Source organism: Arvicanthis niloticus, chromosome 20, assembly GCF_011762505.2.
Source record: "Arvicanthis niloticus isolate mArvNil1 chromosome 20, mArvNil1.pat.X, whole genome shotgun sequence".
NCBI lineage: Eukaryota > Metazoa > Chordata > Mammalia > Rodentia > Muridae > Arvicanthis > Arvicanthis niloticus.
Genome location: NC_047677.1, coordinates 41,193,174 through 41,264,630, shown reverse-complemented (window position 1 = coordinate 41,264,630; position 71,457 = coordinate 41,193,174). Strand labels below are relative to the sequence as shown.

General features: G+C 48.9%; 1 protein-coding gene across 2 annotated transcripts; it reads left to right on the top strand.

Moving 5' to 3' along the window:
• The first annotated feature begins 38,428 nt into the window (after nucleotides 1-38,428).
• On the top strand, nucleotides 38,429-66,000 carry Col6a2 (collagen type VI alpha 2 chain). 2 transcript variants are annotated; one of them, XM_034524018.2, is made up of 28 exons: nucleotides 38,429-38,590; nucleotides 46,164-46,312; nucleotides 46,440-47,038; nucleotides 47,247-47,267; nucleotides 48,064-48,129; nucleotides 49,414-49,467; nucleotides 49,562-49,606; nucleotides 49,937-49,963; nucleotides 50,132-50,158; nucleotides 50,247-50,291; nucleotides 50,687-50,740; nucleotides 51,173-51,235; nucleotides 51,813-51,875; nucleotides 52,049-52,138; nucleotides 52,645-52,707; nucleotides 53,266-53,328; nucleotides 53,775-53,837; nucleotides 54,389-54,451; nucleotides 54,928-54,978; nucleotides 55,350-55,385; nucleotides 55,722-55,784; nucleotides 56,449-56,511; nucleotides 56,737-56,772; nucleotides 57,236-57,281; nucleotides 57,416-57,568; nucleotides 57,706-58,158; nucleotides 58,254-58,292; nucleotides 61,745-62,657. In XM_034524018.2, the coding sequence occupies exons 2-28, from the start codon at nucleotides 46,177-46,179 to the stop codon at nucleotides 62,038-62,040; spliced, it is 2,778 nt and encodes a 925-aa protein (XP_034379909.1). In that variant the 5' UTR covers nucleotides 38,429-38,590; nucleotides 46,164-46,176; the 3' UTR covers nucleotides 62,041-62,657. The 2 variants fall into 2 exon arrangements, with proteins under 2 accessions (XP_034379909.1, XP_034379908.1); XM_034524017.2 differs by lacking the exon at nucleotides 61,745-62,657 and adding an exon at nucleotides 64,955-66,000 and having other exon boundaries at nucleotides 38,430-38,590.
• The last annotated feature ends 5,457 nt before the right edge of the window (nucleotides 66,001-71,457 follow it).

The window sequence follows — 71,457 nt, the reverse complement described above, 5'->3', positions numbered from 1 at the left end:
TCAAACTGGATGGTTCTGTGTAAAAGAATGCAAATATGTATCCACTTTTATCACCCTGCAAAAACTCTAAATGGATCAAGGACCTTGACATAAGGCCAGATACCTTGACTATGATAGAAAAGAAAGCAAGAAAGAGTGTTGAACTCACTGGCTCAGGGAAGACATTCTGAACAGGACAGCAACAGTACAGGTACAAAGACCAACAATCAATAAATAGGACCTCATGAAACTGAAAAGCTTCTGTAAAGCAAAGGAAACCATCTTCCTTTTATTCTATTAATTAATTTATTTATTCACTTGACATCCTGATTGCAGCCCTTCTCCTCCCAGTCCCCCCTCACATAGTCCCTCCCTTCATCCCCTCTCCCATTCTCTTCTGAGATGGGGGGAGGCCACCCTAGGTACCAACCCACCCTGGCGTATCAAGTCACTGTAGGACTAGGCGCATCCTTACCCACTGGGGGCAGACAAGGCAGCCCAGTTAGGGAAATAAGATCCATAGGTTCAGGGACAGTCCACATTCCAGTTGTTGGAGGACCCACATGAAGACCAAGCTGCACATCTGTTACATACGTGCAGGGGTCCTAGGTCCAGCTGTGCTTTTTGGTTGGTGGTTTAGTCTCTGGGAACCCCCAAAGGTCAAGGTTAATTGACTCTGTTGGTCTTCCTGTGGAGGGATACCAGCTTTCAAACAAAGCAGCAAAATAGGACGTTTTTTTTCCCCCCAACTACACAGCCTATAGAAGGCTAATATCTAAAATACATAAAGAATTCAAAACTGAACAAGAAAACAAGTGACTCAATTTCAAAATGGGGTTCTGATCTAAGTAGAGAATTCTCAAAAGATAAAATACAAATTGTCTGAGAAGTGCTTAGGAAATAAATGCTCAACATGCTGAGCTCGGGGAAACTCGCCTGTTGATGGGACAGCAAATGTGTACACTCACTATGGGAATCAGTACGATGGTTCCCTGGGAAGCTGGGATTTATCTCAAAACCCAGACATACCACTCTTGAGCATATACCCAAAGGGTTCCTTTACCTACTACTAAGCAATCAATTTTCTACCCTGTTTGTAAATAGCCAGGCTCTGGAACCAGCCTAGATGCCCATCAGTGGACAAATGGATCAGGAGAGTGTGGTTCATTTACACAACACGGCATGTTATTCTGCTGGGGTTTTTTTTTTTTTTTTTTTTTTTTTTTTTTCCATGAGACTTGGGTGGAGACAAACGGGATGGAGCAGGATTCGAACAGGCAGAGAGAGAACGCAGAGGGCCAGTGCCCTCTGCAGGCGGCCACCTTAGCTGCTGCAGCACCGCCGATTCGCTTGGTTTTTTTTTTTTTTTTTTTTTTTTTTTTTGCATGAAATTCTTAGATAAATAGATGGAATTAGAAAAAAATCATCCTCAGAGACTTATTGCAGACCCCCCCCCCCAAAAAAAAGACAAAAATGTTATGTCTTCTCTTATAGGTGGATGTTAGCTTCTAAGCCTTCAATAGACACGCTACTAGCCGAAAGCACAGAGGTTAGGTATAAAGTAAGGAACTTGTGAGAAGGAAGCATCCCCCAAGGAAGGGGAGATAGAACATAGAGAGAAAAGGGGGGACAGAAACAGTAGAGAGGGGGACAGTAAGGGAGAGAATGTGAGGAAGGACAGCTGATCTCAGCCATTCGAGGGGGTCACACAGAAACCTACTACAGTAGAGGCTTCTTAAAAGACATACATATAGGAAAGAAATCTAAATGAAGTCACCAAATAACGGGGAACACAAAGCCCCAGGTAGACATCATATGCCACCAAGCCTCCAGTGCTGGGGAAGCGTTACAGCTAATTGTGTTTCTGGCCAAGCGGGTGCCATGGAAACTCCCAAACAACTCAGGCTAATTCTCAAGGCTATTGGTGGCTCCCCACAAACTGAGAGTAAAGGCTTACTGCTGAAGACAGCAGCCATGTAGCTCGCTGAGGATGAAGAAGTCGAGCTGGTTCCTACAGGCTAGTATCTAATACTCCAGAGTACCAGAAGATGTTATGCATGAGACCAGAGGAGAAAGGTCATTATCTACCCACCTACAAACCTTTCCATCTACAGTGGTGTCCTGCCTGCGTGATATGCCAGTGTAATACTGGCACAGAGGTTGTGGAAGTAACCAACCACTATCTGATTGGATGAAAAGCACATTCCATGAGATGGAACCCGTGTCTTACACTGCCCAAGTGGCCAAGCCTAGATAGGCCATGGACCTAGGGCAAAACCAAATACTATTGTTCTGTTCAAGGAGCAGAGCAATACAATGACGCTTACAGACACTCTGCTATACGCATAGATCAGTGCCTTGCTCAGCCACCGTCAGAGAAGCTTCCTATTGCAGTAGATGAAAACTAGGAGACAAGACCACAGCTGGACAATGTTCAGAGAATGAAAGACCTAGGAACATTCTGTCCTAAATAGGATGTCACTACTAAAATCCTCTCCTTGGGGCTCAGGGACTATATGAAAAAGAAGGTGGGGAGATTGTAAGAGCCAGGCGGAATGGATAGTGCCATGTCTTCAAGAAACAGTGGAACTGATGCATCTGTGAATACCCAGAGACTGTGACAGCTATATAGGACTTGTACAGATTCAAACCAGATGGAGGTCCATTGTTGAAATGGGGGCATAGACTGGAGCTTCTACCACCAGCCAAATGTAAAAGTAATTTTTTACTCTCCTGTAGTAGCTGTCATATTTGCTTGAATATCATGGTTGCTAATTTTGAGTTTTTAAGGGGTTCTGTTGGTGTTCGTGTCCCTGTGTGTGTACCTCTTGTTCTTAGTTTCTTGTTTCCTTTTTTCATTTGTTGGTAATTTTCTAAGTCCTTGTTTTCTTTTGTATTTGCCCATTTGTCTTCTAAAAAAAGAGGGAAAGAAGGCATGGGGTTGTGGGGAAGGAGGTGGAGAAGATTTCGGAAGAAATGAGAGGTGGGAACAGTGATCAGAACATATTGTATGAAAATAATTTTATTTAGATGTTTATCCCTGAAAAACATGCACACGAGTAAAATTAAACCTGAGAAGGTTATATTTAGGTATCTATACATATATACCACATGTGATTGTTTTTTATATGCTTGGCCCAGGGAGTGGTACTATTAGGAGGTGTGGCCTTGTTGGAGCGGGCGTGGCCTTGTTGGAGCGGGCGTGGCCTTGTTGGAGCGGGCGTGGCCTTGTTGGAGTGGGCGTGGCCTTGTTGGAGTGGGCGTGGCCTTGTTGGAGTGGGCGTGGCTTGTTAGAGTGGGTGTGTCTTTGTGGGCATGGGTTTTAAGACCCTCATCCTAGCTGCCTGGAAGCCAGTCTTCCACGAGCAACCTTCAGATGAGGATGTAGAACTCTCAGCTCCTCCTGCACCATGCATGCCTGCCTGGATGCTGCCATGCTCCTGCCTTGATAATGGACTGAACCATTATTAAATGGTGTCCTTATAAGAGTTGCATTGGTCTCTTCACAGCAGTAAAACCCTAACTAAAACACCACACATAGCACAGACAGCAACTAATAAAGGATGAAGGAGGCCATGAATTTGAAGGCAACCGGTAAGGTTTAGCTGGACAAAAGAGGATGGAGAAATGTTGCAATTGTATCAAACTCTCAAACTAAAATATTTAAAAAGTAGGGGTGGGGGAAGAGTGCCTGGCAGCCTTTCCCCAGCTCTCCTCCTGTAGGCAGTCTAACTTTAAGTCTAGGGACTTCAGAGGCATTGATACTGGTGACTTGGTGACTGAATGAGGTAGACAAGACAGCCGTCTTCCCCCATGCACAAAAATCCCTAGGATGACTCTGAATCATGAAAGCTGCATCTGGAGCCACTGAGTGTGCGCCAGGCAGCTGGCACGTAGGCCTGGCGCAGCGCCCTGGCTGCTGTGCCCTGTCCCAGCATAAGCTCACTCCTTTACTCTAGACTTTAGCTGGAAGGAGGAGCCAGATCTGCCTCACCCAGAGCAATGGGCATGCAGCAATGCCAGCTGGCCATCAGCGTGGGGGCTCAGGGTTGTTACCCCACTGGACAGCTCACTGTGGTCCAGCTGGCCTCGGGGACCCAAAGGGCCTAAATGGGAGCTGTGGACAGTGTGGGGCCGCAGAGGAGTCTGGGGTCTCTCCTAGAATGGCCGCAGGGCTAACAGGGAGCTTCCCATCCAGGCCAGGAAACAGGGACCCTTCAGTCCCCAGGCAGGGAAGTGGGGGTGAGGCATTGCAGGACCCGTGAGCTACAGCAACACACCTCCCCTGCAGGCTATCTTCTCTATTAGGAGTTCCCAGAGGTTTCACTGTTCTTTTGGGATACACGCACACAAGGGCAGCTGCTGCAGCAGTGCATGAGGTGACCCTGAGGAACGGGCATTGGTTCTAGAGGAAGGTGGAGAGGAAGGCGAGGTCTGCCCACGGAAGGCAATTTTGGATCCAGAAGATGGATCGCTGTAGAAATGTCAGTAGGGCTGTGACAGTTCCAGGGTCTCTTATAGCGACAGCGATCTCTTCCCATTTACTCTGTCCCACCCCACCACTGCTGGGCAACCACCTGCTTGCTCCCTCACTCATCCCGAGTCCTAGGTCTCAAAGCCACAGGGCAATGAAGTTATGAGACCCCATCCGCCAATCTTCCCACACACTTCACCCTCTAAGGAGTTAGCACCACAGTTCTTGGGGGTTTGTCTGGAGACCATGGGCAGGGGGGCATGGTTCCTGGGTTGTTTCAGAGTCTGGAAGGCCACACTGATTTTGCCATCTTGATCATTCTCTTAATAATGTATCAGGTACAAAACCTCCCCACTTGGCATCAGGAGGCCTTACCCTGAGATTCAGGGGGCACACTGAAGAACATTGGCAGACTCTAAGACTGTCCTGATCCCTTTCCCTCCCCTGGCTCTAGGTCCATCCCCACCCCCCCACCCCCTGCCCCACGAGCCTTTTACCACAGCTGGAATATAGCAGCTCTGACAGAACAGCTGTCTCCCATTAAGCCAGCGGTGAAATCCGTAAGAATGTACAGCGGGACTTCTCCACTCTTTTCTGCTTTGGGGGAAAAGAAAAGACAATTTAATGCTTTCATTAAAAGTAAACTCTTCATATGTAATGGGTTTACGCTTGCTAATTTTGAATCTATGACTAGACTGGGATCCCTCTTTTCATTTCTGGCTCAATAAATGCTGATTAGATACAAGATCATGTGAACAGAGTTCTTCCAAATTCCCACAGTCTGCAACAGTGGAATGAAGCCACTAGCAGCAAGGGAGATGGCTGCCTACCTGCTGGAGGCTGGGTCTCTGGGTGACTGTCCCCTGACAGTACCTCAGCTTGAGGCTGCCCTGTCTAGAGTTTGTGCCAATGGGAACACATAGGGGAGCCCCTGGGCAGATGCATCTGGGGGGTTATCTCAGCATCTTCCACCCACAGAAGAAAAAACTATGCCCACTCTTCCCTCCCAAACAGTGGGACCACCCAGCCATGTTCTTGGCCTGATGCCCTCACGTTCCACTCAGGGCTTGCCACCCTCCCCGCTCTTGACTTCTCCCCCCCTTAGCAGTTTCACGGGCCCTATGGAAAAAAGAAGTGTGTACCTCTGGCATCCGCAATAAGACCTCACCGTGACTCACCTCACCCTGCCCAGTGCCAATGGTCTGTGTTCCCCACGATCACTGTGGCAACGCTGGCCTCGAGCTGACGGTGTTGGGAAAGGGTGGATTTAATGGGCAAAGCTGGCACACTGAAATTTCAAAGGTGGGCCTGATCCTGGAGGATTGAGTCCTAGGAAAAGTAGGAGAGAGCGAGCCAAGAGTATACGCCCTCGTCTCTGTCTCCCTAAGGGTATAGCAAGGCACGTCCATTGAATGACCAGGGCGCAGTTCAGTGGCAGATAGCTTGATGAGAAGCGCTATTTGATACTCCTTGGTACCACAAGGGAGAAAAATGAGGAGGAAGAAGAGAAGGTGGTGGGGTGTGGAGGAGGAAGATAAGGAGGGCAAGGAGAAGAAAGAGGAGGAAGAGGAGGAGGGGGGAGGAGGAAGAAAAGGAAGGTGAACCAGCTAAGAGCCAGGGAAGGATGCCTCATTAGAAACCAGCCCCACCCTGCCTTGATCTTGAGTTTTAGACACTATATAAATTTGAGGAGACAGCCAGACACGATAACATACACCTGTGAACCCCAACACTTAAGCATCTGAGGGAGGTGGGTCATGGATCCCAGGGCAGTCTGGCCTACATTGCCACAAGGATGCCGGGGATCTAAAGCATTTCATTCTGGCTAACACAGGCACCTACCTAATGCCATTCAGGGTCCATGTGGCTGGTGCCTTTTATAAACTTTTATAACCAGCTCTCTTGAGCCATGTATATGTACACGGCATACATATACGACTACATGGTATACATACATGACAAACAGAAGGGGCGCTGTTTGGGATGGGGGACAGGAGACAGTAATAGGAGTGAAATTCTCAAGCACCTGACATACTGAAAGAAAATGTCATCTTGAAACCTATTATTTGAACATTGTAAATATACTAAGAGGAGGAGGAGGAGAAAAAGGAAGAGGAGGAGAAGAAGGAGGAGGAGGAGGAGGAAAAGAAAAAGGAGAAGAAGAGGAAGGAGGAGGAGGAAGAGGAAGAGGAGGAAGAGGAGGAGAAGAAGAGGAAGGAGGAGGAGGAAGAGGAAGAGGAGGAAGAGGAAGAGGAGGAAGAGGAGGAGGAGGAAGAGGAGGAGGAAGAGGAGGAGGAAGAGGAGGAGGAAGAGGAGGAGGAAGAGGAGGAGGAGGAGGAGAAGAAAAAGAAGGAGAAGAAGAAGAAGGAGGAAGAGGAAGAAGAAGAAGAAGAAGAAGAAGAAGAGGAGGAGGAGGAGGAGGAGGAGGAAGAGGAGGAGGAGAAGAAAAAGAAGGAGAAGAAGAAGGAGGAGGAGGAGGAGGAGGAGGGAGAGTGTACATTTTGATTGCGCACTTTAATGGTTTTAAACAAATACACGCATCAGTGTGAGCACAGCACAAACCATGGAATCTGTCTCTCGGGTGAGATTCTGTACCAGAGGGTCACCCCATACCTTCTCAGCCACACTCACCAGTTCCCAGCCTGTGAGATTGGTCTTGCTCATTCCAGATGCTCCCAGAACTGGACCCCTGCCCATGTACTCGTGCCTGGCTTCCTCCCTCTGTGCTGCATGTGGAAAGCCTGCATCAACTCAACAGGTTCCTGCTGCTCACACACAGGAATTACAGTCCTACCCTCTGCTTGAAGGTGATGGGTGTGGCTGTGAATGTCCCTGCATCAACTGTCAGTGACAGCTTTCATTGTCTTAAGGATGCACTTGGAAGTAAAGGGGGAGTGGGTCAGTAAGTAGGCAGAAACATGATTTTATAAAGTTGCCAGTTCTCTAAGTTTCTGTATGGCCCTGTTACTCTATGACCCGCCAGTACTTGGCTTTGTGGGTCTTTGATTTTTGGATGCTATTGAGTGTGGAAAGGTATCTCGCTGTGGTTCATAGAACCAGGGTGGAGTCACAGCTGGGACTGAGGTTTGGCACCAGATTCCAGATGTTGGGGTCTCCTGTGTGTGGGTGTGGAAGGTAGGGGTGGCTCCATCTTGATTCCCAGAAGGGCTTGATGCTGAGGCTTCTCAGTGATGGAGATCAAAGGGATGTGACAGCTCATTGTCAGGGATGATGAGCTGGGACCTCTAGTGTGCCTAACCCTATATCCCACAGGTGTCTAACTATAGATGCCGGAAACCTCTGTGATCCCACCAGGAGTCAGGTACGTTCTCCCCATAAAATTCTTCTATGCCTGGTGATTTTTTTGTATATATGATCCTTCTTGACTTTCTAATGACAATTTAGTGACTGTTCAGTGCCACAGTGGCACAAGGAAAGCAAGCCATCTTAAACTCAAAGACAAGCTCGCCAGCAACAGATTTAAAACTTCTCTGAAAAGTCTCTAAGTACTTATCTCTTGTGCCTGGTTTTTATTAAGCTAACCGAGTTTGTGGGTACCGATGGCCTGTGGTATGCACTGCATGTCCTGCGTGCCGTGCCTGCATTGGCCTGGGGAACGGCTTCCTGCCAGCATTAGTCAGCCCTGAGTTTGAAAAGAAAATCCTTTTCCATTAACTTTTAACTGACTTCGAGGAGGCTAAAATGGAGACTTCCTTTTCAGCAGTTGAGACTCTTCAGGGCCCACCTTGGCTAGACAGCACAGGCCAAGCAGCCAGGAGGGAGTCACAGCGGGGGCTGTTACCATAGAGTTCCTGCTCTAACAGCCTAGAGAGTCCCTGCTGGCCGGGTTCCTTCCCTGCTGTTCATCATTTGGTGTTGCCTGTGGCCCCTTCGGAACGTTGCCATTTATGGTTAGAATTCATCTCGGTTTGGCCACACAGATGGGAACACTTAAGTGATCAGAGCCAGAGCGGTTCTCTCAAATGCAGCCAAAGTCAGAGGGGGCTGAGGGAAGCCGTTGAGAGGGGCTGTGCTGCAGCTGACCATAACAGACACATCCCCCACGGGTACTCAGGTGGGGTCCACAATCAGCTTTAGCTGTTTCATTGCTAGGATCAGAGAGACGATTTGGGCCGTACAGAGAAGATGCTGGAGCTCTTGGGGAATCCGCATTGATATGCCCAGTTATTGCTTAGTTCTGCTTTCTGACTGTCTGATGATGCCCAGCGAGGTTGTGTCTTGGTGGGGGCAGGGCCCGCCTGCCCATTGGAAAGGGTGGCAGAGGGTAAGTACAGGAGCCATTGCTGGTCAGTATTTTAACCAGATGAACCCTGTCCAAGGGTACATTATGTGAAGCCCAGATGGTCCTGCGTGAGCAGATACAACCTGGTCCCTTATGGATGCAGCCCAGCCCTTCTCCCCACCCACCCCCCCATACGTTCCATGGAGCACACTCCACCAGAGGCACCCTGTACTCCTGGACCTCACTGTCTCTAGAAGTCTGTCCTCGAAGACCTCAAGACTGACACTGTCTTAAATGCTTTATCCATGTCACATCCTTGGGCACCTGACACATAGTAGGACCACTAATTGACCACTGTTGGCTATGTTCACAATTCCCTTTACAAAGTACATGCCCGTGCCTGGGGAAATCCAGGCTTCAAGTGTTTCCAATGGAATCAGGAGCAGGCCTGAGCCCGCATCACAGTCTGGCAGGTGCCCGGTACCTAGGAGATACCACGCAAAGGCTTGCCAGGTTCCTCTCTGCTGCAGGCTGGTTTTGAGGTTGTCTGGCGTGTGAGAGACAGATATGCCTTTGCTGTGTCGGTGGATGGCCACAAAGGCTGCAGGTCATCAGCATCAAAGTAAAGATTTTCAGAAACTTAAAAACGTGCTTTTGGTCCAAACAGGATGAACTCACGGCAGAGAGTCTCATCTCCCGAGTGGCACAGCCCATAATAATCTATTCCAGAGCTATGCAGAAGGGACCCATCCCTTGCCTCTCTGCCTCATTGTCACCGTGGAATGAAAAGATGCAAGCAAGGATACAGGACAGCATGCCCACCTGGGTGCCCATCCTCGCATCGGTGGGGACAGATATGTGCTTGTTTCTCTTTGGTTTTGTTCAGCATCTCAGAGGCAACCACATGACAATAACCAGAATGCTGCTGCCCATGTTCCTTGCTTAGCAGAGTCCTATGTCTGGTACTTTCTCCCTTGTGTATTTCTGCTTAGAGGGAGCACTTAATTGTGCTCAATGATAAAGTCAAACCCTTCACTGCTGGGAGCACCATTGACATCACCAACATAATGAAGACGAACTCTGAACGGCCGGAGCACCTCATTTAATCCCTACATGTTAAAGGAGCCAGGGGCAAAAACACTACTAAAAACCCTATCCATTTAAGGATTTTCAAAATGGTCTTGTAAAAGAAAATGCCTAACCTTCCTGGTGGCAAGCCACCAGCTCAGAGACAGGCAATTTGGCTCTGGTTCTAGACTCACCCCCATCCATTCCCAGCCTTAGGAGAGTCGCTCACCCCCACTCCCCTCTTCCACCCCAACTCTCCTCTTCCCAGATGCTCAACTTGCAAAAGCAACCTTAGCCCAGATGGGAGTGATCCAGTGAACCCTGGGGAGCCAAAGAGCCTGCCCCTCCCTCTAACCCCTCCATCCACACCCAAAAGCATAGTGGCCAAATTCAACATTGTCCACACCAGCTTGCTCCACTGAGCCTCGATTCTCGTGAGGCAGCGGCCGCGGTGACAGGATCGCCATGGGAATCCGCTGTGCCAAAGCTCACAGTGGAAAGTGGGTCACAGGGTGACCACAGTGAGTCACGCTGGACAGCCCGGGTCCTGCGGGAACTTTCTGTGGAAAGCCGACTTCTGACTCAAAAGAGTGGGAAGGAGTGTGGGAAGTCGGTGCGACTCAGACCATTCGAAAGGAGTGTTCATCGAGCTTGTGTGAATTGTTTCCAGACTCCGTGCAGTTTCCCCGGGGCTGAAACCTTAGCGGAAATCCACTCCAGGTCTTAAGTCAGGGCTGGTAAGGATGGCGCGAAAGGATGGCGCGAGGTACTTTTCGGACATAGAACGTGGGAGCATGAGTTGAGATGGGAAGACCCACATGTGGAAAGCATCCGGCCCAGGCTGCACTGCTGACTCTCAGGTCCACGGAAGCAGAGCGTCTCCACATACGCTCACTCCAGGTTCACGTGCATCTTTCTTATGCCCACACTATAAACATAGCAAGGCTGCTTCGGAGAGACTAGAGACGTAGTGGCCAAAAGCACTTCATGGAGTGGACTCAGGTTCGGTTCTCAGCATCTACATGGTGGCTCACAGTGGCCTGTAACATCAGTTCCAAGGCACCAGACAAGCATACAAGCACATACAAGCAAGACACTCACACACATAAAGTAAATCTTTAAAATGCTTTGAATGTGAACCTGTGTTGATCCCCAGAGTTCACATGGTAAAAGAGAATCCACTCCTGCAAGTTGCCCTTTGACCTACACCTATATGAAGGCATGCAGCCCACCCCATACACACACACACACATACACACTACATTTAACAGTTAAAATATTTAATCTGTTTGATGATTATAGATATATTTGAGATTAAATCTACTTATTTTCCTTTTCTTTGTGCATGTAGGAAAAGATTGTTCACTGTGTCTAGGCTTCAGCGAGTCTCCTGCAAATCATAGCCATTAGTAAGGATTAGTGCCATTTTCTTCTTTTGAAGACAGTGAACTAGGGGAGGGAGACGGAGTCTGCAGGCAAACCATAAGAAGTCATTCTTGTACCAGGCGTGGTAGCGCACACCTTTCATCCTAACACTGGAGCAACAGAAGCAGGCTGGTCTCTGTTAAGTTCAAGGCCAGCCTGGGCTACAAGAGACCCTATCTCAGAAATACCAAATGAGGGGGGGAAGGGAGAAGGAAGAAGAAATCGGTACTTAGCTACGCTGTTACATTTAAGTGATGAAGATACAGACTTAGAAAGGTATCCATAGATGGATTTGTACCGTAAGCTTGCAGAGCAAGGGACCACTTCTACGTGTGTGGTCTGCTGGTGAATGGGAAGCCGTTAGGCAGCCTACTATACATTTGATTTACTTCCCCTGGTTGTTTATCAGTGTTGGCTCTACTGTGGTTTGGCTAAATATCTCCAGCAGCCCTTTAATCTGTTAAAGGCTTGGCGCCCTGGGTGGCTTTGGTTCCACTTCTTTATCTGGACTTCTGTGCTCACTAGCCTGAGGGTGATAGCAACTGCCTCCCTCTGCACTTCCCAGGTCCTGTCTCTCAGCCATCTTGACCTACGGTGAGCCACAACCTCCGGTTCCAGGCCCAGGGGGTCGCTCATTAATGTGGGATTAAAAACACAGAGGCACAGCAGCAAGAGGATTCACAGGAGAGATGAATCAGAGGGGATGGGAGATCGAAAGATGGAGAATCCAATAGGCATGAAGGATCCAATTGGCATGAAGGATCCAATAGGCATGAAGGATCCAATTGGCATGAAGGATCCAATAGGCATGAAGGATCCAACAGGCATGAAGGATCCAAAAGGCATGAAGGATCCAATAGGCATGAAGGATCCAATAGGCATGAAGGATCCAATAGGCATGAAGGATCCAATTGGCATGAAGGATCCAATTGGCATGAAGGATCCAATAGGCATGAAGGATCCAATAGGCATGAAGGATCCAATAGGCATGAAGGATCCAATTGGCATGAAGAATCCAATAGGCATGAAGGACCCAATAGGCATGAAGGACCCAATAGACATGAAGGATCCAATAGGCATGAAGGATTCAATTGGCATGAAGGAGCCAACAGACATGAAGGATCCAATAGGCATGAAGGATCCAATAGGCATGAAGGATCCAATAGGCATGAAGGATCCAATAGGCATGAAGGATCCAATTGGCATGAAGGATCCAATTGGCATGAAGGATCCAACAGGCATGAAGGATCCAATAGGCATGAAGGATCCAATAGGCATGAAGGATCCAACAGGCATGAAGGATCCAATAGGCATGAAGGATCCATGGACAAGAAGGATCCAAGCATATGTCCAATAGAAAAGGCATTTGGTCTTTTATTGAACCACATGACTGGTCTGCCTTGGCAGCCCTGGTACCCACCCACCCCAACCCCTAAACAAAGGGGTTTGTTTGCCTTCCCCTTCAGAATGTTAGCAGTACAGCAGCTGTGTTCTAGACACCAGGATTAATGAGAAAATCTCCTTCTGATTCAGAAGTGTGGAGATTCTAGGCTTACATGAGTTCTCAAAGTCATGTGAGTCAAATTAGACAGGGAGAGAATCCTTATTCATTTTCCCCAAAAGTTTCCCCACCATCGCTGAGCCAGGCTTGGCATGCTGGTTCCATTTAATGTGCCATCTTTAATGGTTATTAACCTATATCCCAAGCCACAGTCATTTCCCTACACACAGGCCTCTACGGACTCTCTGACCTTTCCGATAGTTACTTTGTTCAGCTATTACATATTCGTAAGACAATCACTAAGAAGTGCTCTGAGGGGGGCCGTGAAGACCAGTCCCCTGCCCTTCTGCTGTCCCAAAACTTGCCTGGCCTCTGTATTTCCACACCTCTGGGTTTTATGTACGAGTCTTTTTGTTATTCCCTGGGAATGGGTACCTTGGGCTGTGCTGTGGATTCGCCAACTACACAAGCAGCCACAGCCTGGCCCTGGCACCTAAGAGCTGCCTGCCTATGCCTCCATTATGTCCCCTGGTTTGGGGGCCTCAACATGTTGTAGATCTGTGATTCCTCTTGCCTTGGCCCACAGAAGGTCCCACCACTGACTCTGGATAGCAGTGCCAGCAGCCCTCGCCAGGGCACAGGGGTTGTGTCATGGGGGTGAGTACCCTGAGTCCCTCTGTGGATCAGAAGGCTCTGAGTGATTTTCTGGTACAGGTTCATGCTAACGGTTCTGACACTGCCTCTCCCACCCGATAAAAAAGAGACCCAACTAAACAAAGGGGTCTTGTGACTTGAAGAAATTATTGCTTACACATGGAAAGGAGAGGAGAGTAAACTCCATGGAGCTGAATTAAACCCACAAACATTAGTATGAAAGCACATTACCTGCTACCCTCTTCTGTGTCTCATAAACAGACTGATAAGCAGGAAGGAAATTGCTCTAGCCTTCCCCTTCCCCCCCAGGGCCTGTGGACTGAAAGGGAAGGGCTCAGACACTTGAGGTTTACTGGATACAGAGCAGACTCTGCCACTCTTGAGACCCAACATGGCCACCTCCTCAACATGGCCGCCTCCTCCAACATGGCCGCTTCCGCCAACATGGAAGTACTGACTTGATCTGTTCAGTTACTCAGGGCAATTGAACAGATCTAGGACGTGACCATAGCTTTCCTCAAATCCAGCTCCGAGTACATCCACCACCAGCTTCCATCAATAAGAGCTCTGGCTCCAGAACATTTGGCTACCGACTTGGCAAATGCCCTCCCTCCTGTTCTGACTGGAATGACTCTCAGAAATGGTCTGCCACCTCAGCGATGATAAAACACTCGTTTTTTTGTGTGTCCGGTTCTGAAGTTTCTCTGACCTCTGTCCAGAGAGCTATGGATCCTAAATGCACTAGTTGGCCACATAGCCGACCTCATCCCCATCAGACTGGACAAGCAGGAGCGAATTCCCCTCAGGGAATCATATCCTTTGAACCATGGCAGTAGCTCACCCACTGTGCCCTTCTCAGGGCCCTGTGAGAGGCATGGGAATCTAATTCCAGGACTCTAGAGGAGACATGAACCCCATTAGAAGCCAGTGAGTGTCAGCAAGGCTGATCAGCAGGTCTCAGCCCTGACCCCCACGGTCACAACAGTCTCTTCTTGTCAAACACGGATCCTACTCTCATGGGCCACAGGACACACAGAGGGGTGATTTGGCTCAAGAACTCCTACCTGCCTGTTGGAACCATTTCTGTTCCTGAGTTTAGTTCCCATCCCTGTGCCTCGGTGGCCCGTTGCCCCTTAACTTTCCCAGACAGATCTAGTCCAGCTCAACACCTGCTTCTCTAAGAGCTGATGTAATACCTCATCTCTTCCTGTTGGACAGCATCATTTTTTACAATTCAAGTCCTATGATTTTCCTTCTCTTGTACTTTTGGAGGAAGACTCTGCCCCAGTGGCTCAATGCCTATGCTCAATTTGGAACTGAGGTGGCGCCTGTCTGGGACTAGAGGGTTCTCTCATCTGCATCCCTTCACAGGCTGATGAAAAGAGCTTTACCCTAAGGTGTGTGACGAGTGAGAGATACCACAGGAGCGGAGCCCAGCAGACTGGAAAGAGAAGGGACCACAAGCAAGGGTTGCTGGCTCAGGAAGAGTCCTGGGCTCTCCCAGTGCTACCACCACTATGCAGATGAATCGATCTGGGGTCTCACCACCACCAAGACCCTGGCTGTATCTCCTAGACCAGGGGCAGACATCCCTCAGCTGGCTCTGCCTAGTATATCATTTGTACAAAGGCTGGACGCTCTGGGTCAGGGCCCAGCTTTCCCTGGCTTCTGGCCTGAGCACATTTTTAAAGAGGGTGGGGAATTTCTAGTCCAGATGCATTTGAAAGGGTTCTGGGATGAGAGATTTAGGGACTGCTTTTCAAATAACTATTTCATCTGAAATTCTCTTCCCCCCCCCCCCGCCCCAGACCTAATTATGAGCTACGGGGCACTGTAAATTAATTTTGTATGTTCTCTCTAAGTATAGCAGAGCACACATTAGGATAAGATTGTTTAGACAACAATAAAATAATCCCAGTCTTTGTTATCTTTCCAACAGAGGCTAGAACAGTTAACCATTCATCAAAAGCCACAGAGAAGAGCTGATGAAACCATCTCCGCAGGAACCCAGGGTATTGGGACCTTGGAGATCTTCATGATCGTCTAATCTTCTACTTTAGGTTAGGAACAAGACAGAGATGGTTTCTTAGAAGCTAAAGCTACAGGAATTTTCCCTGTCAAGTGCCACAGAGATGAGTCTGTCAGCGAGGCCAGCAGCCGTGCCTACAACAGCAATGTTCACATCACTTGCATGTACTCCCAGCTGGGTTGAAAAGGCCTGGTCCTCTGTGGGGGATGCCTGACAGTCAGTGGTCTGAGGCATGATGTGCCCCTGTGCTGTCAGAGTACATGCTAGGTTCAAAAAACCGGAGAGAAATAGGGAATTCTTTGTTTGGATAAAAAAAGAAAAAAAAAAGAACAAGTCAGCAGAAAAAAAAAAAAAAAGATTGAAGCTGCCAGATCCCAGCGCCTGCAGAACAGCCAGACAGCACATGTAGCTGCCTTCCCCCACTCCCCCAGCTCCTCCCCACCCCCATGGGGCCACATATGGGGGGGGGGGAAGGCTAGGCGGAGGTCCCCGTTTCACCAGTGCACTGTGTGGTCTGTCTTGGCTTCTCGGGTTTTCTAATTTTACAGCAAGAAGGCGCCGTTTTTGCATGGTGGGAAGCAGCCCCAGCCTAGCCTGAGCTTTCGGGAGACCTTCCCAGGAGGGACCTGAGACCAGAGCTCAGAAACCCATCCTGAAGAAGTTAAGGGTTAAGGCAGTCCTTGCTCTGGTTTCTGGTGCCCACAGTCTGCTGAGTTTTCCAGCCTTAGGTGTCTGCTGGGAAATGCAGCTGGGAGCCAGGTGACATGGCTGAGTGGGTTTGTTTGGGAGTTACCAGAGAAACGAGAGGGGAAAAAATAAGAAATTAAGTTTCCACAAGAATCCAAACTGACTTCAAAAGTGTCTGTGCGTGGAGAAGGAGGAAACACTGGGCTCCATTCTGCTTGGCACATGCCACCCACCTGAAACACCCACCCCGCTCCCCACCCACTCCACCACCCCACCCACCCACTCCCCACACTGCAGACAGAAAAAGCCAAGAGATTTTTCCATGTGGAAATGGGCAGCCCATGTCTCAGGGCCAGGGGCTGTGCCACCTCTGAGGTCACACCCAGCTCAGGTCAGGGACAAACTAAACTGCAGTGACTGTCATTATTAGGTCAAGAGTAGATTCAACAAAACCAACCACAGAGGACACTGCCTTACTCAGGGTTATAAATAGGAGGGAGGGGTCCTTACTAATACATTAAACATCGGGAATTAGGGACCGGAAAGGAGGAGTCTTCAAATTTAAAGAGAAGGCATAGGGCCAGATGTGAACGCCAACTGGGGCTCCAGCCCTTTCCACAGAATCTAACACTGGCCCTTTTGCAAACCCAGTCACTGTTGGAGCACTCTCCCTGGCAGAGCAGAGTTGGGCTGGTCCGTTTAACCAGGTTCTGGAGATGCCATCTACACAGAGGCCAGGAAATGCCAGAAGTGGGCTCAGGTTTGCTAACTGGTCACCCTGGGCAATCACTCAGCTCTCGGCCATGTTGTTAGTCAGTATCCGATGCTGTGGCAAAACACCAAGAAAATCAATTGAAAGGAAGACAGGCTTTTGTTTGGCTCATGGTGTCAGTGGTTTTGTTTCCTGGTCCCTTTGCTACATTGCTGTAATCTTCGGGCAAACCGATCATCATGGTGGGTGGGTGGGTAAAAGTGTGGAAAATCGAAGCTGCCAGGAAGAACAAAGCCAGCTTTTATGACAATGCCCTCCCGCCCGCCCCCTACCCCGTGCCCACTTGGCTGTGAGCCAGTGAATCGACCAAGTGAATGGGCATCATTTGACACTGCCATAGCTGTGTCAAGGACCCCAAAGCCTTAGACCCACGGGAGTAGCAATGCTTCCTTGGGTGAGGCTCAGGGGACATGGTAAGGCCTTCCTCTTATCCACATGTAAATGCTGATACTGTGTGAGGAAAATGTTCATCATAGCTTTCTGCTCACAGGATGCTTACTGCTTACAAAGATGGCCCCTAGGAGGTTAGCTAAACCTGCCTCCCTGTTCAGCTGTGTATAATAACCTTGGTTCCCTGTTCTGCTGTGTATAATAACCCTGCATCCTTGTTCAGCCGTGTGCAATGACTCCACCTTTTTTGTTCTGGAGTGCTGTGGCTTCATGAGAATCCAGACCACTGCATCCCATCTTTCGTGTGCCTGTGCCTGTATGCGTGTGTGCATATGTATGTGCATGTGTGCACACCATGGCAGGTCCATGTAGCAGGCACATGTATCTTATGTGGCTCCAGAAAATGTCCTAACCGGAGCAGCAAGAGAATGAAGAAATGACAAATGCACACAGAAAAGGGATGTGAGGATATCTCTGGACCTACCTGTGTTGGACAAGCCACAAAGTGGCGTCACATGATCTGTAGCTTTCAGTGTCTAGCCTCTTCGAGCACAGCTCTCCAGTTCTCCCTTGCAGCAGTCCACTTAAGACATTTCTTTCCTTTTGTGGCTAAATAGAATTCCATGCAGGCAGGGCCACCTTTTGGCCTCATGAGTCATGCTATTTCGCTGGACTGCCTGCCTTTCTTTTGAGAGTAATGGGAAGTTAATGTGAGAAAAGGTAGCAGAGATGGCCATAACTGCTTTTCCAAGCACTGATTGGACGAGCTCTGAGCAGAAACAGGATGCTCATGACCCTGGGGGCCCAACATCCAGCCAGTAGATCCAGGCTCCCCCAGCTCCCTCTAGTCATGTGCTTTGCGGGTAACAGGGCTTCTTCATGCAGGTACAGATGCCCCGGGCAGGTATTGGGATTGCTACTCTCAATGAGGGGCTTCTGGTCTTCTCTGGGCAAAATGCCTCACCTCTTCCTGAGTACAGGGGGGTGTCCAGGACTCCTTGGACTACAGGGTGAACCCTCAAGTACAGGCAGAGCTGCCTCAGTTTCCCACATTCTAGAGTGTCCAGGTCTTAATTAACTCGGTGCCGTTTGCAAAGGTCTACATGTTTGTCAAATTTGCCAAAGTTAAAAAATAAATGTGCAATTTAAAGATGTAAAGTATGCATTTAAAAGCTTTATATTTTTTTAAAGATTTGGTGTGTGTGTGTGTGTGTGTGTGTGTGTGTGTGTGTGTGTGTGTACATTGTAGCTGTCATCAGACACACCAGAAGAGGGCATGAGATCCCATTACAGATGGTCATGAGCTACCATGTGGTTGCTAGGAATTGAACTCAGGACCTCTGGAAGAGCAGCAGTCAGTGCTCTTAATCACAAAGCCATCTCTCCAGCCCTAAGCTTTATATTTTTAAAAGATCAGTCAGGGGCTTCCATTTTGTCAAGGTAGAGAATGGAATTCCCTGAAAGACAGTAACTATGATGAAATGATTAAAACAACTCTCAAAATGTATTGCTGACTAGAAAGTATAAATCTAGATAAACGGAAGAAGAGACCACTGACCAAAGTTTGAATTTTCAGTAAGGATATCTGAAGAAATCCAATGACTCTTCTTCTTCTGAAAATTTTCAAAAGGCTGTGTCTTAGTTAGCGTTGCAGTCTGTTGGGGCCTAGGCTGGCCCACTTTGGGCGGCCTAAAATGTTGAGGCCCTCTCCACTCCACACTTGGCGGCCACTGTATCCTGGCCCAAGCTGCCGCTCCGGTCCGCGGGTCGGGGTTCAGCAAAAGAGAGAGTGAGGATGGACATGAAGAATGGAGACCAGACAGAGTGTGATTCAATCCTGTTTATTCTTCAGTCTCTCTTCCTAGTCCAAGTCCCAAGTCTTGAGTTCCTAGTTCCTAGTTGTACTCCTGTTGTTCTCTTCCGAGTGTCTAATGTCTACTCCTACTCCTAGTGTCTGAATCTCTGTTACTCCAAATTGTTCTCTCTAAAGTGTCTGATTCTCTCTCTTCTCTTTTCTGTCTGCCTCTCACCTTTATATGTCTCACTTCTAAGCCATGCCTTTAAGCCATACTCTTAGGTCTTGTCTCTAAATCTGATCTCTAAGTCACACTCTTAAGTCACACACCTTTAATCTCACACACCTTTAATCTCACACACCCAAGGTAAGTCCTGAGTATCTAAAGCAAGATATTATCAGAGTGTGCTCAGCTATTGTAGCCTATTGTAATCCAAGTCTCATGTCAGGGTATATGGCTCAAGATGGCTGCAAAGCTGATAGCTGCTTTCTGCTAAAAGTAGGCTCCCAACAGCAGTCCCTGTGATGAAACACCATGGCCATAAGCGCGTCAGGGAGGAAAGGGTCTATTCTAGCTCAGAGCTCCTCAACACAGTCCATCACTGAGGGAAGCCAGGACTGGAACTCAAGCAGGGCAGGATCCTGGAGGCAGGAGCTGATGCAGAGGCCATGGAAGGATGCTGCCTACTGACTTGCTCCTCATGGCTTGTTCAGCCTGCTTTCTTATAGAACCCAAGACTTCTAGCTCAGGAATGGCCCCACCCACAGTGGGCTGGGTCCTTCCCCAACAATTACTAATTAAGAAATTTTCCTACAGACCAATCTTATGAAGGCATTTTCTCAGTTAAGATTCTTCTTCCTGGATATGTCTAGGTTTTTATCAGGTACCATTGGCCCCTTGTCAGCTTGACACACAAACACATCACTTATTAATCCATAACCTTTCCCCTTTTCTGTTCACCCCCGAGATCTCAATATTTAATACCACAATGTAAAACATAAATAACTTTAGAAGTCCCCCACACTTTAAAAATTCATTGTTTTTTAAACTATCCCAAGTCTCTCTAAAACTCCAAAATCTCTCAACTGTGGGCCCCTGCCAAAGAAAAAGATAAATCACACACTTTCTAATTTCCAATGGGAAGAAGCAGAGCATGGTCAGAATCTGAACAAAACAAAACCAAACTCCAACAGTGCTAAACAACTCAGCGTTCAATGTCTGGGGTTCAGGGTCTTCTAGATCCAAAGGCCTGCTCACCCTAGCTTTCTGTCATGTCTCATGGGCTCAGGCCTGCTCTGCACCATGGCTTCTGTTGTCCTTGGTGACTGTCCTGTGGTACTGGTATTTCCAAAATGGTGGCATTTTCTTCTGCAATTGGGTTGCACTTTCTCCAATAGCATCTCCTAAGATCTCCTCAGGGACGCTGATCCTGTCATATGGTGGCAAGACTTGACTTTTCTTCACCCTTCAGTCCTGAGGTGAGGCTTTGACTATAACCCAGGCTGCACCTACACCTCTTCTGGCCTCCCTGCAGCGACTCCAGCCATGCTACAGGGTGCCAAGCCTTCTAAAACCAACACCACCTAGGTGACTCTCCCATGGTGCCAAGTTAAGCTGCTGACATGAGGTACAGTCTTGGCCTCCTCTGGACCACCGTCTCTGTGTGCTGCCCCTACAGAAACACTTCCCAGAAGATTCTGCCTCTCTGATTCTGGTCTCTTCTTCATCGCAGCTGATTCTCCATCCTCAGCTGACAAGCACCCACAAAATCCTAATTGAAAATATCAAACCATCCCAACAGAGTCTTGGAGGCCTTCTCCAAACTCTTCTCTGGTGCTTCACAAACTAGAACCCCACCATCTGCCCTTCTTCCAATATTCTTCTCTTCCAAGACCCCAGTGTTCTTTCCTCATCTCTTCTCTTCTCTCCTCTCCTCTCCTCTCCTCTCCTCTCCTCTCCTCTCCTCTCCTCTCCTCTCCTCTCCTCTTCTTTTCTTTTCTTTTCTTTTCTTTTCTTTTCTGTTTTTCCTGGTTTTTCAGGATTTCCCTGGGCAGCCCTGGTTATCCTGGAACTCCTTCTGTAGGGCAAGCTAGCCTTGAACTCAGAGATCTGCTTTGCCTCTACCTCCCCCGTGCTTGGATTAAAGGCGTGCCCTTTATTTTCTAAATCCCCACAACAGCTCATTAAGTTCTGAACGCCCAGTGGTTTCTCCGGCCCAAAGCTTCAAAATCCTTCCTTAAGCCTTCCCAAAAGAAGATCAAGTCTGTCACAGTCTAGCCTCATGACCTAGTATCCAAGGTCTATCTCGCTTGGAGTTTCTATTGTTGTGATAAAACGCCATGACCAAAGAGCAACTTGAGGGAGAAAAGGGTTTATTTCATCATCTAGACTTGTAATCCATCACCAAGGGAAGCCAGTGCAGGAACTGAAGCAGAGACCATGTAAAGGTGCTGCTTACAGGCCTTGCTCAGCCTGCTTTCTTATAGCATCCAGGACCACCCGCCTAGGGACCATATCACCCACAGTAGCCTAGGCCTTCCAACACTAGTTATCAATCAAGTTGTATAATACAGTCCCATCTGATGCGGTCATTTTCTCAATGAAGTTTCCTTCTTCCAAAATGTCTCTAGCCTAGCCTATATCAGTTTGACATAAACCTAGCTGATACGAGGTGACTCCAATTCAAATTTCAAATGAGCGGCCCGGCTGTTAACATTCTGTAGACAACACAGTCAGCCTGCAGAATGCCAAACGCAGATGACACACACAGAATGGCACCTGTCAGACTACGACCTTCTCAAAGGAACCAGAGGGCCTAAGGCAAAGGACTAACCCTGAGCGTGTTGAGGAGGAAGAGCCCTCCAGCCAGAGGATCTCTCTGAAGAATGGCATTCTAGATCAGTGGTTCTCAACCTTCCTCAACCCCTCCCCGCAAGATAAAATTATTTCATTGCTACTTCCTAACTGTAATTTTGCTATCATTGTGAATTGTGATGTAGACACCTGATGTGCAGGATGTCTGATATGTGACCCCCCACTAAGGGGGTCTTGACCCACAACAGGATGAGAACCGCTGTTCAGGACATCTGGCAGCTTAGCCATCAACCATACCCTCTGCCTAGAAAGAAGCATGAACCCCATGGGACTTAGATGGAAGAAGGGACAGAGGGAACATTGCCAGGAACGTGTGGGTGAGTCAGTCATGGATACAAACCACATGGGTAATGCCTGCTCTGTACAGAACGAACTGAAGTCTATGACTCCACTGTATAGATTATCGCCTTGCCTGTGGTATCCGGTCCGTAATCCCTGGAGTCTTTCTGAGGCTGGCCCCTTCAACCGCACCTTACCTTCTGGTTCTAGCCCGTTCCAAGAAAAAAAGAAATGGGCCTGTATCAATTTTCATGAATTGAAGTCTTAGGAAGAGAATAGAAAGTCCCTGGGCAGGTATGGAAAATTCTTGTCTTTCTGTAGACTGAGATGGTGACTTTGGAGGGTAACATAGTAATGACACAGGAGAAGTGGCTTTAAGGTGAGCAGGACTTACACCCTACTAGCAGGGTTACCTAGAGTATCCCCTGCCATCCCTGAAGGACCCCAGTATGGTAGTAAAATAATTCTGGGAAGCTGAGGATTTGCCTAGACAGAGACTCTACACCTTCATGCCTGGATGGCATGATGCCCTGCGTGCTCTGCAGACAGTTAGAAAGTCCTCAGGGAGCAGATCAAGCCACCCTTGGCCAAAGGATAGAGGTATAACTTCCACTAATTGAGATGTAGGGACATGAGAAAGAACATCCCGTCACTACTGAGAACAGAGCAGAGCAGGCCCTGGGGAATGCAGGAGACACCCCAGGACTCACAGTCTCATGTTCATCATGGTGGGAGAAGCCACCAAGCCACCAATTCATCCCAAGTCCCCAGTATTCAGACTGACAGTCCTAAATGTGGGGTCAGAGCCAGGAGGCCATGGCTCTGGGACCGATAGTCATACCACAGCCTGGCTGAGCCCTGGGCTCTGCACTACTCTTGTGACTTAGGGTCCGAGGAGTAGGAAAAGCCTTGAGCGCACTCTTGCAGACTCTGAGGCCCCTGCATGACATTTTCTGTGCTGACTGGACACATAATTGGAAACAGCCTGAGTGTGTGTGACTCAGAAAAAGCCAGCACGGCCCCACCCACTCCCACAGCACATCCTGTTCCCTCCTTGAGAACTTCTAAAAAGGGGGTTAGCTTCCTGTGAGCCCCCAGCTCCGCCTGGCTGACATGTGTTGGCCGTGCTCAGCTGATTTCATCTAGCTGGTGTGTTCTAGAAAGTTGTTTCCCACACACATCCAGTCCAACTCTGGGATGACTTGTCCAAGTCAGGAGCATCTGGACATACTTAAACACACACACGTAAATGTGTGTAAATGAACATATGCATGGATATGTGTGCATATGATTGCATATACATACATACATGCAAGCCTATATTTACACACATCCACACATGTGTTAGAAGGCAGTTATGTGTGTAGAGTGTGTGTATATGTGTGCTACACACACATATGCATGGAAATGTTTGTCGTATGCAATATGTGTACATGTGTGTGCATGTATGTGCCCAGACAGGCATAGCTTCACATCTGTGTGCCACACATATACACTGAAATACATGTTTGTGCCAACATGTGCTATATTTACGTGTGTGTGTGTATATACGTACAGATGCACACATATCCCCATATCCCCAAACATATTATTATATTATACTATGCATTATTATACTAAAATATACATTATTATATTATACTATACATGCATAATCACACACATAACACATGTGCTTTCCTGGGCACAGGATCTCAGAATCTTGCACATTCCCACTCAGGGACTCCAGCATCTAGTCCCAGGCCCTTGTCAAGAGTTTTGGGAAAAACACAGGAGGTTTTATATGTCTACAACAGTGGTGTTCTACATCACTCCCGTTGCAAAGCTCTCCCGGGGAAAGACATCCCCATGGGGATGCCAAAGGATTGGTGCTGTCAGTCAATCCTGGTCTAGTTAAAGCCATCAGCCCTTTCAGCTGGAGCATATCTGCTATTTCAATCCTGGGAGAGTACCGTCCACACTGGACCCTGCAGAATACCTAGGGAGGTTCCTCTCTGGTTTCCTTCTGTGGCTGACACCTGCTGCTTACTGGTATGTATGTGGGGACACCACCAAGGTTGATCTGTGCTTCCAGTTTACCCAGCAGCACCCTGTCCCTATCCCCTCTGCTCCCTGGATGGAGGTTGGTGCAGACATTGTCCTGCCTACATGACATCCAGCTTCCTAGCCCAGAGTCACAGAGCTTCTTATCTGAACTGAGAAGCTCAGGCAGTGGTTTCAGGGAGAGATGGCCTGCAAGGGGACAAAGTCCTGGGGGACATGCAGCCAGATCTTAAAATAGCTGACTCACGGAGCGGTGGCAATGAGGTGGACTTGGAAGGAAAGGTAGCTATGGAACCCCGGGGAGGGATAGAGGAAACTGGTGGGGCCCTTGGAGCGATGAGCGCTCTACCTGCAGAACATACAGCCACAGAGAGCAACTTTGGCCACTTCCACTTTTCCACCACAGTCCCCCCTGGCCAGGGCCCTGGGCTGTGTTCACTGGGGGCTGTTCATAGTCTGAGAGTCTTCACAAGCTTACCCGAAGCTGTGGGGCTGTCTTCCAGATAGCTTTGAGCTAGGGCCCCACTCAGCTCTGTCCCAATCAAAGCCTTAACCCCGCCCCCCCACACACACACACATCAGGTCCTCCTGGTGTTTCAGATGTCCCCACCAGAGATGCTGTGGAATTCATGCGATAATGACACGACTCTCTTTTACAAGATAAGCTACTCAGCAACCTTGGTTCCATGCAGCAAGATGTGGGGGTAGGGGGGAATTGGGAGATGCACACTACGGAGGTTAAGCAGACTTCCCTTGCTACAGGAGGGAATTGAATGCTGACCCAGAGGAAACCATTAGGCAGTGTGAGTCCACAGAAACTGAAGAACCTCCAGGCTGCTTGGGAAAGGTGATAATAATCCCTGACAGCTGGTGGGGCTGAACATTCTAGATCCCTGTGAAGTTTCTTTATCTCCACCATGATTCAAATCCTGCTCCCTCTGAGCTCAGACACAGAAGTCTGTTGTGGAGAAAAACCTGTGTTTAACCATTACTATGGTTACTCACTAGAAGCCCAGGGTCTTTCCTGAAATGTGTATGTGACTCATGTACCTGGACCAGCCACCTCTGGAACATTCTGTCTTAGTAATGAAACTCTGCCACTTATGAGATCTTGGGGGGAGGGGGCTAGCTGGATTGCTAGCTGTCCACAGTAGGGTAAGGGGGGGATGGATTGAAAAGTTCCTCTAGCCTTGCAGAAACCCAATAACCATGCCAAGGAATGCTGGCTAGATGCTGAGTCAAAGAAATGTCGCTTCTCATTAGGGGGAATCTGCTGGGGGGGGTTCTTGGGACTGACAGACACCCCATCTATGTTGTCTAGGCTCCTGGCATTTCTCACTCAGAATAGGAAGGCCCAAAACAGGACTTTTTAAAAGATCCCAGTACACACACACACACACACACACACACACACACACACACACACCAGGAATAGAAGAACATAACCCCCCCCCCCAATCTCAAGGGCTGATGGTTTTAACTGGGACCAGCTTTGTCAGGACTGAGGACTAGCTTACATAGGTAAGCTTCTCACACAAGTCAGAGAGACTCACTGGTTGCCATGAATAGATGCACCCTGTGTCCAAACTCACACAGCACATAGTCTATCTCACAAGCAGGAGAATACTGATGCATCTAAGGAGCGTGTGACTTGCCCCGGGTAGAATAGCTAATAAATTGGGGGGGGGGGGGTGGCCTCTGTCTCTCTGCTCCCTGTAGTACAATGGTGGAGTGGTCAGACGACATAAGCACTGAGCAGATCTTGAGGGCCTCTACAAAGTAGACAGCGAACTCTGTCTACCATGCAGGTGCTAAAGCTCTGGTTCAAGGAGAAAGAGTTCTTAGTCGTGTATTTTGGCCCTCGGCGATTGAAAGCCCAGCAAAGGCCAATGCCAAGGCACAGGAGATGTATGTAACTAGAGACCAGACAGGAACAGAAACCAACAATCACCATCTGATGCCTGTACCAATGTCTTGGTCCTTATCTGGCTGCATCAAGTATGGGAAGTGGTCCTTCGGTTCTGGGTTTTTTCTTGATGCTGTCTACTGAGGGCCTGTGTTCATGGTAAAGAACATCTACACCCCTGTAGTTGGGCATCTCCACGGAGAACACAGTGCCCAGGAGGCTAACACCAGCCTTCAGAGTCCCTGACCTCACAGAGAATCCAAGAGGGTCTGTGACAGTTCAAATCACTCCAGAAAACCCAAACCCTGTGAGTGCCTGAGCCCTGGAGCCAGACTCCTTTGAAGTCACTTCCAACTCTCCAACCCCTCGGTTTCCTGTCCTCAGCACCATGCACCCTCTAAGTGCAGGTCGAGAGGGGCTCTAATACCACTCGCTTGCTCTGGGTCTCGAGGCGGGTAGACCTCAGACAAGCTGGTTCTGTTTAGGGCTTGAATTTGTCAGACAGTTTAACATTTTCTTCCTGCCAAGAAGCTACTCCTCAAAGGGAAATGGCCCTTCTCTGTGGTTGATGTTGTTAAGTATCTTCCAGAATCTCAGCCCACGGAGAGTACAGGCTGGAAGGCAGCGTGGGAGCAAGGCAGGATGCTGTGCAGCTATCAGGGGATCTAGACTCCAGAGGACCTGCAAGGAAATGTGATCCTACAATGTCCTTCCTGCTTTTTCTGCTTTTAGTACCACAGAGGCGGGGGCGGGATAGGCCAGCCCTGAAGTCTTAAGCCTCATGGGAAGACACAGCAGCACCCATCCACTTCAAAGAGGGTTCTAGGGCCCCTTGTACTCCTAATTTCCCAAGAACATCCATTCACATGCCTTGGCTACATGAACTCCCTGCATCTCTCTATGGCCTGTCTTCAGGCAGTCATAGGATTTAAGCATGCTTCTGGGTTCAGCTATATGTGGTTTGCACACTATCAAGCCAGGGCTATGATGCTGGGGAAACCCACTTATAGGTTCCGACATCATGGCCCTGTACCCGTGATATTCAGGTGTGTGAATGGCCCAGTCCTGCCCAAGACACTGATGCATCCATACCTTGCCGTCCAGCCACATACACACATACACACATACATACACACAAGCACACACATACATATTTTCAAAATGTAAAGGAGGAGTTGATTATTAACTAGTTAGAAATAGAAATAATTAGAAATTATTAGTTAGAAATAGAGACAATAGAAAATAATTAACTAGTTGATTATTAGTTAATCAATATTAATTAACTAGTTAATAATAATTCTAGCAATTAGGAGGTTGAGGCAGGAAGGTTGTAAGTTAAAAACTACCCTATAGTGAGACCCTGTGTGTATATAAATTAGGAAATAAAAATTTAAAAAGTAAAAGACTAGTTAAAAAGGAGTCATCAAAGCCAGGCAGTACTGGTGCATGTAGCAGTGAATTATAAAACCAACTCCCAACAGGTACACACCTTTAATGCCAGCACTCAGGAGGCAGAGGTAGGTGGATCTCTGAGTTCAAGGCCAGCCTGGTCTACAGGGTGAGTTCCAGGACAGCCAGGGCTACACAGAGAAATATTGTCTCGAAAAACAAACAAACCAAAAAGGAGCCATCACTACAGATCTGACATACGTAAAGGCAATAAAGAGATAAGACAATTAAATTTATGCCAATAAACTTAGACAACTCATATGAAAGAAACAAGAGTCCTGGAGATACACAAATTATCTAAGCTAGCCTAAAAGAAAAAGCAGTCCCATATTTGCTAAGAATATTGAATTCATTGTCTGAAGAGTATTCTACCAAACATTCGATAAAGTGGTGACATCAATCCTACATCAACTCTTTCAGAAGACAGAGAGGAAAGGAACATTTCAAAACGCCTGAGTCCAGCAGTACTCCCTATGACCCAAACTACACAAAGATGCTGAGAAGAACAGCGGGGACCAACACCACTCACTAATAGACTCAAAGATCCTTGAAAAATATTAGCAAATCAAAACCTGCCAACATAAAAAGGATACCACACCATGGCTATCCTCACGACACAGCTATTATTCTCGGCAGCCCTAGGGGTTCAATCTAGGTCCTCATGCATGTCGGGTTACATGTTAGCTCTGTGCTGAACCACTGAGCTACAGCCCTAGGTCTTAAAACACAATTTTGGTTTAAAATTCTCATTATATTAACAGGATAACTTTGAGTTGATTAACTGTCAATCACTTAAATATATAAAATGTCAAAAAGACAGCTGACCAAATGCAACATTTGTTTACAAACGTACCCCGGAGGAACAAACAAGAAACTGAAGGCATTTTTCCAACACAACAAAGGGTATCTATCAGCCCGATGGTTGATATAATGCAGAAGGCAGAAGCTGTCCTCTTGCAGGAATGTAAAGAGGTTTGTTTTTATCAGCATTATTCAGTGGCTTGCTAGAGATTTAAATGGTATGCATGCATAAGTTGAGAAGAAGTACATGTGGCATTTATGAGAGGAAGATAGGAAGGCTGTCTTTATTCAGAGGGAATCTGGCTGTGTTCTAAGAAATTCTACAGAATTCATTTTGTGTATATAATGTGTGTGTGTCTCTCTCTCTCTGTGTATGAGAGACAGAGACAAAGGCAGAGACAGAGAGACAGTGTGCACATCTATACACATGCCTGTAGAGATCAATGGTCAATATCAGGTGTCTTCTATTTCTCTCCACCTTATCTTTGAGGCAGGGCCACTGAACCTCAAGCCAACTGATTTGGGAAGCCTAGCTGGCCAGAGAGCTCCATGGAGTACCACACCACAGCTTTTCATGTGGGTGGCCGGGATCTGATCGAGTCATCATGCTTGTGCAGCAACCCTTATACATACTGAGCCATCTTCCCAGTCCCAGAACCTAGCTTTCTTAAGCCATGATGACCAGCAAGTGAATTAGCAAGCCAAAGAATAAACACACACACACATTCCATGTATATGTGTGTGTGTGTGTTTGTGTGTGTGTGTGTGTGTGTGTGTATGCTAAGAATATTGAATTCATTATCTGAACAGTATCCTACCAAACATTTGATAAAATGGTGGCATTAATCCTACATCAAGTCTTTCAGAAGACATACACATACACACACACACACACACACACACACACACACACACACACACACAAGCATATATAAATTATAGATGAGTAGAGCAAGGTAGAGCAAGTGTTTCACCATCAACCTTTCCCCTCCTAAAATCAGTGTGATTATTGTCACTTATCTGCAGGCAAAAACGCCCATACACATCAAATAATCATTTTCAAAAGGTGGAGAGTAACAAAGGAAGACATTGACTTTTAACCACTACACACACACACACACACACACACACACACACACACACACACACACAAAGTGATCAAAACCCATTCTCAAAGCCCTGGGACTTAAGCAAAGTAATATAACAATTTAAAGCATATTCTTTATTTAAGAAAGCACAGCTACCCCTTGGTGATTTCCTGTGGCATCTCTTTGTCATGAAGGAGGCTTCAGAATGTAACACGAAGGGGAAGAGAAGCCAGACACACGAGGCCACAGCGTGTGATCCCACTCATACAAAATGTCCAAAAGACAAATCCCATAACAGAAAATATACCTGAGTTTTTGGGGGAGGGAGAGGGGTGGAGGTTTTAGCAGGTTATAAATGTGTCCTGAAACTGATGATTACACACCCAAAATTATTGAATGGCCTGTGTGAAAGTGGTGAATTTGATATCATGTTAAATGTACTTTAATTAGCCTTAAAAAAAAAAAAAAAAAAAAAAACTGGTCACAGCCTTTGGCAGACTCTTAATGCCAAAGAGGAGATACGGGAATAGAGGGCCCTCGTCTAACACCTCAGCTCTCAGTACAGGCCCCCAGAGAACCACACTGAAGAATAAGGGAAAACTTGTGATGAGATTTGAGTCACTTCAGTCTCTGAGAAAGAGAGCTGGCCTCTACCACCTGACCGTACAGGATTCCATGACAAGGAAGAGAACATTAAATAGAACTTCCATAGTATTTCATAATATTATCCAGCCTTTAATCAAAAAAATCACCAGACAAATCAAGAGATGGAATCACAAAACTGTACGGAAAAAAAAAAAAACAAAACACATACTAGAAACTACCTGGGCATAACCCTGATTTTGGAGTTATCAGAAAAGAGCACCTCACAAAATTGGAAGGGAGATAAGACTGTGCAAGAGTGTGACAACCCTGAAGTAAAAACAGACCTTCTAAAAATAAAGGATGTGGGGGAAGGCATAGTTTAGTCTATAAAGTACTTGCTATACAAATATGGGATCTGAGCTTGATTTTCCAGAACCCATTATAAAAGCCAGGCATAGCTGTGCGCGTCTATATCCCCAGCGCTGGCACTGAGGGGCTGGGGGTGGGGGTGGAAGGAAGAGGATCCTGGAACTCCCTAGTCAGCCAGTTGAGACCAATCAGTGAGCTCTAGTGAGAAACTCTGTTTCCAAAAAGAAGAAGGAAGCCTAAAGAGATGTCTGTGCTCTTCCAGAGGACCCGAGGTTCAAGGGACAGCACCCACATAGTTACAACTGTAACTCCACTTCCGGAGGATCCAACACCCTCTTCTGGCCTCTGTGGGCACCAGGCATGAACGTGGTGCACAGACTTACCTGCAGGCAAAAAGGCCCATACACATCAAATAATCGTTTTCAAAAGGTAGAGAAATTGACTTTGGAAGACATTGACTTTTAACCACTACACACACACACACACACACACACACACACACACACACACACACTAGCACACATCCATGTACAATAAGACATATACAATAGCAAATATGAAGACCCTGACTGATAGCTAGCATCAGGTTAGACACAGTAGGAAAAGGAATAAGTGAATCGGAAGACCGGGCAAAGGAGAGACAGCCAAAGACAGACAGGAGGACAGGGAGATGTGGAAACAAGGCGCAGAAGAGAATAAAACAGAATGGGACAGAGGCGGTATTTTAGAAGTTAATTGCTAAAAGCAATTTCTAGCAATTGATGTTTTACCATCAATTAAAAAAAACAAACAAACAAACAAACTTGCACATGCGAAGGAAGCTACGTTCAAGAACTAGACCCGGGGACCTCAGAGCAAGGCTGCCAGAACCCAATAAGATCATCTTCAAAGAATCCAGAGGAAGAGAGCTCATTTTCTTCAATGACTGCCATTCCCACACATCTGGAAGCCAGAAGACAACGGAATGCCATGGAAAGGAAATAACTCCTAAGTCGGAATCCTTACCTAGGGAAATAGCCTTCAGAGCTGCAAGTTAAATACAAAGTTGTTTAGACAAATGAAAATTGAAAACCTGGTGTCCAACAGACCCATACTACAGTGCTCAGCTAAGGGGATGGAGGTGGGCATCTAGAGTGGCCCCCAAAAGGACATCACCTCCTGGTGGTCCCTATTTGTGTAGAACCTCTACTTGAACGTGACTGTCCCTGATGGTTGTCTTCTAATGAAGCGACAACAGTGAAAACCACAAGCTGTCATTTCTGAGGGGAGCTTATACAGGTGTGGGCTCCCCTCTCCTGAGCCTCCAGCTCCTTCTCCACCCTCTCTTGCCAGCACTACCTGTCTCTTTTGTCTCATTGGCCACATCCCCACTTCCCTGTCACCTCTTTTTCCACATGCCTGCCACTCTGAGCAGATGAAGCTTCTATGTAGGGTATGAAGCACTGGCTCTTGTAATAAACTTGTGTTTGGAGCCCACAGAGACTGTAGCTTGCTGCAGGGAGAACATGGTGGTGAAAATGGTGGTGAAGACTGTAGTGATGGGGGTAAGGATGGTCACGGTGATGATGGCGGTGGTAGTGAAGGTGATGATGGAGAGAAGAAAAATGGTGGAGATATTGAAGAGACAGTGATCTCATGGCACCGGTGACAGTCATGGTGGCTGCAGTAGTTACTTTTCTGTTTAGGTGATGAAGTACCATGGCCAAAGACAACTTAAGAAAGAGTTTAATTTTGTTTAATAAAATATCCAATAAAAAAAAAGGAGTTTGTTTGATCTCATGGTTCCACCAAGACAGACAGACAGACAGACAGACAGACAGACAGAGACAGGGGGTTTCAGGCAGCCAGAATAGAAAGCTAAGAGATCACATCTTTAACCACAAACATGAAGCAGAGAGCAGACTGGAAATAGGTGTGGTTATAAATCCTCAGAACCTACCCCCAGTGGAGTACATTCCTCCAGAAAGGGTATATACATCCTCCCACAACCTCCGCAGACGGCACCACCAGTTGGGGACCGAGTATTCAAATGCTTAACTTATGGGGAATAATACTCCTTCACGCCACCATCATGGCCATGATGGTGAAGCAGATGAACATCATGATGATAACAATGGTAGTGGAAGAGACCATGTGGATGACATCGATGGTGGTGACGGTAACCATGGTGAGGATGTTGGATGATACCTACATAGTGCTCATTGTGAATACGGGGACAGAGAATAGGTGGTCAATGATGAGGATCATGGTCCCGGTGGTAGTGATTCTGAAGCCCTGAGTCGTCATGAAAGTTTGATCTTTGTTCAACATGGTTATTTTTGGAGGTGGTGTGTGTATATATGTGTGTACGTGCATGTGTGTGTGTGTGTGTGTATGTCTGTGTGTGTGTGCATGTGTCTGTGTGTGCATGCATGTGTGTGTGCATGTGTCTGTGTGTGTGTGTGCATGTGTGTATGCACGTGTCTGTGTGTGTGTGTGTGTGTGTGTGTGTGTGTGTGTGTTTGAGAATTCAATTAAATCCATGGGTTTCTATTTCAAAAAAATAATACTCATAGGCCAAGTTTTCTTCAGACCTGGGGGACTTGACACCCCCCAGAGGAGCCCTATGCTAGAATTCTTACATTGGGTCAGGCCAGGCAGAATGGGGTTCGTCAGCACAGCCTCATCATGCCAGCCCAGAGCTGGAGTACATGACCCCTTCATTCAGCACAGCACATCTGGTGAAGGGGAAGCTTTTGTCAGAATATAAATATTTTGAAGTGTTTTGTAATCTGACTGCATGTAGTTTAGATGTACTCAGAGTGGTTGAGGGGGAAAAAGTCAATACCTCTGGACTAGAAGTTGAAATGTTCTTTCCTGTTCCAGCTACTTCAGAGAGACTTATTCTTCCCATGGTGAGGAGAATGGCCTCTCCTGCCTACCCTTCATGACACAGAGTCCTCTAGTTTGGATATGTGGATAGAGCTTTGTAGAGTGCTTCAGTCTCACTGGCTTCACTCCCTGACAAATGTGTGTGTCCAACACACACACATACAGAGAGAGAGAGAGAGAGAGAGAGAGAGAGAGAGAGAGAGAGAGAGAGAGAGAAAATTAAAGACTACCTAACCATGGCTTTGACTGAGCTCTCCCTGAATGTTCTTGAGACACACTCCCCTGAGGCATTTGTGCCCCCATTTTCCTGTCACCCAGCATCCTAATCCTCCCTGGGCCCTAAGAATCAGTCCTCTGCTCCTGGACCAACTAAAAATGAAAGCAATTATTTGGGCTGGAGAGATGGTTCAGTGGTTAAGAGCACTGACTGCTCTTCCAGAGGTCCTGAGTTCAATTCCCAGCAACCACATGGTGGCTCACAACCATCTGTAATGGAATCTGATGCCCTCTTCTGGTGTGTCTGAAGACAGCAACAGTGTACTTACATACATAAAATAAAAAAAAATAAATCTTTAAAAAAAAAAAAAGGAAAGCAATTATTCGTGAGCTAATTAAGAATACCAGAGTATCACCAATTTGAGAAAATGAACTCTATTTAGCACAACTCTGAATAGTCAGGTGATGCCACAGAGTAGCTCACGTGATCACCCACAGCAGGGGCCTTTGTGATGGTTTTGTTTGTTTGTTTGTTTTGTTTCTGCTCTGTCTTTGGAGAAAGTGAAAAATCCTGAGGGAGGGGGTGGAGATGGAAGCTCTGGGAGTTGAGGAGGTTACTGGTTTGTTGACTCTACCTGAGCAAAAGAAACTAAAACCATCCTTTGAAATACAGCCAACATAGCCAGGGCTGAAATAACGTCCCTGGACCTAGAATGTTCCCACAGATGTCTCAAGCATAAGGAAGCCACTGATGGCTCTCCACACCGAGCTACTGCAGTCCTCTATAGGCCTGAGAACATTGCCCTTTAGTAGGCGGTGACAGGGTACTCATGCATGTATTGTTTCAGTCATTCTCTGGTCTCCCAGATGGCAAAGTATACACATGATGCTTATTGTCTTTGCATCCCCTGAAAAACCAAAACAAACAAACAAACAAACAAAAAACAAGACAAACAAACAAAAGTCCAATGGCTTTGGTATCTAAATTCTCCCTAGTAGCAGGGAATGACACTTAACTAGGGAGCATTCTTGAGCAGATGGTCAGTCTCTCAGGACCGTTCATGGGTTGGCACTCAGAAGGTTCAGTATTTGCAGTGTAGGCTCTGGGTTACCTCATGGCAGCTCAGTAGAGACTCAATAGGTACTAGAGAGATGAGCAGTCTGAAAATGGAGCCACGAGGAGGAAGGCGGGCTAATTCTCCTGTGGCTTTGGAATGTGAGCCGGAGACCTCTTCTCCTCCATTGGCAGTGAAGCCCAAAGATCCATTCCTCCAGAGCCCTCATCAACACAAGCAGATTCTCTCAGAAAAAAAAAAAAATGGGATATCTAGAATCCTTGCTATGGTGTGAAGTCAGCTGCTGCCTCAACACAAGACCCATGGATCGACTATGTGAATTACAATCACATTCTAGGGACCAGAAGAAAGAGAATTGGGGGATATTCTCCCTTCCCCACCCAAACCTCTTATGACTGCCCCTCCAGCCACGACTCCTTATATCCCACAAGACCACAAATCCTTTCTCCAAAAGGGAATCCTGATGACATCCCGAGTCTCCAGGAAAGTGTCCACTCAGATCTGAGATCTGATCATCCCTAACTTGCCTTAGCATCCCCTTTCCCTAATGTACAAACACCCAATGAGCGACAGTCAACAGCTTGATTGTCCATTCTGTCTGCTCGCTCTATGAACATCAAAATCCTGTCCCCAGGGCTCTCCTCGCTCCTATGTGTATGTGCCAGCCAGCCCTCCCAACTCTATCAAACACAGAAACAGATTCTGTTTCGTCTGACCAATCCCTACACTCTGCTTTCTCCTCAGCCATCAGGCAGCCTCCAATGGGTCTCCAATCATGCCCTCAAGCATTGTCCATCACAGGGGTCAGGGGAATGGCTGGCTTAGAAAGAAAGGATCGCCCCATCTGTAGGCCTCAAGAGCCAGGGGTGCACAAAGCCATCCATGCAGTTTCCATGGGTGTCCAACCCAGGTGTCTCTCAAATGTGCCTGGAGCCAAGTGGGCCTCCCTGTCACCCCAGAATGAGACACAATTTCCTTTAGCTATTAGAGAGATGCTAAGAGGCATCAGAAGGGGCCCCTCCCTGCTGGGTAAGTGTCTTGGTCTCCTGTTGCTCCTCTGCAGGACATCAATGCTGTACCTCAGGAGTAACCATCAGACCCCATTGTCCTCCACACCCTTCAGATTCTCACTTTGCCATACTTTGAGGTGTTCTCTGATCTACCCCGGGGTAAAACGTCCGACAATCTGCCTTCTTGTACTACAGACAATGTTCCCCAATCAAGACAGCATCGTCTTCTGCAAGTGAATGCTGCTTACTTCGTCCCCCCACCACCTCCCTGCCCTTCTGGATGCTAATGGGGATCCTCTGAGAAGCAGGGATCAGATGCAACTAGAGACTCAGCGATGCTTGGGAAAGGCACGGGGCTGGTAGCCACAGGCATTGGAGCCTCCCTTAGATGGATTCCTGTGAGGGGCCGGCGGGGAAACTTCAGCCTTATTACTCCTACACTGTCTTGAAGGACTCATCCCTAGAAAGATCCAGATCTTGGGATCTGTCAGCATTCTTTCTTTCTGCTGGAGAGCAGCCAAGGCAGGAAGTATACAAACGCTGAGGCGTGGCCAGATCAGCTGCAGTCTGGCATGGTCGGAGCACAAGCCTGAGCCTCTTGCTCGTGGGCACCATGCAGCTGTCACACTCAGACACACCGTGACCCAGGCAAATGCTCTCTTTCAGGTGCACATACACCACAGTCATACATTGTGTGTGTATCACACACACACACACACACACACACACAGAGAGAAAGAGAGAGAGAGAGACAGACAGCGAGAGACAGAGAGACAGAGACAGAGAAAGACAGAGAGACTGAGAGAGACAGAAACAGAGCGACAGAGAGAGACAGAGAGATGTGAAAAAGACAGAAACAGTGATAGAGAGAGGCTTAGAGATAGAAAGAGACAGAGAGATGGGGAAACAGAAAGATAGAGACAGACAGACAGACAGAGAAGGAGAAACAGAGACAAAGAGACAGAGAGGGAAAACAGAAAGACAGACACAGAGAGAGAGAGAGAGAGAGAGAGAGAGAGAGAGAGAGAGATGCAAATACCACACACAGACACTCATGCTGTCAGCATTCTGTCTAAACTCCACCCCCACAGTTACCTGGCAGTACCAGGTAGGCCTGGCACACTATAAAAGGGACTGCTTGCCCCCTCCTCTCTCTCTCTTGCTCTTGCTCTCTTGATCTCTTGATCCCTCTGTCCCCTACCCCTTCCCCCTTCCCTTCCCCCCTCTCCACGTGTTCATGGCTCCTCTATCTATCTATCTATCTATCTATCTATCTATCTATCTATCTGCCTCTACTATCCTCTTAACTCCCCTCCCCATGCCCTGAATAAACTCTATTCTATATTATACCGATGTGTGGCTGGTCCCTCAGGGGGAAGCGATGCCTCTACATGGGCCCGCTGAAACATCCCCTTCCCCATACCGCACGGCACACATCTCCACAGAACATACTCTCTTTCTCTTTATCTTTTTATAAACACATCACATGCATATTCACATCTCTAGTCCCTCCCTACCCTCTCAAAAGACCTCCAGCACAGAGCACAGAGCACAGAGCACAAAGCACAGAGCACAGAGCACAGAGCACAGAGCACAGAGCACAGAGCACAGAGCACAGAGCACAGAGCACAGCCATAGCTGGCGCTGCCCACAGAAGGCTGGTACTGACGCTGCACTGCTAATAGTCTGGTCAGGGCTCCAGATCCTAGGAACTGCAAGTGGTAAGTGATGCAGGCTGGTATCTCTCAGGCTGGGACCAGTAGGGACGGCTTTCAGCTCCCCAGAGGTCGCCTTAATGGTGTTTTCCTCTTCCTTACAAGAGACACTGTTCTTCAACCACTGCTTAGGCCCAAGGACATGGGAGACTGTGGAAAGTGACTTGGGCCATCTCCTCAGGTGTTAGACATCAAAAGAAAGAGATGACGAAGCTTCAATGGGCAGAGGTGGAAAGGCCCTAAAGACAAGGCCCTCCAGCAGTGTGGGCTTACTAAAAGTAGTTCCTCCCTGGACAGGGAGGCGGGAGGGGGAGAACACAGAATGGGACTAGAATGCACACAGGGGGCAGGAGCGGGGAACAGAGATCAGAGATTTGCTCAGCTGCTCATGAGAAGCAAGCCTCACCACTCCACTACCCTGCACCCTTGAGAACTACCCTGAATTGAGCGAGCCCCTTCGCTATCCCTGCCTGTCCTTTTCAGAGCCAGTCCTACCCCAGGGTGGAAAGTGGAGACACTAGCCACAGCCTATGCACCCTGCTAGGGATGTGAGCAGACCCACTCAAAGCTGACCGCTAGAGCTGACTTGGAGGAAAGGGTTATACACCAATGTCAGGCCTCCTCCATCTATGCCTGGTCCTCTTGCCTCTTCAGGGCCCTTTCAACTCCCAAGCGGCTCGACAACAACCCAGTGCCCACTGGACCCCAAAGACATACGTTCTGTGTATCCCTTCACTGCACTGGAAAGCTCAACTCCACCTCCCGCGCAACTTCCGTCCGAATACTCAAAGGTGGGGGAGCCCTGACCCACCAGGATGGGAGTAGCTCCTACGTGGGGGAGGAAGGAGGGTCCTTCCTTTAGGTAGAGGAGGAAGGAACTTGAGCAAAGGTCTGGGAGAACTTGAGAACCCAGAGACTTGCTAGGAAAAATTTTTAAAAAGTCACCAGGCACTACAATACAGAGACGGTCCAGCTCCAATGCTGCTGCTGTGTCCTGGCCGCTCCCTCCCCCAGTTCCTTCCCTGCTCCCCCTTCGTCGCTCCAGCAACCCCACCCGCTGACCCCGCCCATCTGCAGGGCCGCAGCGACCCCCGGTGGTCAAGCTTTCCAGGCACCCGCCCGCCGGACAGAGTTAAAGTGTTAAAGTGGGAGGCCCCTGGCTTGGTCCCCTCCCGTTCAGTCCCGGGCTGCGCCTGGGTCCCCTCCCTCCTACCCACTCGGCGCCCGCACCTCGGGCCGTCAGGACCCGGGCTGTCCTCGGAAGCACCCAAACGTCCTCTCCAAAGCCAGGTAAGCTTCTTCGCATGGTGTCCAGCCTGGACACCCGGGGAGAGGGGGAAGGAACAAGATTCAGGGGCTGCACTCAAGGGTCTAAGGTGAGCACAGTTCTACCCAAACCCGTGGTCCAGCCCCAGGTTCTAGTCTCCAGGAGGCCCCTAGGCCTCTGTCCCACAGAGTCTGGTTGGGGTGCGGGCTTCTTCTTACTCTGGACTCCAAATCTTCTCCTGATCACTGATGGACTGTATCCCCACCACCACCACCACGCTTACTTCCCCAGTCCTCAGAGTGCCTGGCATCTGATTAGACCCATGGCCATTTCTAGCAGGTCTGAGTTATCTCCCAAGGGTTAAAGGAACCTAATTTGCCTCAATGGGAAGACACACTGTGACTTGAACCTGGACACAGATCCGTGGTTAGTCTCTCTGCAGGCCCCAGGGAAGGGTCGTCTTCCTGGGGAAGGAAGGTAACAGCCACTTGAACTAGTTTCACAGATGGACTTCAAGGGTACTCTGTGGGCAGCAGAGAAGTCTGTCTCAGATCCCACCGGTGGGCAAGCCAGGTGCTCTCGAGGAAACACCTCGCCATCTCAAGGTGCTGCCACTGTGCTTAAGGAGAGACCAGGCAGGAATCATAAGATGAGGGTGGAGCCAGCTTTAATAAAGTCTGTCACTCTCTATCCTAGCCTTGGGACTCCCTTGGGCACTACCAGAGCACAGTGGGCAGCCTCAGAGACACCTCTCCTGTAGACAGCAACACAGCCCCTCGTGAAGCCCGTGTATTCTGGGGGGTATCCCCATGCTCACCCGAGGACATGGAGATAAGTCCCATAGAGGGGCATTTAAGGTCCAGATTAAGTTGCTGGGTTGTTTTTTTTCCAATTAAATAGTTCCGGCTTCAAGGCTAGCAAACACACAGCAAGGAAAAAAAGAAAAGGAGTGTTTGTGCCTTCATATCACACATCATCACAGGCGTCTGGCGTCCCTTCAAGGGAAGAGGTGAGGCCAGAGACTGGGCTTGGATGGAAGGTCCCAGGAACAGGTGATAGCAGACGGGAGGGGTTGAGCATGGGAGTTTAGAGCATCCATTCTTAACAGCTGTGCCTCAGTCTTGGAAACAGTGAAAACTTCCCAATGAAATGGTGCCGGGGAGCCAGCACAGTCCTTGGAAGAAGTAGTGGGGACTATTGCCACTTTGGGCAGCTTGTGTGCTGGGGTGGGTTCCTTCCTGTCCAGCAGTGACTTGTCAGCAAATCCAGTCAGCCCTTCTTTGGATAAGCCTCTGACTCTCAGAATCCAGGATGAGAAGGGGCTGTGGATTTTCACAGGCTCTGGTATAGGATGCCTGTCACACCCGCCCTCTAGAGGTGGTTCTGTCTTCTCATCCTAGAATAAGGTCTGACTTAGAAGCACCTACCAGTTTCAGCGAGCAGGGATTCTGGGGGACTCTAGATTGTTCACAGCCAGAGCACTGGGTTAAGACAATGCGGGAGAGCATGGTTTCTAGAATACAGAGGGTGAGTTTAAGGTGGTTTCTTCCTTTTGCATGGTTCCACACTTCAATTAGCCAGCCTTGCTGTGTCTCTTTTGCACACTCATGAAATCTAAAAACCTAGAGAACCCCCACAAATACAGATCGTGGGGTACTGCACATGAGCAAACCTAGGAACCCAGCCTCTGCCCTCGATACTAGCTGGTCCGTACTACAGTCAGCATCTCCATGGACTCCCACTGGAGATCCAAGACACAAATGCTAGCTAGACATGGGATAGCTACCTAGTCCACGCGGCAGTGGAATGGCTAGGGAGTGGGGAGCTCCCTTCTGAGGGGTCCAGGCTCCGCTCAGTGCCTGTTACCCCCGAGAGAAGCTGGGCGGAATGCATGCTGTCTGCTCTCTGCCGATCTGCCCATTGTGGTGTGCAAAGCTTGAGGTTAGTTCGACCTTAACTTTACAGCATTAGCTGACCACGGCCATATGCAGGTTTGTTGTAAGTTGCCTGGTTACAATTTTCTCATGTTCCTAATAGATGTTCTTTAAAAACAAAACAAAAGCAAAACCAAAAACCTACTTGGCTATACAGTGAGACCCTGGAGAGGGAGGAAAAGGACTAAATCAATCTCTCTCTCTCTCTCTCTCTCTCTCTCTCTCTCTCTCTCTGTGTGTGTGTGTGTGTGTGTGTGTGTGTATGACATAAAGATGGAGATGCCTCCAGGGTTTTGACACCAATGTCACCAGCTTACATTCTCATCAAGTGTGCATTGGGTCCCAAATTGCTTATCTTTTTTTTTTTTTTTTTTTTTGATTGGTTGATTTCATGGTGTGTGTGTGTGTGTGTGTGTGTGTGTGTACAACGTGCACACTCAAGCATCAGGGTCAAACCTAAGACAAGTTTCAGCTTACTTGCGCATGGTCGGCAAATGCTCCACCACTGAGCCACACCCCCAGTCCTCTGCTGCAGTTGTTGTTAATATTAAATAGATGTGTCAAACTGGTTATTAGGTTTCAACTTTCATCTGTAATTAGAGTTTTCTTCAAAAAAGGGATTTTGTTGGTCTAGCCAAATACTTGTGTTTTCTAAGAATTGGGTTTCATTTCATAGACTTTCTCCTTTTTTTTTTTTTTTCTAGTTTGTGTCTTACATGTCTTCTCTTCATGTCTATTATTCTCTGACAGTCACGGATTTAGTCTGTTGTGCCTTTTCTAGTCCCTTCAGTTGTGAACTAGGTTGCTGATCTGAGCTCTTTCTTGGTCCTGGTGTAAGTTCTTACAGCTGTGTGCCTCCTCTCTTAGAAATGATTTTGCTGTGTTTTAGAAATTTCTTAATAGTTTTCACTCATTTTAAGTGTTTTCTAACTTCCCTTGTAAATTTTTTTTCTTGTTGGTTGTTTTAAGAGCATGGTATTTAATTTCCACAATGCTATGGTGTCCCAGTTTCCCTTCGTTACTAACCTCTAACTTGGCTCTACTGCGATCTAAGATGTTCTTTACGGTGTCTGTCTTGGCAAAGCTATTGGCCTGGGTGTTTTGGTATCTCCCATTGCTGCAACTCTCTTCCCCTCTCAATAAAGTGACTTCCCAAGCACTTAAAGAGCCAGAACTTTATTCTCCATTTTTTCTCTGTCTCCACGTTGGAGTCATCCATTCAAAAGCAGTGATGCAACTGGAAAAAAACTGGACAGCTGCTGCATGCCTATGGAGGGTCGGCTCAGAAAGAGCCCAGGAAGGCCTCTAATTTATGTTTATGCTTCAGGCTGATTCTTGTCACAGAGGCTGTCTGTAGCCGTCAGGGTCAAACTTTAAAAACTGCAAATCATCATGGAGGCAAGGATTTTGGGTTCTAGAGTTACTCCATTATTAGATTCAAATCTCTGGTTTTCAGCAAACCACCAAAAAGAATGTGAAAGAAGAGTGAGACATTATCTAGAATGGAAGAGAAAATAATTGTCGTGTGTGTGTGTGTGTGTGTGTGTGTGTGTGTGTGTGTTATATCAGTAGATATATATCAGTAGATATATATAAGTCAGTAGATTTATATATCAGTATATATACAAATCAGTAGATTTATGTATCAGTATATATATATATATATATATATATATATATATAAAAATCAGTAAATTTAAATAAAGTATATAAGTAAGTACACATATATATTGATACATATATCAATATATATGAAGAAAGAAAGGGTGAATACGAGACTCAGTGGTAGAGTGCTTGGCTAATAAAGAGAAGAAATAGATCAATAGCACCTGTATGTGAGATCAGCCCATTGGTAGGTCTACTAGACAAAGACTTTAAAATAATATCTTTAAAATGCGTAAAGAACTAATGGAGGAAATAAAGGATGATGGGAAATAATTTACAGATAAAGTGAAAGTGTCACTGAGGTGCCAGGAAAAAAAAAAAACTAAAAATAAACCCAAAATGTGTGAAAAGTACAGACTTGAAATGAAAATCTTACTAGAGAGAGTCTGAGGCATATTTGAGCAACCAGAAGAGCGGATCGGTGAACTTAAGATGGAATGAGGGAACCTGTCAAGTCTGTGGAGCAGAAAGAAAATTCTTGAGAAAAGTGAATAAGGCCTCGGAGGGCCACAGAGCATCATCAAGAACAACACATGCACTATGGGAGACCCAGAAGAGACTCAGAAGAGAGAGCAAAGGGGGTAAAGACCATCTGGGGGTGGCAAACTTCACAAACTTAAAGTTTCTTTGCTATAGAATTGAAGAAACGGATCTATTTAAAATGTTAGTTGTAAGGATGGAGAGATGGCTCAGCAGTTAAGAGTTAAGATGGCTGCTCTTCCAGAGAGTTCCAGAATCGATGCCCAGCAACCACATAGCAGCTCATTGCAGTCTGTAAACTCCAGATCCAGGGGATTGAACACCCTCTTCTGGCCTCCACAGGTACCAGGCACACACGTGGTGCACGTACATCTATGCAGGCAAAACACCCATCCACATAAAGTAAAAATAAAGTAAACATTTTTTAATATATATTAGTTATGTTTTGAACTGGTATATGGCCAGCCTTCTGTATTCACTTTTCCCACATGCATAACTTCAGTCACAGATTGAACATGAAGCTGGGCCTGTACTGAGTGTTTACAGACCTTCACTCCCTGTGGGTGTCTTGAAAATGTCGCATGACACATATTTATATAGAATGTCCATTGTGGTTGACATTAAGAGCAACATAGAGGTAATTTCAGGTATACAGGAGGATATGTAGAAGCTACGTACAAATAGTATATTATTTTACAGAAGGCAGTTAAACATCAGATTTTTCTGTCTATAGGAGGTCCTTGAGCCAGATATTGAGCTTCCAAGAGGCACTTATATGAAAATGGAGTTTTAAAAATTATGTGTGTGTGTGAGTATGTATATGTGTGTGTGCATGTATATATGTGTGTGTGTGAGTGTGTATATGTGTGTATGTGTATGTGGGGGGTGCATGTGTGTGCATGTGTGTGTATGTATGTGTATATATGTGTATGTGTGTGTGGTGTGTGAGTGTGTATGTGTGTGTGATATGTGTGAGTATGTGTGTATGTGTGTGTATGTGTGTATATACGTGTGGTGTGTGCATATATGTATATATGTGTGCATGTGTGCATCTGTATGTGTGAGTGTGTGTATGCATGCATATGTGTGTATGTGTACATATATATATTTGTGTGAGTGTACATATGTGAGTGTATGTGTGTGGGGGTGTGCATGTGTGTGTATGTGTGTGGTGTATGTACATGTTTGTATGTATGTGTGTGTATGTGTGATATGTGTGGTGTGTGTGTGTGTGTGTGTGTGTGCGCGCGCATGCGCTCGCGCGTGCATGCATCTGAGTACAGGTGCCCACAGAGGCCAGAAAAGAGCATTAGATCCTCTGGAGCTGGAGTTACAGAAAGTTGTGAGCCACCCAACATAGATACTTGGGTTTTCTTGCAAGGGCAGTACACTTTCTTAACACAGAGCAATCTCTGCAGCCCTAGAATGGGATTTTATGATATTGGTAACTGAAAGGGGTGGGGTCAGAGATATTAAACTTGGAGAATTTTTATGTCATTAAATTGGTACACATTCAAATAGTTTCGACCTTAGGAAACAAATAGTGTTCTCAGTAAACACACACACACACACACACACACACACACACACACACACCAAATACCAAAGAAATGAGAAGAATATTTAACATTTCACCATTCAAATAACCATTCAGACACACATTCAAATGGTTATTTGAAAAACTGGGAACACGAATGTGTATAGCATAGAAAAATGGATGAAAAAATGGGGGACACCCTTTGTAATTTCTTTTAACAAAATTGGATTAAACTCTGCAATCGAGAGACAGAGATTGGCAGAGTGGACTTTACGAAAAACAACACAGCCCCACTTTGTGTTCTTTGCAAGAGACTCACTTTAGATCTAAAGAGAAAAAAAAAAAAAAAAGGTTACCAGTGCCGTAACGGGAAAAGATATCCCATACAAACAACCAGAGAGAGAAGGGGAAGCTATGCTAACATCAGACAAAGCAGACCTTAATTTAAAAATACAGAAACAAAGGGCATTATATATCAATGGGAGGCCTGATACCTCATGGGTATCACAGTTCTAGGATTATTCCCACCCAGGATATTCCATCAAAATGTTTGTGATTTTTAGTTTTGCTTTATGAGATGGGGCCTTTTCCTATATAGCTCAGGCCTGCCTTGAACTCTTGAGCCTCCTGCCTCCATCTCCCGTGTGCTGAGATCACAAACATACCAACATCGTTTGCACAGCATCCTTTCACTGTTCAGCGTGCTTTGTTGTTGGAAGACTTCATTAGTATTATGAGTACCAGGGGGTAAAAATTGAAGGTTATCTTGGAACAACTGCAGCCGTCTCTATAATTGTCAATGAATATTTTCTTTTCCTTTAGGTGTTTCCTGAAGTTTGTTGTTGCTTTTGATTTCCTATGCAGATAGTTTTAGAATTCTCATTACAAGTTAGATTTCCCAACTGGTGGACTTCACATACTTCACATAGGTGTGCCTAATTAATTCTGTTTTCCTGGTGATACGTGGCTTTCATGATCTTCCACACAAGGTCCTTCTGTCATTCCTTTGTTTCTTCTGAGACCACCTGTCTTTTCAGTCACTGTCTTTTATGCTTATATAGCTTTCCATGTTCTGTTCTCTGTCCCTTGGATGTTCTTACCATCTGTATCAACAATTGCTGGGGTATAGTTTATCTCATCTTTTTGGAATTAATTTATTTGTTTGAGACAGAATCTTGCTATGGAGCCCCAGCTGGTCTTGAACTCGTGGCTCCAGTCTCAGATGCCCAAATGCTGGGATTACACGTGTGTGTGTGTCCTACCTGATTTCTCCCATCCTTAATACCAAATACACTGTTCACTGACTCCACTCATTTTTCAAATATAATAATATAACATCTGAAACCTTGAATACCTTCTCTGACCGATGCAATTTCCCAGATAACAGGTTTGGATACAGTCTCCCAGGGAGCACAATCACCCTCATTCTAGAGCATCTGTGTTACTTCTTGTCTAGAGGTCTCGTTGCACCCACAGTGGGCAAAGGGCTGCCCTCAATCTCCTAGCATCTGATTGAAAGTCGTACTAAAAATCAATGTGTCTGACTAGACCTGACTCCACTTAGCCCATACCGATGCCCCATGTGAAGGGAAACCAAGCTACAGGGAGAGGGATATCCCCAGGGTCCTGCACGAAGGCTAGGACTGCCTGAGTGAGATAGGCATGTTTCTCCTTCCTCCTGTTCCCAGTGAAGATCCTGGAGCAGGATGTGTGAAGAGACACTGCTCCCTGGTGTCCCCAACTATGGGAACCATCTCTGACTTCAGAGAACAGAGGAGAGCTGGATGTCTGAATCCAGCCTAGAACTGAGCTCTGCAGACAGCAGAGAGTTGGAGAGGCATGATTCCCAGGTGGCTGGGGGCGGGGCAGCAACATGGGGCAATTCCTCAAGGGATTACAAGCTATGTGCATCCCACCCCAGAAGGGCAGTGATGTATATTGGAGGAGGGGTGTCTATAATGGTCTCTCCTCTTATTACAGGACATCAGGGCACATGACAACTATCAAGATGCTCCGGGGTTCTTTTTCTGTGCTCCTGCTTGGGGGGCTCTTGGGGGTCCTCCATGCCCAGCAGCAGGAAGTCATCTCACCTGACATCTCCACCACTGACAGGAACAACAACTGTCCAGGTACCTGGATGGGGCTCTAGAGTTCTGGGAGAGAGTGGTACTCATAGGGTAAGGGTGGGCTCACATCATAGCCCCCACTGGGCATGCCCTGACACATCCAATGCCCACCCTGCTCCCCCACCTCCAGAGAAGGCTGACTGCCCAGTCAACGTGTACTTCGTGTTGGACACCTCGGAGAGCGTGGCCATGCAGTCCCCCACAGACAGCCTGCTTTATCATATGCAGCAGTTCGTACCGCAGTTTATCAGTCAACTGCAGAATGAATTCTACCTGGACCAGGTGGCCCTGAGCTGGCGCTACGGTGGTCTACACTTCTCGGACCAGGTGGAGGTGTTCAGCCCACCAGGCAGCGACCGGGCCTCCTTCACTAAGAGCCTACAAAGCATCCGCTCCTTCCGTAGGGGCACCTTCACTGACTGTGCGTTGGCCAACATGACGCAGCAGATCCGGCAGCACGTGGGCCGGGGTGTGGTCAACTTTGCTGTGGTCATCACCGATGGCCACGTCACGGGCAGTCCGTGTGGGGGCATCAAAATGCAAGCCGAGCGTGCCCGTGAGGAGGGCATCCGGCTCTTCGCCGTGGCCCCTAACAGGAACCTAAATGAACAAGGCCTGAGGGACATCGCCAACACCCCTCATGAGCTCTACCGCAATAACTATGCCACCATGCGGCCTGACTCCACTGAGATTGACCAGGACACCATCAACCGCATAATCAAAGTCATGGTAAGCATCTGTGGTTCAGGCAAAGGCTAAGAATGTTGCCCACCCACCAGTGTGGTCCCAGTCAGAGTTCAGTGTGTCCTTCTGTGAATAAGGCAGTCAAGGGGCATCAGGGTCAAGCCCTCTCATGTCCATGATCCCCACCCAGACTCAGAAGGTGGCACACAAGTCCCTAGGCTGAGGCTAATCTGGGTCTCTCTGTTTTCTGCAGAAACATGAAGCCTATGGAGAGGTGAGTTGCCTGTCTCTACACCACAACCTATGCTACCTGGTGGCAACCAAGACTGTTGACCTGGCGGAGGACCAACACCCCACTCCTGGTTTCCCAGGGCCTTGCTTGAACAGACCAGAGCAGCAACAGGATTGAAGTCCACCTGCTCTGTTGGGCCTGAAACTCTTGAGCCTGGGTGAAACTTCAGTCTCACCAGTCAAACCTAGGCTATTTAGTTACTCCTTGGGACAGGGGGGAGGCTGGTATAGCTTTATCTATCAGTCACATGACTTCTGAAGAAATTGAGTCATGTAGCAGACTTGGGAAGGTGGGGGTTAGTTCAACCCAGACTAGAAACCATGTGCCTGTCTTGGGGTCCTACAGCCTTGGAAGGATCTGTGTCCCTGTGGGATAGGGCACGAGGTACCCAAAGTCCCTCCCTACTCCTTCTGTGGAAACATCCAACCTAGAACAGCTACTTAAAAGGGGGCAAGTCAGTCCCTATAATATAAATGGTGCCTAGCCGTGACTAGAGCTCATTGGTTCTTTTTACTGTCTGTCATTGTTTGGCTCAGCCTCGCTTATCCAGAATGTTTAGCTCAGCCTCACTTATCCAGAATGTGGCTCGATGGTTTGTCTAAATGCTGGCTCCCATTTGTCTAGTGCCCTATATCTGATCCTTCACTTCAGCTCTGCTTGTCTGTATGGGTGTTTGGGGACTTCCTCTGAGAGTCCAAGGTTATACCTGTCCCCAGTCCATACCCAACTGGGGACCTGTCCTACCAACCTGACCTTCTGTCCTTCTACCTCATTTCAGTGCTACAAGGTGAGCTGCCTGGAGATTCCTGGACCCCACGGACCCAAGGGTTACCGAGGACAGAAGGTAAGATGCTTGGTGACTACATGGCCTGTGTTTCAGGAAGCCCCTGCGTGAATTCCACATTGAAGGCCAGCTGGCCATGGATGGCCTTAACACTTCCAAACTTGGAGATACTAAAATTCCAATTTTATTCATTTCCCTTTGGATGATATTTTGAGATTAGTAGGAAATAGTTTAAAAACTATTAAGATATACCACTTAAAATACATTTGTGAAGTAAGCAAGCGTGCTTGCCCGGGGAAATAATATACATAATACATTTCTGTCAATGACATGGTTTTTTATTAATATGAGGCATCCATTTAGAAGCTGACTGAATTCTAGGTTTTAAGGACTATGTTTGGAACAGTTGCCTGACATTTTTCTAACAACAGAGGTGCATAAAATAAATCCTTTCCAATCCCACTATCATGGTGTCTGAAACTAAGGATGCATGTGTCAGAAACCAGAAGGGTAGGAAGAAGCTGAGACCAGTCACTTGAAGTGGCTTTTGCTAGTGCAGTGAGGGCTTCTACAGCAGTGGATGGCTGGTGAGATGTCTCCTGCACCAGCTGTCCCTGGCCACAAGAATGCCCACCCTGTGACATCTGGGAATGAATTTGAATTTGCCGCTCAGAGCTACCTTACCACTCATACAGCGGAGCAGTGATCTGGGCCTTGGGAGGCAGATGCCACAGGGTCTTCTAGGCAGAGTGCACCAGGAAACTCACCAGGATATCTGTCCACTTGTCCTGCTTGATTTCCCCGCTCCTCTCTCTTTTATCTCATGGTTTTTCCTTTCTCCTCCGTCCTTTTGTGTTTAAAGTGAAAGAATATTAATAAGCAAATTCATTGATTTAGTAAGCCCCTGATATAAGGTTAAACTTTAATTCCTAAGGAGTCTAATTGTAGATGGTTTTGCTAAACACCCAGTCTTCCTAGTTCCTTCAATCCATGCCTTACCTGTGCCCATCCCACTCATGAGGATTTCACGGCCCCATGAGTGCCAGGCTGGAAGCATCAGCTGTGGTCGGGGCTGTGGTACAGAGATCTCAGTGTCAGTATCCCCTGATGAGAAGCTGCTCTGCCCATTTTCAGTGTGGCATCATGGAGAGCTGTCTATCAAGGCTCAGAGAAGAGAGTCATCAGAGCCTGGTGGGGGCCACCAGGGCCCTCTGGGGAAACTGATCCCATTCCAAGATGTTCCAGCCTGGCGAGGGACCAACAGCTTTTGCTATACTGCCTCTCCCAGGAAATGACAGAGTTCCCATGCCTCAATTTACCCTTTCCCTCATCCTCTACTTTTAGGGTGCCAAAGGCAACATGGGTGAGCCAGGAGAACCTGGACAGAAAGGACGACAGGTAAGGTCCCCACAATTCTTCTGGCTCCTGACCCCTGGATTTGACCCCTGCTCCTAGGGCTGGAATCACGCCCAACTTTGTTCTTTCTTCACAGGGAGACCCTGGCATCGAAGGCCCCATCGGATTCCCAGGACCCAAGGCAAGTTTCTTACCCAGGGCTGGGATGGGGGAAGGGCAAGGGAGGGAGGGAGGTCAGTTTGGGGGAAGTTTCCCATGCTATCCAGTCCCAGTTGCCAAAGAAGAGAAACACCTCTACAGTTTGAAGGTCACCCCAAAACTATGTATCCAGTCTGACCCCTCCTCTGTCAAGCATGTTTTCAGAACCAACATGATTTCCAGGCATGATGCAGCCACTGTGTGCGCCCTCAATGCTGGGTCTTGGCTGTCCCTCCCACTTGTTTATCTGGGGCTTCACTGCACCTGCTGACATGCATTTGGTAACCCTCTTGTCTTCTCCTTCTGCCTTCAGGGTGTGCCTGGCTTCAAGGGAGAGAAGGTAAGTCATGATGTTCAACAGGACACGGATAGCCACCCCGGACAGCCTGTCAGGAAGTCTTAGTTCTGCCCCCATATTTGTGCCAAGTGTCTTTGTTTGCACCCCCAAAGACAGCAATGTCTGTGAAGCTTGGGACCCCAACCAACACTTTGTTTTCCTCCCGCACAGGGTGAATTTGGATCGGATGGTCGGAAGGTAAGTCTGAAAGGATGGGTATGCCCTGCCCTGCTGCTCAGAAGGAAAAAGAATCGGGACTCACTAGCGCTTTTTCTTTTGTCTCCAGGGAGCACCTGGCCTAGCTGGCAAGAACGGAACAGACGGACAGAAGGTAGTCACCAGTTCTACCCGGCAACCCCTAGCCCCACCCCTAGCCCCACCCTTAGCCCCACCCTTAGCCCCACCCCTAGCCCCACCCCAGCTGCCAGACACCCAGACACCGCTATACCCCCTACATGCACATAATTATATTCACACTGGTATAGATGCATAAATATACAAAAATACACATAAGTAAGGACATTCCACGTCTGTGCACCTGGCCTGGTCCTAGGATTCTGTCCCCATGGAGACAGAATGAAGCAAAATGGGAATCACCTCACCTTTCCGTGCTCTGTCTACAGTGCAGACAACATAGACATTGTCATACAAGGGCCAGAGTGGTATTGTCAACTGACTTGCATGGACCCCAGATCTACAGTCTGATATTCCGTCTTCTCCTTTCAGGGCAAACTGGGTCGCATTGGGCCTCCTGGTTGCAAGGGAGACCCCGGAAGTCGGGTGAGTAACTTCCCCATCCTCCCTGCCTATCACATGACATGAGACGTCACTCGGGAGACATGAATACTATGCAGAGTTGGAAGCAAGTCTTTGGATTCTCTCTTCTGCCTAACTTCTCCCTGCTTGACCCTCACCCATGTCTGGAGCTCTGCTAGCCTTGGGGTCACAACCCCCACCCTTAGGAGCCTATGAGCCAACCCTTGGACATGGATGGCTGCCAGACCAGGTGAAGCTCATGGCCCTAGGCTGGAAAGTTTGATGACCAGGCTTAGGCATGGCTCTTGTTAAGCCAGGATCTCACAGCCAGAATGAGCAGCACTTCTGGGGTCCCTGTTCTGTGTCAGTGTTCCTAGCTTGAAGGGAGCATAGCCCACCTATGGCAGCATTTAGCAGGGACTCAAACAACCCAACAACCTTTCTCACCTCCCACAGGGCCCTGATGGATACCCCGGAGAAGCTGGAAGCCCGGGTGAGCAAGGAGACCAGGGTGCCAAGGTAAGGACTTAGCCGGATAAAGCTTTAGAGATTGGGCTGGGTCACCACCCTCAGGAATCCCTGCAGTGGGCGGCCCCTTTGTCAGCTTAGATTAGGGTGAGGGGACATCCCAGGCTAAAGCCTAGCAGGGAGGTCCTGGCCTCACACTCACTATTCAAGAGCAGGGTCACATGTACCACAGCTTGCCCACCTCCCCTTCCCAGCTTGCAGAGACCTTGAAGGAAGCTCTAGTCACTGTCCACAGCAGTTTCTAGTCCTTGAGGCCCTGGTGACCTTTTGCCCTTGGTAGCCCTAGACCTTTAGCCACAGGGTAGGTGTCCCTTTCCTTTCTCCCTTGAGCCCTTACCTAAGGCACATCCCAATCTGACCAGTTCCTCACAAAGGGCTCCTTTCCCAGAGACTCCAGCAGACTTTACACTGGGCTCATAGGTTGGTCTTTTGGGCACGTTGACAAGGCCTTCCCCCATTATGCCTAGAATCCTGTGTGTTCCAAGAACATAGGGGAACTTAGATGGTCCGGCCCCACTGCCCATTAACTGGCCATAAACAAAGCTGATGTCACCTCCAACTCTTCCAGGGGGATTCTGGCCGCCCAGGACGCAGGGGACCACCAGGAGATTCTGGAGACAAAGGAAGCAAGGTGAGTCCCTGGCCTGCTCGCTGGGGTTGCCCAGGATACTGTCTTATGCCCTCACGGAATTGGGGTGGTGGGGGAGGGATGGGGAGCCAGGCTAAGGGAGCCATCATGCACTAGATCCTGCATGTTCCTCCGCCATGTGCCCGGCCATGTTGAGTTGTCCCTGCCTTACACAGGGATATCAAGGCAACAACGGGGCTCCTGGAAGTCCTGGAGTGAAAGGAAGCAAGGGAGTACCTGGCCCCCGTGGACCAAAAGGAGAGCCTGTGAGTTTATCCTGCACCCACACAGCCTTTGCCTCTCTGCCCGGACCAGGCTCCTGCTTCAGGCTCCTTTGTGTCACCACCTCAGGCAGCGGAGCTGAGGAGACGCCATTGACAAATGGCACTGGGGATGTGCAAAGCCTTCTATTCCCAATCAGACCTTCCCCTAGCCCCCTTCAAAGATCCCCCAGGGCTGAACTCAGGGTAGGGACCTCACCCCAGGGCTAATCCTTAGAAGAGACAGTCTGAGGAGAGCCAGTCAGGGAGGGAACAGTCCAAGCCACATCCTAGTCATTGGCCAGGACTTACAGCTCAACCAGAAACACCTACACACCTGAGTCTTTGACTGGGGCAAAACCGACACGGCGGCAGTGTGACGATAGAGCCACAGCCTGAGACGGATATCAGGAGGGACTTACCAGGCCCAAGGTCCCCAGAGTCCTAAGGGAGAGCTGGACCAGAAGTGGCCCACATGGCCCTCCCAGCAGTGACATTCCTCCTTTATCCAGGGACGCAGAGGAGACCCCGGGACCAAGGGCAGCCCAGGCAGTGATGGTCCAAAGGGAGAGAAGGTATGTTACTCTAAGAAGCAAGGGGTTCTGCTCTGGAATGTCTCCATAAAGCTGGTGAGCCAGTCCCATCCTCATCCCCCAGAAGAGGTCTTACCACTAACAGGGGTGGGTGGGGGTCCCTGTACTGTCTGAGAAGGTAAGGCTCAGACAGGCAGGCTCCCACTCCCAAATGTCCCTGAGGCTTCTGGAAGGGCACCGCCCATCCTCTGCATGCCGCGTATAGCGACAAAGGCTGCACACTGGACCGTTTGTAGCATCTCCACTGCAGACGAACACACTCCTAGAGACTCCCATTGCCACAGCTCTCAAGGATGCTAGTGAAGGAGCCTTTCTCTGAGCTGGTTACAGTCCCTACCACAGAGTGGCCTCAGCAGGACTGAGGCTGTAGGTCTGGAGAGTCCGACTGTTCTGACATATACCGATGGATGCCTTTGTTCTGAGGGGTTGAAGAGCGTGTTTCTCTAACCCTATCCTCACACCCCGCAATACTGCATCTGGAAGGGATGGTTCAGAATTGTTCCTCGGCCCAAACTTTACCAGATCTCTGTCTCCTCACAGGGAGACCCTGGTCCTGAGGGGCCACGAGGCCTGGCTGGAGAAGTTGGCAGTAAAGGGGCCAAGGTAGGCTGGGCAGAAGGTGACAGATGCCAGGGCGGAGGGATACACCCAGGACAGGAGGTGGCAAAGACAAGGGCGGAGGGATACACCCAGGACAGGAGGGGGCAGAGACCAGGGCGGAGGGATACACCCAGGACAGGAGGTGGCAGAGATCAGGGCAGAGGGATACACCCAGGACAGGAGGTGGCAGAGATCAGGATGGAGGGGGCTACACCCAGGACAGGAAGTGTGTGGAGAGAGGGAGCTGGAGGGACCTGTGCCCAGTACAACACGCCTCACTTAACTTTCTCACAGACCCAGCCAAGGCAAGACCACTGCAGGGTAGTGGGCCCAATGAGGCTTGATCCCATCCTGAACCACAGCACCCCAGGGCTGATGTTAGGACTCTGTGGGTACCATATTATGGCCACAGCACCCCATCCTCTTACAACCATCTTCTCTCTTTGCAGGGAGACAGAGGTTTGCCTGGACCCAGAGGCCCCCAGGGGGCTCTTGGGGAACCAGGAAAGCAGGTCAGTATGGGGACACTTGAAGCCTTGAGGCCGGGAGATAACCCTGTCCTCAGACTCCCACCCACCCCAACCCTGTTCTCAGCTCTAACCATTGTCCACCCTGCCCTCCACCCCTCCCACCTGTTCCCTACCTTGGCCATGACTCTCCATCTTCCCTCTTCCCCTAACCTTTCATCCACTCCCCACCCTGCTCCTTACCCCCATCCACTCCTCACCTGCCCCCTGATCTCCCCACTCCTCTCTCTCCAACTCTCTACCCACTCCACACTCTACCCCAGATTTCCAACCTCTTACCACCCTGCTTCCCAAAAGTCCTTCCTACTTCCAACCCTGTTCCATAAACCCCCACTCTGCCCCCAGACCCCCCTACCCACTCCCCATCCTACTCAATACAAACACTTGCCTACCTACTCCCTACCTAGCCCAGTCCCTAGCCCCAGGCAAGGTGGCGACCTTGCTGCCAAGACCCGCCATCTTCTCAGAGTTGACCCAATCAAGGTCATTACTATTTCCGGTGACTAGGCCAGCTTTGACTCCTCTCTTGCCCTCAGGGATCTCGGGGAGACCCTGGTGATGCTGGGCCTCGAGGAGATTCAGGACAGCCAGGCCCCAAGGTATGTCCCTCCCGCTTGGCAATATGGGATGGGGTGCAAGGCAGTTGCCTGTGGAGGTGTCCACCAAGACGGTGGCAGGAAAACCTTGGGATCTTGAAGGAGAGAGGCCTCCCTTGGGCCTCCTATTCCCAGCTCCCAATGAGACTAGCCAGGGCAGCGAGGCTGGGCCTCTGAGACTGGAGAGCAGGAGACCATGCAGCCTCTCTTCTGCCCTCGCCGGTAATGACCCGCCTGGAAAGATGGCAGGGTCCTGAGGGATGGACAGCCATGTGGGTACTGCATGGTCCCCATGGCCTCTCTAGCGTATGCCACAGGCCCTGGGTTATCTGGTACACTGTTCACGTACACTCCATTCCAGAGGTGGGCAAGCAAGGCTAGCCTCACAGCCTCTCTTCCCAACCTACACCAAACACCCTGTACTTTTTGGATTTTTCCTTCTCATCAGCCATTCTGGCTAACTCAACCTTCCCCTTCAGGGAGATCCTGGAAGGCCTGGATTCAGCTACCCAGGACCCCGAGGGACACCCGTAAGTCTGGCATGGGACAAGAACTCCCTAGAAAAGCCTTCAGGGGGAGGGGCAAGGCTCTTGAAGTTCCTCCATGTGGGACTAGGGATAGGGAGGGGGTGGGAATCACCTGTCACTTGGTGCAAAGGTAGATCCAGCCAGCAGCAGGAGATACCCGGGGTCAGACGTGGTCCAGGACTGGATCAGCATGGTTCAGCATTGTATGGGCTCAGTGGCCTTTACCTGAGGTGTGTGTGTGTGAGCTCCTATGTGAATTTTGATATTCAGGAAATCATGAGGGGGTGATCTTAGCTCCAAGGTGGGCTTCTCTGCCTGTCACAGACTTGGGGTCTGTGGCCGAGCAACCTGACAGACCTTTGTTTGCTTCACAGGGTGAAAAAGGCGAGCCCGGCCCACCAGGCCCTGAGGTACTTAGACGTCTTATCCTAATCCGCCTTTTTCTGCTGGAGTTGTACAAATCCTGCATGCCTCGTCCACTGTGGGAATCATCTTCTGGTCATTTCCTTGCTCGGCGACTGGTCACATGGGCCTCCTGGCTGGCCTTTAAGTGGTGGTAGCTCCTGCGCTGTTTCTTTTTCCAAACAAAACCCAGGGCTTCTCTAAAAATGCCCAGCATCCTTAACTCTGCATATGGTTTCTGTGGCACCTCTGAATCCCTGCTAGTCTGAGGAAGGTCTCATAGTGTGGGGCTGGGGTGTGTATATTACCCATCGCCCATGGCTAATGTGTGTCCTATGTCATAGGGAGGCCGAGGAGACTTTGGTCTGAAAGGAGCACCTGGACGGAAGGGAGACAAAGGAGAGCCAGTGAGTGTCACCGTCCTATGTCCTGGGCAATGGGGCTGGCACATGAGGAGAGCCTAAGATCACTGAGGAAATATCCAGCCTGCTTGGCACCAGGCCCTTGAAGAGAATGGTCAAGCTCAGAAGCCTCCTCTGTTCTTCACACCGTCCTCAGCCAGCACCTCCTGTTAGCTCATTGGCACAGGCTAGACCCATATCATGTCCATTTCCATATCTCTGGCATCATCAGGTATGCTGATGGTCATGTGGGTACATGAAGGATACAGAGGGCAAGACAACACATATAAGGGTGGATAGCAGATGTGGCGGGAGGACAGATGGGTGGGGTTGGCAGTTCACTGAAGGGATGGTTGGTGGGTGGACAGGTAATGGATAGATAGGTGGGCAGATTGGGCACATGAGAGTGCCCAGATGGCCATTGGATGTCTCAGTGTGACTTATCCCAGCATTATCTTTGAGTTCCTTGATGGCCTTCTACTCTCTCTTGCTCTGATAGTGACTGCTCAAGACATTGCTAGGGTGGTGTCAGACTTGGGATGGAGTGGGTGACGCAGTACTTCATGTCCACTATACTCCTAGCAGAGACAGAGAGATCAATACTCCTATGGAGGGGAGAGACACCTCCCCCCCAGAACCATACTGAGCCTACTTCCCTGTTTCTCCTCAGGCTGATCCTGGTCCCCCTGGTGAACCTGGCCCTCGAGGACCAAGAGGAATCCCAGGACCTGAGGTAAGCCCACCTCTGTTCCTGAGGTAAGCCCACCTCTGTTCCTGAGGTAAGCTCACCTCTGTTTCTGAGATAAGCCCATAGCTCCCAAGCTAGCAAGGCAAATGTATGTTGACCATCCTGGTTCTGGCCTTAGAGGACCCATGGGTCAGTATGTACTGGGTGGTGGCATCGGAAACAACTTGGACTCAGAAGCCTCACCTCTAACTGCTGTCCTTTGTCCTCCAGGGAGAACCCGGCCCTCCAGGAGACCCTGGTCTCACGGTAGGTGTCATCAATTGTGGAATCAGAATCCTGTTTATGAGTGTCCTTCTCCTTTAAAAATCAGAGTCCAAGAGCATCAAGCAGAGAGGGTTAGCCTGTGCAAAGTCAGAGAATGAGCTCAGAGAACAAAGTTAGTAGGCCTAAGGTCAAAGGTTAAAGTCAACAAACAGGTTTGATGTTGGCAGAGACAAGGTCAGAAGATGAATCAAGGTTGCCAAGAGTTAAGTCCAGTTCAGAGGGCAAAGTCAGCAGTGGTCAAGTTGGCAAGGACAAAGCCATAGGAGAGGGGTCACTGGGTGTAGTTGGCATGGGTAAGGTCAGAGGGCAAAGTTGGAGATGTGTGTAACCATCTCTATATATGGCCATGGTCATTAGCAGACATAGGGTGAGGGATTCCTATGGAAGCCCTGAGGAAACAGTAGGTATGCCCTGCCTAAATGCACCCATGGGGGTTGTGTTTCAGGAATGTGACGTCATGACCTATGTGAGAGAGACCTGTGGGTGCTGTGGTAAGTTAGCTTAGCACATCGGAATGTGTGCATGGCCGCCGGAGGGATGGATCACCCCAGTATCTCTGGCCCTGGACCCTAAACATCTTCACACTCCCTACTCACTAATGTTGTTATCCTACACACCCTTCCAGACTGTGAGAAGCGCTGTGGTGCCCTGGATGTGGTCTTTGTCATCGACAGCTCCGAGAGTATCGGCTACACCAACTTCACCTTGGAGAAGAACTTTGTCATCAATGTGGTCAACAGGCTGGGCGCCATTGCCAAGGACCCCAAGTCTGAAACAGGTCAGTGAAAACCTAGAAGGTCCGCCGAGGTAGAAACCAGAACCCTACTTCTATCCAGAATCAAGGCTCTGCCACATACCCAATGATTCATTCTAGGTGGCTGAGCCATGGTGGTCCACATTGTTGTTCTCTTGTAGGCACACGTGTGGGTGTGGTGCAGTATAGCCACGAGGGCACCTTTGAGGCCATCCGGCTGGATGACGAGCGAGTCAACTCCCTGTCCAGTTTCAAGGAGGCTGTCAAAAACCTCGAATGGATCGCGGGTGGCACTTGGACCCCCTCTGCCCTCAAGTTCGCCTATAATCAGCTCATCAAAGAGAGCCGGCGCCAGAAGACCCGGGTGTTCGCAGTGGTCATCACAGATGGGCGCCATGACCCCCGAGATGATGACCTCAATCTTCGGGCACTGTGTGACCGTGATGTCACCGTGACAGCCATCGGCATCGGGGACATGTTCCACGAGACTCATGAGAGCGAGAACCTCTTCTCCATCGCCTGCGACAAGCCGCAGCAGGTGCGCAACATGACGCTGTTCTCTGACCTGGTGGCCGAGAAGTTCATCGATGACATGGAAGACGTCCTTTGTCCGGGTGAGTGATGGGACCCAGGCCTTTAGCCCTAGAAGGCTGGCTACTGAGAGCCCAGCAGGAACTAATAGAGACCTGGTCTCTTTTCTCTCTTCTAGACCCCCAGATCGTGTGTCCAGAACTTCCTTGCCAAACAGGTAACCGGGGTACCTGAAACCCTAATCCCAGGCAGGCAGAGCAGCCCAGCATCCTTCCCGTTCTAACAGGAATTGTGAAGCTTCAAGGGTTTGTCAATGTGGAGGAATCTCCTTAGGGAGAAACCCTTGAAGTTCACCCCTGGCATGGTAGAGTCAGAGGCTCAGGGTGAGGACTGGCTCCTGAAAGCATGTAGTACCATCCTGAGCCCCTGCAGGGTACCATCAGGGCAGAGACTGCTGGCCTGGCAGTGCTTGGCTCTTGGCCATTAATCAAAAAGGCATTTCAGCACCAAAAGGAGTCTCTTCCAAGAATCTGAAGTCTCCCTACCACTGGGTGGTCTCCTTTTGGTTCACAGAGCCAGGCCCTCCCTTGCCTTTCTTTCATTCCTGGACTTCCACGGGCTCTGTTGTGGGCAGACATGGCTAGAGCCATCCACTTGCTAAGGTCTGGCAAGCTCTGGTCAAAAGATAAAGCCCTAAAACCCACGGGCTGAATTGGCTGGTGTTAGACATCTGGAGAGAGGCATCATGATCCCCACAAGCAGTTGATAGCTTTGCTTCTAACCCTGCAGCTGCCTTTGTGGCCTTCATAGGAAGAGACTGGAGTAAGAGCTGCTACTCCCAAGGGAGGGTGGGAGGTGTTCTTGCTGTGCTATGCTGAGGGTCTCTGATATTGCCTCCCCAAGATGATACTGCAGAGTACCTGGACAAGAGCCTCAGAAAGATATCCTAGCCCCCCCCCCCCCAGGGCTATTCAGTCCCCTCTGCAAGCCCTACTCGTCCAGAAGTGTTAAATAGGGGCTGGGCCAGTTCTGCATGGTGGGGCTACTGTGGAGATGGACCACAGGCGGTAGTCCTCATAGCCTGCACTGTGCAGCTACATCTTCCTGCAAAGCCTCGGCTATACCTTGATCCAAAGACACCTTGTCCAAAGACAAGGTGGCCCACTGAACATGTGCACAGGCTCAGAGCCCACCTGACGGAAGGGACCATGTGGCCTGGGAGTCAGAGTCTCACATTGTTCAAACAGAGATCACTACCAAGAAAACACTCTCAGGGCATGCCTTGACCTCAGCCACCCAGTCAAGGTATATGGGAAGGGTTGTGTGGGGCTCCAAGCACTGGCTTTCAAGTTGCCAGTTCTGGGATCTGTCAAAGACTAGGGGCCGTGTCTGCAGCGAGACCTTACAGCTGTATCTTCAACCCTGGCTCCTGGCCCCTTGACTGGGCTCCTAGGTGAAGCTGTACTTCACCTAGTTGGGTAGGTGATAGTACCCAACTATAGCCCAGTACTGTAGAGCCTTAAGTGTGGTTTGTATAGGGGAGACTGATTCCACAGATGGCTCCACCCCCTCCAGCACAGAAGCCAGACCTTGATCCCCGAGTCTTTCTCCTGATCACAGTCGGAAAGGTTCAAGTTTCTACTCTTTTGACAAGTTGTGCGGCTGTGGCTTCCTGGGGCTGTCTTTATGGAGTAGCAAGTTCTGCCTTGCAGTTGTTGAGCTTCCGTGTCAGGGAAGAAAGGTATCGAGCTTGTCACATGCTTGCTCTGTTGGCGATGCCTTGTGAGGCTTCAGTAGCTATGAAAGCAATGTTCGTTTGTGTTGATTTTCTGTTTACTGAGTAAACCGTGTATCTCTGAGGCAGAGCCATTGACTCGTGGGCCACCTCAGTTATGGCTGCTGGATTTGAGTGCCTTGTGTCCTACGGAGAGTCCTTCTATGTTCAAAGAGCTGTCTCTACATCCTCCTTTCTGGTGACATCTGTGTCTGGATTGTATAGGGTGATGCTGGTTGATAGGATATAGAGGTTCCAGAATGGGGTGCTGGGTCAGATAGTTTCCCACTTTGGACACACCAACTCTGGAGGGTGGCAAGATCAAGAGGAAATAGGAATCTCAATTTGTTCTGAGGCCTTAGGACTCCACGAAGCATAGCGGTCCTTACAAGATCCCGCCCACATTCTGCATCTCCCTAACATCCTTCTACTGACCTTTCAAAGCATATTTGCATTTACTGTTATGTGAAATTTCAAGGTAAATTAGACATGGTGATAGGGTAGGGGGCGCATAGTGACCTTAGATGGTGTCATTATAAACAAGGTTCTGGGTGAGCATTTCTGATACAAATATGGTGTCAACAACACTCCCAACTCTGACCTAGCCCTGACCTTCTGAGTTAAGTAGCTGCTAGCCTTGTCTACCCAGAAGCCTGGTTACCTTGGACCTGCCTCAGGCCAGGGATGGTGTCCATCATTAAGGACTACTGAGTGTGCCTGAGAAGCCCAAGACGATAGGAAGAAAATTGGTAATGACCACAGTACCAAAGACTGTAGAGAGATCTGAGTATGGAGTATGGAGATGAAGAAGAACCTCCAGAGCTATTCTCAACCTGTGGGTTTCGATCCCTTTGGTAGCTGATGACCCCTTCACAGGGGCCACGCGAAACTATAGGAAAGCACGGGTATTTACATTATGATTCGTGACAGCAGTAGAATTACAGTTGGGGAGCAGCACCTAAATGATTTTATGGTTGGGGGTCAGCACAACATGAGGAAATGTATAAAGGGTTTCAGCGTCAGGAAGGTTGAGGACCACTGCTCTAGAGCATCTCCCAGGGAGGCCCAAGGTCCTGGCCCTGTGATGGACACATCTGAGTTTCCTCATGCTGCCTTGGTTACCAGGGAAAAGGGAGTGAGTTGGGCCATGACATCTGCTGAGTCATAGTCATACCCTTCCACCCCAGCAGACACTGTGAGCCGGAAAGAGAAAATAGTGAGAGAGAGAGAGAGAGAGAGAGAGGAGAGAAGAGGGGGGATAAAGAAACAAGGAAAGAGAAATAGAGACAGAGAAAAAAGGAGGAGCAATAACAAGCAGAAAGGGAGGGAGAGAGACAGAGACACAAAAAGAGAGATGAGGAAGAAAGGGAGAGAGAAGGGAGAGAAATATGAGGGAGGGAGAGATGAGAAAAGCAGGATCTTGCTCTCCCTTGGCGCCTGTACCACTAAGTCTTAGACTCTCATGGACAGGTCCTAGAATAGCAGATCATAACTCTGGGACCAAAAGGTTAGCATCGTGGTTTTGTCTGTGGGTGCTGTCTGGAGCTGGCTCTTCCTGGGGATGTGGAAATGCAGAACCAGTGGGGAAACTTATAGCACTTGTGCACATCTCTCAGTTGGGCCTGGGTGCTAATGCTCTGGGCTGAGTTTCTCTAGAGTTCTGTGGATTCCCCAGAACTGCTACTGGGCTGTCTCCTTGGCTGTACTGCTTGCTCTCAGCTTCTTTAGCCCTGCTGGCTTCCTGCCTAGGCTAGACACCATCACCGCTCCATCCTCCCATCTCCTACTTGTCTCTTTGGCCCCAACTACTGTCCATGGTCTGAGGCCTAAGGAGGGCTGGAGGCCAGCCACACGCGCTGGACCTCCTAAAGTCTTCTCTGGACACTCCATTGCAGATGAACCATGGCCTGGGACCAAGCCCCCGGTCACCTTCCTCCGCACGGAAGAGGGTCCGGACCCCACCTTCCCCAAGACCATCCCCCTGATCCAGCAGTTGCTAAACGCCACGGAGTTCACACAGAACCCAGCTGCCTACTCCCAACTGGTGGCTGTGATGGTCTACACCGCCGAGAGGGCCAAGTTCTCCACAGGGGTCGAGCGGCAGGACTGGATGCAGCTGTTCATTGACACCTTTAAACTGGTGCACAGGGATATCACAGGGGACCCAGAGAGCGTGCTGGCACTCTGCTAAAGCCTTGGCTTTCACTGTGGCCAGGTAGCCAGAGCTAACCCCTCATTTCTTAGAGATTCCCAGGGCTGTCGCCACAAGCTGGGGCCTTAGGTAGTGGGAATCTAGGAACCTGCCCTCCCACTCCTGAGTCCAGAAGTCTAGAATCTTATGTCTTTAATATGATACTCTCTGAAGGGTCCCTCCTACTTCCTCCAGCCTCTGGTAGAGCTTCCACCCTTGGCTTGTGGGCACACCTCTCCAGCATCACTTCTATCTTCCCATAGACTCTTTTCTTTGTATCCCTTTGTCCCTCCTCCTCTTCCACCTCCTCCTCCTCCATCTCCTCTTTTTCCTTCTCCTCTTCTTCTTCCTCCTCTTCTTCCTCCATCTCCTTTTCCTCCTCCTCTTCCTCTTTCTTCCTCTTCTTCCTCCTCCCCTCCTCTTCTTCCTCCTCCTCCCCCTCTTCCTCTTCCTCTTCCACCTCGTGTTTTTCGTTTTGTTTTTAGAGACAAGGTTTCTCTGTATTAGAGCCTTGGCTGTTCTGGAACTTGCTTTGCAGGCCTGGAGCTCACAGAGATCTGCCTGCTTCTATTCCGCCCCACCACCCCCAGTGCTGGGATTAAAGGCGTGCACTGCCACGCTCTGCTTTGCTTTGTTCTTTTTTTTTTTTTTTTTTAAACAAGGACATCAATGATTGAAGGCCCACCTTAAGCCCCAGAAGCTCACATGTGACAAAGGACTATACCATCAGGATTATATTAAGGTTCTTGAGATGTACATTTCTGGGCATCTTTCAGCAGAGCATGCCACCTCAATCCAGCTGAGAAGCCCTGTGTTTGAGACCATATGGGGGTGGTGCTTTTTGAATACTTAGGGAGGTCCCCCTCTCCTGGTCCTGTCTGGGCCCCATGTTTGGTGTCAGGTATGTGATCATGGCTCATAGAAACCATGGGACTGTAACAAGAGCCTTCATGCATCTCAGCAACTGTCATATCCATTAGGTCAAAGTCCCGGTGTGCCCCAAACACCAGGCTGTGGGCCCAGCCTGGTCTCTGTATATGAAGGCATGTTGAGGATAGTGTATGACAGGCAGAATTTTTGATACCCTCAGCCACCTGACTAAGAACCATAAAGGCATCCTCTTCCAATATAGGGAATATCAAGGGACCCATGCAACGTCACTAGCCACCAAGGCAAGTTCATGAACCTGGCATGTTCTGACTGAGCTCAAGGGAACCTCATCAGGTTGGACGGATGTCCTTGACCCCATCTGTGTCCCCTTCTCCCAGGGTGAGGCTTATCCTCCTGGGAGGGTGACATCCCAGAGCAAGATGGGACTAGTCTCTCTGCTGTGAGGTCACAGGTAGAAGGAAACCCCACAGAAATGGAGCACAGAGCCCACCCCCCACCCCCTGAGTCCCCAGACTCCCAACTGCTTGTGTATTTTCATGAGAGTCCCCTGGTCTCCTCCAGACCCTGTAGATGGACAGTGGTCAAGCCAGCAGCCCTCACTGTCTGCCTGCCTCTGGGTTTCATGGTAATAACCGCAAGGGGGTTGGTCAGTTATGAGGAGCTAGGAAATCCAGCTGTCCCCCCAAATTTTCTCGACATCCTGAGCAGATTCCAGGGATGGTGGACAATAAATAAGATATGTGGCTAGCAAGCTCAGTAAGAGAGACCCTGCCCGTCAGGACCACTACCTGATGCGGGGGCTCAGACTCAGAGGTAGTGAGCGATTGTAAACGTTTTATAAAAAGATGAAACCCGTAACAATTCACTGCTGTGGTCAAATGGCAAGTTGGGCTTGCATACACTGGGATGGACCCTCACACACAACTGGAGTTGAGGGGAAGGAAGGAGTGAGGCACAGATGGGGTAGGGGTGGGGTAGGTACTGTGGCAGCCGGGTTTCACCTCAGCCTTCTTGGTCATACATGACTGGAGTCAGGCTGTTCTTAATGTGATTTCCTGGGGTCTCAAATGCCTGGTGGGCTGAATTCATCTTCCCCAAGGGAGAGCCAAGATGAATGTCTGCTGAATAGATAGCAAGGCCCTAGGCTCCTGTGGTCTCTGAAATGTGTATGTGTGTGGTCTCAGCTCCCATAGTGCTATGTGTCTGGGCTGGTGGCTACTCACCAGGGGGAAGGGGAAGGCACCTCTTGGTAGCATTGAATCCACCATGGTCCTGCCTGGATTGCTTCAGCCATACCAAATATATATATATATTTGGTATATAGCAGTATACCAAGGTTACAGTGAGTGCCTGGATACATGGGTCCTTCCTCTTTCAGGGAGATATATGGTTCAGACAGCCCAGGTGACTCAGAAATAAATGGCCCCTAGGAGAGGGAGTCAGGTCCAGGGGCCTTATCTCTCGCTCTCTTTTTTTAAGATCTATTTATTGTATGTATATGAGTACACCGTCACTGTTTTCAGACACACCAGAAGAGGGCATCGGATCCCATTACAGATGGTTGTGAGTCACCATGTGGTGGCTGGGAATTGAACTCAGGACCTCTGGAAGAGCAGTCAGTGCTCTTAGCCACTGAGCCATCTCTCCAGCCCCAGGAGCCTTATCTTGACCTTCCCACCAGAGAGTGGCCTTTATGTGACTAACTGAACCTTGGGCTGAGTGGATTTAGGGCTATTGAGAGTCCCAGATTGATGGAGGGTAAGACCATACTTGGTACAAAAGATGAATCTTCTGGCTTCTAGCCAGATCTCTAGTCCTCTAGTTTGGGGGCATTTAAGAAAAAGTCTCAGGGAACAGTAGACATACTCCCAAGGAGCTGCTCTGTTGAGGCCTCCATTGGTGACTGGGTGAACCTCCAGAGTCCCATGACCTGGGATCCAATAAGCAGGTTGTGTGCAGAGATGATGAGTGTCAAGCTGGCCACCCCTTGCCTGCCTGGGCCCACCTTACATCTTCCCTGCAGAGCTCTATGTGGCACAATGCACACAACGGCCCGTGGACATTGTCTTCCTGCTGGATGGCTCGGAGAGGCTGGGTGAGCAGAACTTCTACAAGGCACGGCGCTTCGTGGAGGAGGTGTCACGGCGCCTGACTCTGGCAGGAAGGGATGATGACCCGCTCAACGCCCGCATGGCCCTGTTGCAGTATGGCAGCCAGAATCAGCAACAGGTGGCCTTCCCGCTGACCTACAATGTGACCACCATCCACGAGGCACTGGAGAGAACCACCTACCTCAATTCCTTTTCTCACGTGGGCACGGGCATTGTGCATGCCATCAACAACGTGGTGCGGGGGGCGCGGGGTGGGGCACGGCGTCACGCAGAGCTGTCCTTCGTCTTCCTCACGGACGGCGTCACGGGCAACGACAGCCTGGAGGAGTCGGTGCACTCCATGCGTAAGCAGAACGTGGTGCCCACCGTGGTCGCTGTGGGCGGTGATGTGGACATGGAGGTGCTCACCAAGATCAGCCTGGGTGACAGGGCCGCCATCTTCCGGGAGAAAGACTTTGACAGTCTGGCCCAGCCCAGCTTCTTCGACAGGTTCATCCGCTGGATCTGTTAGCACCACCATGCTTGGCCATCTCTTGACCATCTCCCATCCGTGGTGCTAATAGGACCCTAGCCCTGCCGGTCCCAGCTAGACGGTACACTTGGGTCTTTCTAGAAAGTGAAAGCCCTTCTCCCAAAGTCAGGACAGAAGGACTCTGAACCCAAAGCCCCTTACCTACTTTCAGCTCCCTTGGCTTCCCCTCCCCACGTCTCCATCCTACCTATACCTTGCCCTTAAGCACTGGAGGATCCCAGAGTCTTCCCGTTGCCTGTTTCCCACAGCCTCTGTCTCTCACTTCCCTTTACACTTGATGCATCCGCTAGTCCCTTCTGAAGGCTGTCTGCTGCCAGTCCTGCCCAGGGCCCTGTCTTTCTCTGCCCATTATTTCCTGTCTCAGGAGATCAGACCTGAGAGCTCCTTGTCACATACCCCACGGCCCAATAAAGGTTTTTGAGCCTCCCTGTTGCTGCCAAATCCCCAGTGTCTGTGCCCAAAAGGGCCTTATCCCAGGTAGGTACCACACACGCTAGCTCTCCTTTTCACTCTAAAGTGACACTTTGGCCGCCCTTCATGGGCACAGGGACTGCAAAAGGTGCTACCCTGTCTCTAATGAATATTTAGCACATCCTCAACATGGACTCCACCCCAGCCAGTGAATGTCAACTAAAATTGCCACCCTGTGATCGTGAGCTGTCTCTTAAGGCTCTGATCAGGGCAGGGTGATCTCAGACTGCCGGGTTGCTTGAATGGAACGCTTATGGAAGGATAGGTGAATACTGGCTTGTGGGTGGATGGGACAAATGACCATCAAGAGACAGTCTATTTCAGTGTGGGTTATTTGGGGTTGCTCATGTCCCAGGTATTCCACACTTACGTTCCCGGAGGTGTCACATAGAACTGTGGGTTTTCCAGGACAGGGGCTGGGCTGTGTCACACCTCCATGACTAAGTGTGGGGACCAAGTGGTTTAGAGTGTACTGTCTTGGGTTACACTATGGCTCAGAGAGAATGGCTTACCTAGTATTCACAAGACCCTGGGTTTTAACCTACCATAGGAAGACAGGAAAAAAGACCAAAGAAGAACTAGAAGTCAGGGGAAGAGGGAGAAGCTTGTGGGTTCACAGACATGGAGGCCAGAAGCCCAGGTGTGAGGTGTGGGTGGGGCTGGAGCCCTCTGCCTGCACCATGGAAGGTCTATCCTCAGCCTCAGGCCTGGCTCCAAGTTGGCAGTCTCCTTGTCTTTGGCAGCAGACAGTGTCACAGTAGTCCCTATGAGACATTCTTTCTGTATTCATCTATCCAAATTGCCCTCTTTCCAGTTCTTTTTCAAAGATGGATAAATTTTTACCGAGCCTCTTAGTTTCCAACATGAGGCGCTAGGAAAGACAGTGCTACTTTGTAGCATTTTACACAGATCTAGAGACACACTTTCAGCTCCAGGAGTTTAGGAGGACTTCTCTTTCCCAGAAGTTGGATCAAGCAAACTGGTGTCGACTCCTTGGGTCTTCTCCTACCTCCTCCCTTATTATAGTAACAAGCTCTAACTAGTCGTCCAGGGATGGGGCAGATGTTACCACTATGTCTGGTATTGTAGGTCCAAAGCCCTGCCATTCCAACCAATAACCACTAATTCCGCTTCCAAAGTGAGTTATGCTGGTGGAATCTTGGCATCAAGCCATCCTCTCCCTCTCTCCAACACTCATTCCGGCTCACTCTCCAGCCCAGCCTTCTTCCCCCCACCCACAGCCATGCCACGTCCGCTGTCCGCTGGCATCTAACGACCTCTGATAATGCTGCCTGCTCCAACCTAAAGACAAGGACTTGGTGTCTTTGGACTTGTTTGGATATTGGTATCAACAGCCGTCATTTCCTATTGCATTCCTGTAGGCACAGTGAACGTCTCCCTCACAGGACCATTGACTGTATCTTCCCCTTTTAGATTTTTGTCCATTGGGTGGACCCTTCCCCTTTCTTTTGGTTTATCTTCACTAAGACCCATGCTCTTCACACTTAATGCTTTGGGTATACTCACAATGCTTGCTTTGAAAACATGTTTACAGGCTGTAGTCGCCTGGTTCTTGTTAGCATCCTTGGCTACGTTTTAATGTTTCCTAATACCTTTACGCTTCACAAGAAATGACTCTCAGTTGTGGTCCTGCAGAAACTTGGCAATGTCCCTCTCAGGCAGCTGCTTCACAGCCTATAGCCGCTGAGGCACTGCTGCTCTCCCTGCTGCCTGCTTTATTCCAAATTGCCCTTTTTAAAAAAGGATACTAACCTTAGTGAGTGGGGGCTCTCTCCCTCCTCCAGTAAAAATCTCTTGGCAACGAGTGACATTTGCAACGAGTTTCTTTCCATGTAGGGCTGTACTCTGAAGTACGGGGCTTTGGAAGCCAACACGAAGAAGCATCCCTCCCATAGTAACACTCTGACAGCAGGTCATGAGCTACTGGTTGACACTCCACCTCTGCCATATGGTGGCCACACAGCCTGCAGCAGAAAAGCCCTAACCCTAAACCCATCTCCTTACGAAGAACCACTGCGAAGAACCACTGCGTTAGCAGTAAACCCACCTGCTGCCTACTTTAAATCCCTGTAATCAGAGAGTTAATCCAACACCACTATGCATTCATTAGTAATTCCAGGAGCTGGGAATGTGGGAAGGCGGTGGAGAACTCTCTCCACTCACAGGAGTTTAGAGCACAAGGCTATAACAGTGACCTCTCTCGGACAAAATGAATATCTTTCACTGTGACACAAGACCCTGCCACGGCCCCAGAATGGCATGAAAGACAAGTCTCGAAGGAGGGACTTCTCATACATCAGTGATGTGGGAGAGGGGTCCATTTGCAGCCATTCCACGCCAGCCATTGCTACTGAAGCTCCTTCACCAGCATCCTCTACCCCACATGCCCTGGAAAACAGCCCTTTATCGGTATCAACCATCACACCTTTACCACCATTCTCACGGAAGTAACCTCCTCCCCGAATCTCCTTCCCAATACTCTCCTGTCAGCACTGCCTGACAGCCATGCACTCATTAACATCTCATGGGACCTACCAAACATCGCTACATTAATATACTTCCATCAACGCCTATACCCTGTATCCTCAACCATATCTGTTACCACCCACAATACACAGACACACACACAGACATACGCACACACGCACGCACATCTCCACAAGCCTAATGATACCACTTCCTCTGCACAGAAGCTATCTACTTCCCCCAGACCAGCATCCCCTACCTCTATCCCTCCTCAGTTTCTCCCCAACAGCAGCATGTTCTTACCATCCCTCTACCAACTTCCCTTCACGCCCCTCCCCTGACCATCACTTTCCCTCAACTCACTTCCTTCCCCTCAGCATCTGCCAATCATGACTTTCCAATCACCCACCACCTTTTCCTCAGTACTGCCCCTTCCTAAGTCCCTCCCCCTCCCCCCGACCCCATTCCCCTCATCAGACTCCTCTCACTACTTTCCCTCATCAGGATCCACTCCCACCTTCCCCTCTCCAACATCATCTCTCATATTCCCCCAAGAGAACCCCTTTCAAATAGGACCAAACCATATTTCTCTTGCTGTTGTGGTCCTTCCAATGTCCCCTTGCTTGTTGGCCATTAGACCTCTATGATACTGACTTGGGTTCAGGAACCTGAACAGTAATGGAATAGGTAGTAGCCAGTCCCTACCCACCCCCCAAATGCACATGAGAACATTTTCAGATGCCCCCAGGATGCTGGCTATACCATCCTAGACTTCTTTCCACCACAGCGTGGACAATCAATCTCCCACCCTGCTTTGGGGTCATGATAGCCACTGTCCTAGTTAGTTTTCTTTCCTCTGATGAAACAGGGACAAAAAAAAAAAAAAAAAAAAACCAACAACTCTGGAAGGAAAGAACGTGCTTGGCTTACACTTCCGTGTCACAGTCCATCATCCAGGGAAGTTAAAACAGGAGCTCCGACAGAAACTGAAGCAGAAGCCATAGAGGAATGATGTTTCCTGGCTCACTCCCTCTGGCTCATGCCCAGCCAGCTTTCTTATGTAACCCAAAACCACCTGCCTAGGGTTAGCACCGCCCACAGTGGTCAGAGTCTTCCTACATCAACTAACGATCAAGGCAATTCCCCTACAGATTCAGCCACAGCCCAATCTGGTCTGGGCAGTCACTTTACTGAGATTCCCTCTTCTTGGTTGTAGACAAACTAAGCAGGATGTCTCTTTGTGAAAATGATAACATGCCTAGTTACTCCACCTACATACTCCTGTGATAGACATACTGGGTGGAAGAGTTTTAACCCAACCTTCTCTGCCATTCTCAGCCTCTCTGCATTGCTACTCCATTTCTCTGCTACAATACTGGGGATACAGCTAGGGTTGGGACCTATGTCCAGTAGGCATATCAGAATCTCATCTCTGCCTGAGGAAGGGATAAAGGAAGCTGTACCTTGGAGAGAGAAGTCTTCTGAGCCACTTTTGTGTGGCTCCTTTGTGTGAAGGGCAAAGCCTGGGTTAGGCTGGGATTGGGTACTGATCTCCTCAATCCTCAGTGTCCCTGGATCTCAAGAGAAGAATGCAGAATCCTCATCAGTCGGCTTCCTCTCAAGACAGCCCCAACCCTGGGTGGGACCCACATTTGAGACTAGCAGCTCAGACAGCCATGAGAGATCCCATGGGACACAGCAATATACCAAAGGCCTCCATGGTCTTCTCTCATCTACAAGCATAGCCATTGCCTGGTTCTGCATCCTGACTGTGGAAGGCTTCCCCCACAAAGCTCTGAGCCAATGACCTTCCCCAATGCAGAAAGGAGCGATCCCCCTGTGCTGGTATGGCATTGGCCTTTTTCAGCCTAGCCCTTCCAAAGCTAGTGTCCTGTACCCTCCATTCTGCAGGTGTGATTTCAAGGACTCAAGAATTACACACATGCATGCACCCATGCATATGCATGTCCTCTGAGACCCAAGTTGCTGCTGTCAAAGACAAAGAGCCCTGAGAGAAGCTTAAGCAAATGCTCTTGAGGGGCAGCAGGGGGCAAACCCACTGAGTCACAGTGGTCATCTTTATCCTGTCTCCAGCAGAAGCATGGGCATTTTTTTTAATACACAAATTGGCCAGGCTCCTCATCAGAACTGGCCCGGCCCTTCCAAGCACCTTGTTAGGTACAGTCTAATTTATAGGAACTTCCTGCACTGAAGGATTCCACCCCTTTGCCTGCAACGCATGGGAAATGTCTGTCCATGTTGCTTCCCCTGGTTGATGTTGTTCCTTTCCCAGAACCAAATGACTTAAATTTCTAGATAGCCCATCTGTCTTTAAAAGGCATTTAGATTCCCTGCCTCACTTAAGAAGAATGTGCCACCCTCTGTTTTCTTTTTATAGCCCGTGTTAATGAGTACAACCATACTTGGGAGAGTTTTTTTATGGACTGGGGCATCTGAAAGTCACTGGGTTGGTTTATTAGTAATAGAGACTAGAGAGAAAGAAAGTGATGAACAGGACATCTGAGGATGGAGAATGAGGTGAGTCCCCTTGAAGGTGGTATGGAAGGTAGGTGTAGACTGTCCAGTGAAGGAAGAGAATACCCTCACAGTCCTCAGGAGCCAGACAATGGGAGGGGAGCAAGCACTACAGTCTTTGTTCCTTGCTATATGACTGTACTGGCTAATCTTATGCCAACTTGACACACAAACTACAGACATCTGAAAGGGGGGACCTCAATTGAGAAAAAGCCTCCATAAGAGCTGGCTGTAAAGCATTTTCTTAATTAGTGATTGATGGGAGGAAGGACCAGCCCTTTGTGGGTGGGGCCACCCCTGGGCTCGTGGTCCTGGATTTTATAAGAATGCAGGCTGAGCAAGCCATGAGGAGCAAGCCAGCAAGCAGCATCCCTCCATGGCCTCTGCATC

Coding starts and splice junctions, on each gene's coding strand:
- Col6a2 (XM_034524017.2), top strand. CDS start 46,177: ATGACAACTATCAAGATGCTCCGGGGTTCTTTTTCTGTGCTCCTGCTT. Junction 50,292..50,686: donor ACGGAACAGACGGACAGAAG/GTAGTCACCAGT, acceptor TTCTCCTTTCAG/GGCAAACTGGGTCGCATTGG. Junction 55,386..55,721: donor CCGGCCCACCAGGCCCTGAG/GTACTTAGACGT, acceptor CCTATGTCATAG/GGAGGCCGAGGAGACTTTGG.